The sequence below is a fragment of the Montipora capricornis genome, chromosome 6, assembly GCF_036669925.1.
Source record: "Montipora capricornis isolate CH-2021 chromosome 6, ASM3666992v2, whole genome shotgun sequence".
Lineage (NCBI taxonomy): Eukaryota > Metazoa > Cnidaria > Anthozoa > Scleractinia > Acroporidae > Montipora > Montipora capricornis.
Window position 1 is genome coordinate 50,445,911 of NC_090888.1, and position 70,000 is coordinate 50,515,910.

General features: G+C 38.9%; 3 protein-coding genes and 2 long non-coding RNA genes across 8 annotated transcripts; 2 read left to right on the plus strand and 3 right to left on the minus strand.

Moving 5' to 3' along the window:
• Window positions 1-7,003: 7,003 nt before the first annotated feature.
• Window positions 7,004-10,758, minus strand: LOC138050596 (serine/threonine-protein kinase LATS1-like). Its single transcript, XM_068896912.1, has 2 exons — window positions 10,101-10,758; window positions 7,004-9,351 (listed from the first exon to the last, which is right to left on the minus strand). Exons 1-2 carry the CDS (start codon window positions 10,173-10,175, stop codon window positions 8,872-8,874), a joined length of 555 nt encoding a protein of 184 aa, XP_068753013.1. The 5' UTR covers window positions 10,176-10,758; the 3' UTR covers window positions 7,004-8,871.
• A 7,829-nt stretch (window positions 10,759-18,587) lies between these two features.
• On the minus strand, window positions 18,588-42,389 carry LOC138052378 (serine/threonine-protein kinase LATS1-like). Of its 4 annotated transcripts, XM_068898855.1 has the most exons (5): window positions 31,536-31,619; window positions 28,240-28,470; window positions 26,012-26,983; window positions 21,920-24,241; window positions 18,588-20,937 (listed from the first exon to the last, which is right to left on the minus strand). In XM_068898855.1, the coding sequence occupies exons 3-5, from the start codon at window positions 26,432-26,434 to the stop codon at window positions 20,458-20,460; spliced, it is 3,225 nt and encodes a 1,074-aa protein (XP_068754956.1). In that variant the 5' UTR covers window positions 26,435-26,983; window positions 28,240-28,470; window positions 31,536-31,619; the 3' UTR covers window positions 18,588-20,457. The 4 variants fall into 4 exon arrangements, with proteins under 4 accessions (XP_068754956.1, XP_068754958.1, XP_068754957.1 ...); XM_068898857.1 differs by lacking the exons at window positions 28,240-28,470; window positions 31,536-31,619 and adding an exon at window positions 42,374-42,389; XM_068898856.1 differs by lacking the exons at window positions 28,240-28,470; window positions 31,536-31,619 and adding an exon at window positions 38,869-38,992.
• A 2,124-nt stretch (window positions 42,390-44,513) lies between these two features.
• On the plus strand, window positions 44,514-51,976 carry LOC138052379 (uncharacterized). The gene is made up of 2 exons (XR_011133057.1): window positions 44,514-44,577; window positions 50,633-51,976. It is a non-coding gene; the product is annotated as an uncharacterized lncRNA (long non-coding RNA).
• Window positions 51,977-54,784: 2,808 nt separating this feature from the next.
• Window positions 54,785-67,453, plus strand: LOC138052380 (uncharacterized). The gene is made up of 9 exons (XM_068898860.1): window positions 54,785-54,937; window positions 55,015-55,151; window positions 56,679-56,777; window positions 59,484-59,597; window positions 61,148-61,167; window positions 62,099-62,225; window positions 65,630-65,742; window positions 65,841-65,916; window positions 67,046-67,453. The coding sequence occupies exons 1-9, from the start codon at window positions 54,844-54,846 to the stop codon at window positions 67,109-67,111; spliced, it is 846 nt and encodes a 281-aa protein (XP_068754961.1). The 5' UTR covers window positions 54,785-54,843; the 3' UTR covers window positions 67,112-67,453.
• Window positions 57,861-65,623, minus strand: LOC138052381 (uncharacterized). Its single transcript, XR_011133058.1, has 3 exons — window positions 62,507-65,623; window positions 61,033-61,117; window positions 57,861-59,583 (listed from the first exon to the last, which is right to left on the minus strand). It is a non-coding gene; the product is annotated as an uncharacterized lncRNA (long non-coding RNA).
• Window positions 67,454-70,000: the final 2,547 nt, after the last annotated feature.

The following is a 70,000-nucleotide window of genomic DNA, read 5'->3' on the forward strand; positions in this document are numbered from 1 at the left end:
CCTAATGAGTGTAATTCAGAGCTAAAAAATGACATCAACCGTTTCAAATGGCAACGACCGTTCTGAGAAATGGCAACGACCGTTTACGAAAGGGAAATAAGCCTCGACGCCACGCGATTCGTTGGTTGTTTACCCTCGTAAATCCAATGCGCGCTCTTGGAATAATTGTTAAATACTCGAAAGCCAATTGACAACAAATTTATGCGCGACTGGAGTTTTTTTTGGCGGTCTTCCTCTTGATAGAGTACTCGAAAAATGCGATTATACCGAAAAGTCCCGACAAAAATAATGAAGCTGAGAGCCAGTAGTCCGTCCTGGAGTGGCTTTGAAATCTAATTAGCCGTTTGCACTTTGTTTGTTTGAAGGACGCGGTTGATTGTCCAGTACGTGAAGGAATTGCTTGACAAAAATGTAAAACATCTTGCGTTTTCAGAGGGTTCCATTGTGATTAAGGTGCAGTCACGATCAGAAAAAATGCCACTGAGTTTGTATGAAATCATTTTGTGAGGCCAATTTAGAAGCAAAAAATGATCGAATTGTAGCTCCCATCCTTTGTATCAGTATTGCCCGATCCCAACGATTCATTCTGAGAGAAAAATGATAACATGAATTCTTTCATTTCTAATTGATATTAGAATGACTTTAAAATAAACAATATAGATATTTTTTTATCGTTTTGATAGACTGTAGCTCACCAATTTTGTTTCTCATCTGCCAAAAAATATTGAAATCCTAATAGTATTTGATTGCATTTTGTAGCCTCCCCCAAAAAATGAAGGATTATGATTATTGTTCACGTAAACTTCGTGGCATAGTGGATCTTCTGTTTCATAACAATTTCGTAACAAGCTGGTAGATAATAAAATTAGCCAGATTAATAATGATGATGATAATGAGAACTTTATTGATTTTATTAATTTAAATTGTCATGACTTAACGTAAACCATTGATTACAGACCCTCGCTTCGATGGACAAATACAACCTTGGCACGCAAGGTCATGTAGAGAAGACGTGCGTGTTCACTCGGACAGGCGATAGATTACGTCACCTACCAGATGTCAACTTACGCCGGCTGAGCTCATCTGTCTGTCCCCCATGTTTCGAAATGATGGTTTATAAATTTTTTACAATGTCTTTTAAAATGATCACTTGAGCACCATAGTTTTGTCCTATGTAAATACATTTTACGCAACAGTTTTGTAAAATAATGTAATCTCAGCAGCAGATTATGGTATAATTCAGTTATCCTCAAAAAAAAAGTAGAATAATTAACAATTATTCCGTGAACGCGCGTTGGATATGAGATTGTAAATAGCCAACGAGGCGCGTAGCGCTGAGTTGGCTATAACCAGTCTCGTATCCAACAAGCGCGAATGGAATAATTGTTTTATTAAATTCCTTAAACTCCAAAAATTTGGAAGTACGAAATACGAGCGAGAAAATCCAAGCGAAATCTTGATGAAGATGCGATTTTGTGTAATACCTGGCGGCCAGACAGACGCAGGCCCATCACAAAAACATTTCCTACCTTTTCGCATACTTCTACGTTGGAATTGGTCCAGACTTTCCACGAAAAAGTTTGTTTTTGCTTTATTCAGTGAGAAATTTAGCTTAGCAACGCTTAGCGCAATCATTTGCCATATAAGGTCAAACTAAGGTATGTGAGCTGATAACCGAGATAGAGTAAACCAATCAGAGCACGCGAATTGCATTATCCGTGGTTGAGAATTTAATAACTATGGATATTTCCTCTGAAGGTCTTAGTTTATTATCAAAGAATTTTAAGGTGATTATCCTCGCCCCATATTTAAAAGACACGACACCGAGGTCTCGCAGGGATGTACCAAACATTGGCCTTTAATTAGCAAAGCAATTGTTTTGCTTGTGCCTTTGAAGTGGTGGACATTTCTTTCCCGGCAAAGTAAAACTACGAAATTTGGCTGACGTGCGCTCAGTATGCTTTGCCCGCCATCTTGAATTGTTGAAGCAACGCAAGGTTGGGGAGAGAAAAAAATTCTAACCGAAGAATCCAATATGGCGCCTGCTTAACGAGAGAGTAACTCGCACTTACGAATGAAACCCTCGCACTGCAAGCTATCCTAAACGGTGAAGGCACAACAGCTAATTTTAATTTCTCTCCTAGTTTCAACACCATTCCTCCCAATTCAGTTCTACAGCCGATTTAATGCCTATTCATAACATTTTTACGCTGCACTATTATCCGGGATAGTCCCGAAAGAATGATTTTGCGGAAACAGTGCGATTATTCGCATCTTCTGATATGTAACGAAGGCTGGAATTATAGCCAGGGAAAGAATTATAACCATTTCAGACCATTTTTAATCATGTGCTCGGCGATACTGGCTTTGTAGGTCTTGAAGTGCCTCGACACACATCCAACGACTCGTGCGAATGTTGCTTTTTACTGGACTGGCATTGTATTCCTCGACACCAGCGGCTCTGCTGACTAGAATGTAGCAAGGCTTCTTTGACTCACGGCTAAAGGGACGTTCTTACATAAAATGGGTAAAAGTGTTCCTTTTCAAAGAAGCAAATGTTCTCCGTCTGGTAAAAACATTGAAGAAAGTCTCTTAAAAGATTCTTTTGAAAACGAAAATAGTTTTTGCGGAGGCGACCTGAGAACCGATGGTCGGAATGATCTGGATGATGGGACTTTTGAAAGCGGTCCATAGCCATGCGATAATCTCAAAAGAACGCTTTTTTAGTGACTTTCGATTATAGCTGAGAAGAAAGGCTCTCTTTCCGGAAAAGGAAAAGGTCGGAAAGATTAATTTAACCGAACTATTCGTGCATTGGCATGTAGGAGATTGAGGGCATTATCTACATCCGATTTAATGCCCGTTCATAACATTTTTACGCTGCAATATTATCCGGGATAGTCCCGAAGCAATGATTTCGCGGTTACAGTGGGATTATCCGCATCTCCAGATATCGCAATCGGCGCCTGAACATGTGCGATTCTGTACCAATGCATGAGATCACAAAAGCCGCCAGTTCTATATCGACGAGGGTTACACCAAAATAGCGCAAACATTTGCCATGTTTCGGAAGTTAATTATCAGTTTTATCGATAAACTATTTACCCTCCCTTTCCTTGATATTGTGCTTTAGCTCTGATGCGTTGCCCTTTTGAGCTTTCGAACGGGTAGTCTGATAGTGCATTGCCAAATAAAACAATGTCTTCCAACCTGCAATATAGACCATATACATGAATGGCGGTCAATTTATAATTCCTTTGTCCAAGCGCAAATTAGCCTACCAAGTCTCGATACCGTACAGTGTGAATCGAAAAGAATTCTTGCTTGACTTGATGTGTGTTAATTTTTTAATTTCGGTTTACAGTGTCCCCAATTTAGGACCCCATCGCTAGAACGATTTGACACTTTATTAAAGTTTCTTTTCCTTTCCTTTCCTTTACTATAATGAGGCTTGGTAGGCTAATTTGCACATTGGCAAAAGCAGAATAAAACAGGTGCCATTTACGAAGAAGGTCTATTATACTAGAAAAATGATCCTGCTCTCAAACGGAGTGTTCATCTCATCGTTTTCGTTTTTGTTGTCCTTTTAAGGTTGTCTCTGAAGCATCTATTTTTACCAGCTGCAAAGTCAGCCATAAAAAAACTAGGAAAACGAAGCTCTGCTTGCAGGGTAAAAAAAAAGTTTTGTTCTCCTGTGCGAACACTTTGTAACAGAGAAGATTAACAACAATTTTTTCCCATCTTACTATTTTATCCTGACTTCCGGTTCGCTTCCAGAAAAATGAAGTTCGGGTTGATGACGTAAACAAAAAAACGTTCCGCTTTAATTTGTGGAGATAATTGCTTCTCTTTGGAAAAATGATCCTCCGAAAGATGAGAGCTAACGAAGGGCAAATGTATTTAATCTAATAATGCTAAGACGTTTGAACATCGGTTCTTTTTATTTTGGTTACTTCACTTCACTAAAAAATTGATATTATGTTCTGAAATGTGCCCGAATCGGCAAGGACCAATATTTTGAGGATGAAGGTCTGGTTTTATCAAAATGGTTTCGCATTGCGTGAGTTTTAATATAACTATATTAGTCTGGAAAAGGGAAAAACCCTTCTCCTCCAGAAATGTAGTATAGGAAGGTTATATTTTTACGAATTCGTTTATGGAAGTCCGCTATATTATAAGGTGCGGTTAGGAAGTGGTGTTGTTAAATTGACTAATTTCTACTTCCGGTGGTTTAATCTAATTAACAGAGATAACTTCACTACTAAATTTAATATATACAGTAGAACGTATAGTTTAATTTTGAATCATTTTCGTAGAGTATAAACTACAAATGCTTGACAAAAATGAAGTGAAATTAAAGCTGGCTGGCATTTAAGACCTTTCGGCTTCGTTTTGCTTGTGTTCTGGGTTGGATCTCATTTATTCAGTTCTTAACCCTTAAATTTTCTCAAAATAGCGCTAAAAACAGAAACTTTTTTAAAACCCGATCACTATGCAACTGAAAAAGACTATTTCACTTCACGCTTATTGTTCTACAAATATATTATTGCGGACACTCCTGTTGGTCAGGAGATTTCCTTTTGGTGTACGTAAAGAAGACGATAATGATTTTATTCCGAGTACCTATCAAGGGCGCTTTTGTTTGCTCATCAGCCATTTTAGTTTGTTCTCCACGAGTTTTTGTTTGTTCATCATTGAGTTGTCGCCATTGCATTCGACCTTCACCCTAGTCTCTCGCTTTCTAAGCAAGAAAAGTTTATATTCAGCAAATGGTTGAGATTGTTTAATTAAACCTCACAATAGCCCACACTAATCATTGCCAAGTACTGTTTCGAAGGATCCGAAAGTGTTCTGTTTATTCCCATATTTGGTCATGTGGACAAGCAAGCATAGAGTTCTTGAAATTCTAAGAAATGAAATAACTCATGCACAGAAAGCAACCACGAGAAGCTGAAATGACCCAAAGTACGCGGTTAAAGTACCGTATTTTGTTGCAAGCAATGCCCATTCTTTGTAACAATATTGAACTTTGTGTCAACTGCATTTACCCCTGGGTCACTAATTGGGGGCACGGTGAGCGATTTTCGATCAAGTGTCGAAAGTAATTAGCGAATTGCTTTGGTTTTGTACTACTTCACTCAGTGATTGGTTCAAGATTCTCGCGCAACTTTTCCCACCAGTCAGAATTAAACCAAAACAGATCATGGCTCGCGCGTGCACATTTTCCCGCGCTTTGTGTCGGCTACGTGTAATTACTTCGAGTTTTGATTGGTTTATTGGATTGTCTTTTTGATTGGCCAAAGTAATTACTTTGGTTTTGGTTTTACGACATTCGATTGAACCTCGCTCGATCAAATCACGATTGGTTTTTGAGGAGAGGAACCTTTTGGACCAGAGTAGAGAACCAACGAACTGCGGCCACCCACACGTGACGCCAAGTCTGGGAATTGAACCGGGACCACATTGGCCGATGGGAAATGCGTGCTGTCACCACTGGGCCCACACCTCTCTCGTATATCCATGTCTCTGCTTGTCCTGAGTTCAAAATTATCCCCGTTTATCAGGGGCACCCAACGAGAATATAGTTCAAAACCACTTAAACATACAGTTGTTAAACGTATTTTGGTATTTAAACGGTAGATATAGGCATATTTTTATTCCCTAAAAATTTTCATCTGTTCAGATTTCCTAGCTGAAAGTCTAGTGATCCGAAAATCATAGGGATCAAAACTTACCTCTTCGAAAATTTCAGGCAGAAAAAAGCCTCCCGAAAATTCTAAGTGACCTTTTTAGGGTAAAAATCCGTTAAAAATGGGCAATTATACCATTTTTCAGATGTTCCAAAATCCCAGGACAGGCAAGCAAGCCAGAAATTTTACAACAAATATTCCGAAAATTCTAGATCTCAAATCGTCTTCCGAACAGATATTTTCCGAAAATTGACGACGGTGGTCCCTGGTTTATAACGTAAACACAAAAGCCGTGAATCCAAAATTGTACATGCATGACACCTTCCTTACCCAGAGTGAAACACTCGCTCTGATGATTAAAATTAATAATGATAACGATGATGATGATGGCGGCGACTGTTTGGCTTTTACTTCGAGTAGAAGACACACATGACGTAACACAATAGAACAAAAATCGTGAAACAATACCTAATCAGAATTCTAAATCCCTAAAGACCCCTAAAGCTTTTACGTCATGTGCGTCTTCTACACGAAGTAAAAGCCGACTGTTTTCATTTTTGTATCTGCAAGTGGTTGAACTGTGAAAGCCCCTTTCTGATAACCCTATCCCCCTTTCCGTTTCAGAATAATCTCCCATGATCTAGTTAACGCGCCCCTCTAGTCTTTCCTATAAGAGACTAATACTGATAACCCCGAAATCACTAGTAAACCTTTTTCGGGACGAAAAATTAAGGAAGTTTTGGTAAATGGAACTTGCCTAGAGACATTCACACAGGCCGGGGGCTGGGCGCAAGGGAGAAGAAACCTCGGGGAATCCAGAAATCGCACCCCCTCCATCCCCCCAATTTGGCGGGGTTTTGTGCTGACTTTCAAAATGGCAACGCTGTCAGGGAAAGGAAATTGTAACTGTGGATGGGACAGAGATCCTTTAGCCGTAGAAGCAAAGTGAGTATCGTTTTCAACTTTGTTTCCACCGGCAAAAACAGCTCTAGCTTAACGTTCAATGCAATCAAAGAAAAAAAAAATCTTATATATAATTTACTTTGCGATCTTCAAACTTAAAATAAAGAGCTGGTCTTTAATACCCCGGATCCGAAATAACTTATGTCTATGAAAGAAAAGAACAAAGCGAACATAACACTATCTAAATTAGCAAGGCCTAGTCGGAATAACACGGTTTTCCCCTCGCCAGTCCGGTATATGAAAGTACCGCACCAACAGCCTGAAAGCTTAACGTCTCAATTGTCCTTTTTTACTGTAAACTTACAACTGTTATAACTGGGAAAGACTGAAGCTGATTTGTAGTCAAGCAATAAAATGTTTTTGAACAGTTTATTTTCCATATTTTCGTTGTTGCTATCCTGGTTAATGAGAAATACTTATAAGAGAAATGCAACTGTAATATAACTTTAAATTAAACTCAACAATCTTCACGGTGAGTATTTTTTAAAACTGGTCGCTGTAACTTAGTGAATTTTGAAGAATACCAATTCAATTATGATATATTTTTCCCGAATGGCATACAAGGTAGAAAGGCTGAAATACATCTTACCATATGTCTTGAAATTATTCATAAGCTTTGTTTTAATCTTGGAGTCCAATAGAGACAGATAAAACATTCTATTTTATAAACACAATATTTTTGTCCTCCAAAAAGACTGGTGGAATAGAATAAGAAATCTGCTCAGTCTTTGGAGCTAAATTAAGAAACCTATGGAAAACTTAACATGTATGCAACTCTGGCCTAGCAAACGCTTTGAGATCATCTAAACATGCTGCTAGACAAGTTAGCATGTAGTTTAACAACAATACACACAGCAATAATACATAGATTAGACATGTTGTGTATTAATATCGATTTACAGTGAATGTCAACTTTATGCAAGACATTATATAACTAAGATTAAGAGCACATCAAATTATTTGACCCTATCAGAAACAAAAGCCAAATACTTACCTGAAAATTCTATATCAGTTTAGTTTATGGAACCTCAACTATATTTCCTTTCTTAGGGGTGGAAAAACTAGTTGTCTAAAAATTATGACGACCAACTGAGACATTGTAAAGTGGCTAAGAAATGTTTCACTTTTTGAAGTTCTACCAGCAAATAATCTGAGGAACGGAAAAAGTAAATTCTACTTGAAGTTTTAAACAAGTCATTTTTAGAGTGCATTGACACTAAGATTTGACACAAGGTCTTATTTGTACAACAGCCTCGCAAATTACTCCCGAAGACATAAAGAGAAATAGCTTTCATTCACAAGATACAAGACTTGGTGTAGATGCCAACGATTTATGTTACTTTACCTAACAGTCACATCATACCAGAGTTTGAGTAACAGTAATGGAAATGCAACAACACAATATTCTTATTGGATGAATGAGGACAATTAATCAAATTGCAGATAAGGCATGCTTGTTAAAATGCATCTTTGCCATAATATGCAAAAGACAATGTTGATGACAACATCAGCATACCACAGTAACTGATCAATACATGTACTCATTTTTACTTTAAAGTGCTACTACGACCAAAAATCACTTCTTCGTTTTCTTTGAATTTCAAAACTGTGTTAACCAAACACTATGTGACCCAGGTTTAAGCCTAGATTTAAAGAAGGACACCTACAGGTTTCTTTTAACTGGAATTTTCCTATTTAATGCTCTGCCATCTCAAAATGATGTCAAGACTCACTAAGAATGCAGTGCTTGGGTATGCCCCATGGGAGTTTCAGACTCTTGATCTTGTGTTTTATATATATAATAAGCTGCATTTACACGCAGAAATTTTAAGCTAGTGAGTAAATGACATCCCTTTTCCCTAGATCCATCCCACAGAGGTCAAGTTGGTCAGTTTTGAGGGTGAGTAATGGCAGACCGTGAAATCCAAAACTTACACTTAAACTAAACAGCCTTTGGATAAAAATCAAAGCTCAAAATTTTGCCGGTCAAGGTTTAAGCAAACACACTTTCAAAATCAGAAGAAAGTGATTTTTGTTAACATAGTAGCCCTTTAAGACTATTTGGAGGAATGCAATCATGGGAAACTGTGCTTACATTGTCTAACATAAACAAGAAAGGTGAAATGGCACAGAGTTATCATGGCACAAAGTTATATATAAGGGTTTTGGTTTTGGTTGAAGTTGTTGTTGCTCAATTCCCTAATGTGGGGCCCAGAACTTAAACATAGACAGGCTCTTTTGTTGTAGTGTCACTACCACTATCATCAGAAGAGTATCGCCGTGACGAGGAATAGTTAATTCCACCATCATTAAAAAACCTTCGGAATGTGAACTCGTAAAATGCATGCTCTGGGTGATAGCCATGTCTGTGTGATAATGGCTCTGTTGAAGCCTCCTCATCAAAATTATCTGCAGGGGCAGCTTCTTCATCACTGCTAATTCTCTCTGGTTCATCCATGGCATCAAAATTTGAAGTGTCTGTAGGAGAAGAAATTTGTGGACGATATGGTGCTTCCATTCGGCGAACACCATAATTCCAGTCAACTAATCGAAAGAAAGGGTGGTTCTTGATTTCTTCAACTCCATTTACCCCAAGCCTTCTGTCTTGACTCGTACACAGTCGCAAGATCAAATCTCTCGCTTCATAGCTCAGTTCAGCCTGCTGTGGGATGCGTAGTGTTCTTTCCCAGTTGATCACCTGTGTGCCAAAAGTTTTTTTTTTGCAAGTATTAGTTTGAATCAAAATATTGGGACAATTTGATGACATCTCCATAACTTATCAGTTCTTGTTCTTTATTTTTTTTAAAGAAAAACACGACACTCCTGAGTTTTACAACAGACATGCTTCGGCAGTCGCTTCTGCCATCTTCAGCGTGAAATGAACAATAAATAACAGTGAAATATAAATACTAGAGAAATTACAATAACAATAATGACAATAACTAAGACTATGACAATAGTAATTCAAAATTAAAAAATAAAATAAAATTACATTTTCTGGTGCATGCCAAAAAGGCAGGAACAAGAACACACACTACCTCAACTCTACCACTAGTTGACAAGTAAAATCGTCTGGCGTCTCACTCCCAGGAGTGAATGGGTTAATGAAGGGGGGAATTAACAAACAGAAAGATCATTAAAGACCCAAATTGCGGAGCACAAAAGGCAGTGACAGGTTTTGACCAAACCTCCAAAGTTGCAAGTCATGTCTACCATTTCAGTCACATCATGAACTTTGAAAATGTCAAGATCGTTGGTTTCGAAGCTAATTACCACGAGCGACTTTTGCTCGAAGACTGACACTCTATTTTGGACCCGAACGCTAAAAAGGCATCGCGCGAGCATGAATTACATGCATGGTTCACGCACGCAAGCTTCGCGCTACGTATGATAACGAACTTCGCTTTCATATCACTGATGAAGGCTTAAGAATTAGCTGAAACACACCTGAAACGTCTGTTGAAAAATATCAAGAGTCAGAGGCATAGAACTTATGACATTTCCTGACTGCACTTTTTCCATTGTTAAATAAATCCGTTTGTGTTAGCTTGTAGCTCCATTCGCGCGTGCACTCGAATGAGGTGGTGACGCATGCGTAAATGCTGATCTTTTAACCCCCTTATTTTTCCTGATTGTCCAACTTTACTCGTTTATATCTCTGCTTCCGGACGATGCATTTTTTTCATTTTTTTGCATGTTAGCTTCATCATCATCAGTTCCTTCTCCCCGTATGGAGAATAGGGCCGGAAATCATGCTCCTCCAAGATACCCTGTTTGTTTCCGCCAATCCTGCCTCAGCCCAAGAGTTCCACGTTTCTTTAGGTCTTCCTCTCTTACGTTTCTCTTCTAGTGCCCGTGTCAGGGCAACTCGTGGGAGGCAGCTGTCGTCCATGCGCAGCACGTGCCCTAACCATTTCCACCTCCTTCCAGTCCTAACTAGTTCGCTGCATGTTAGCTCAGATTAGTTTTTAAAATGTTTGTCTTTCAAAAATACAATAATTCTGTAGGTGAAAAAAATAAAATAAAATAAAGACACATTAAAAAAAACCTGATTTTTCCGAAAAACTGACCTAAAGATTTTGTTGAATTTTAAATATTTTAGAGATAATTATTTCTGACATTATCTAGTAACGCTGAATGGGAAGATTTCACCGTCCCGTTTTTTTTCAAAAGAGACAATATATCTTGATTTTAAGGCTCAAAGAAATGCCTTATATTGTTGCCAGGGCCGTTGAAGGTTATTTTGGAGGAAAATGTGATATGAGAAGTCTATGATGGGTTCTTAATACCCTCGCCAAATCTCGTCTTGATATGATTACCCTAATTGTATCTAAGGACTGAATATGTTTGTTTGAAAAAAGGAGAAACTATTTCGAGCCTTCTTAATTTACATTACTTTCAATAATTTTTTGTGCGAGAATTTTTCGGCCTTCTGTATCACCTTGGTGTAGTGATAAGCCACGAAGTGTCATCTTTATGGAAGATAAAGAAGGAAGATTTTCCATGGCGTGCAAACCGGTTGATGATTAACTGTGAAATACAGTTCAATATTTGTCGCGGACCAGCAAATGCCGCGTAAACCACTAGCTTAGAAATAATGTTGGTATTTTGAAAACATTCTCGATGTGCATAGGACATAAGAGCTCAGAGGGCAGTATAAGGAAACATGAAAACTTTGGTAAATTACAGCTCAGATCAGATTTTTAACAGAAGTTGTATCCATTTGCCAAAGTTAACAAAGCATTGAACAACGGGGGCAAGATAAACAATTTCATAAAATTCGACAAATTATAGCTATTAAATTTTAACCTCTGATATTGCGTCCCTTGACGTTCTGGAGCCCGTTGCTCGAAGCCTCGTTAATGTTAACCGTTGGTTGAGGGGTATCAAAGCCTATAGGTTTTCATTGTATTTAATGCTTCTCAGCGCAAACCATGCTTCGAGCAACACGGGCCTAGGGGCGTTTCTCGAAAGTCACAAAACTTTTAGGGCGTATTATGCCTCTAGTCATGAAACGTTGCAATTTGTTTGTTTTCACTGGTCATGGGTGTTGAGGCTTAGGTAAGCACTATTTGAGATGCTGCTTACTCATGGATCAACAGTACTCATTCGAAATAGTATTTTTAGGGTAGTCCATTTGGGTAGTCCATGGACTGGGGGTCAGTTGTTTCCAAGGTGACAAAATTGTGGCGGGAGCGAGAGAAAAGAAAATCGAGTCGCACAAGAATTTGTTGTCAATTGGATTTCTAATACCGGTTTGACATTTATTCCATTCGCGCCCGTTGGATATGAGGCTTGTTGCAGCCAACTCGACGCCACGCGACTCCTTGGTTGTTTACCCTCGTAAATCCAATGCGCGCTCTTGGAATAATTGTTAAATACTCGGAAGCCAATTGACAACAAATCCATGCGCGACTGGAGTTTTTTTTGGCTGTCTTCCTCTTGATAGAGTACTCGAAAAATGCGATTATACCAAAAAATCCCGACAAAAATAATGAAGCTGAGAGCCAGTAGTCCGTCCTGGAGTGGCTTTGAAATCTAATTAGCCGTTTGCACTTTGTTTGTTTGAAGGAAGCGGTTGATTGTCCAGTACGTGAGGGAATTGCTTGACAAAAATGTAAAACATCTCCTTGCGTTTTCAGAGGGTTCCATACTGATTAAGGTGCAGTCACGATCAGAAAAAATGCCACTGAGTTAGTATGAAATCATTTTGTGAGGCCAATTTAGAAGCAAAAAATGATCGAATAGTAGCTTCCACACTTTGTATCATTATTGCCCGATCCCAACGACTCATTCTGAGAAAAATGATAACATGAATTCTTTCATTTCTAATTTGATATTAGAACGACTTTAAAATAAACAATATAGATATTTTTTTATCGTTTTGATAGACTGTAGCTCACCAATTTTGTTTCTCATCTGCCAAAAAATATTGAAATCCTAATAGTATTTGATTGCATTTTGTAGCCTCTCCCAAAAAATGAAGGATTATGATTATTGTTCACGTAAACTTCGTGGCATAGTGGATCTTCTGTTTCATAACAATTTCGTAACAAGCTGGTAGATAATAAAATTAGCCAGATTAATAATGATGATGATAATGAGGACTTTATTGATTTTATCAATTTAAATTGTCATGACTTAACGTAAACCATTGATTACAGACCCTCGCCTCGATGGACAAATACAACCTTTGCACGCAAGTAGAGAAGACGTGCGTGTTTACTCGGACAGGCGATAGATTACGTCACCTACCAGATGTCAACTTACGCCGGCTGAGCTCATATGGCGCCCATGTTTCGAAATGATGGTTTATAAATTTTACCTGGCGGTCGGACAGACGCAGGCCCATCTCAAAAACATTTCCTACCTTTTCGCATACTTTTACGTTGGAATTGGTCCAAACTTTCCACAAAAAAGTTTTTTTTTGCTTTATTCAGAGAGAAATTTCGCTTTTCGGCGAAAATAATTTTAGCTTAGCAACGCTTAGCGCAATCATTTGCCATATAAGGTCAAACTGAGGTATGTGAGCTGATAACCGAGATAGAGTAAACCAATCAGAGCACGCGAATTGCATTATCCGTGGTTGAGAATTTAATAACTATAGATATTTCCCTTGGAGGTCTTAGTTTATTTTCAAAGAATTTTAAGGTGATTATCCTCGCCCCATATTTAAAAATTTAAAAGACACGACACCGCGGTCTCGCAGGGGTGTACCAAACATTGGCCTTTAATTAGCAAAGCAATTTTTTTGCTTGTGCCTTTTGAAGTGGTGGACATTTCTTTCCCGGCAAAGTAAAACGACGAAATTTTGCTGACGTGCGCTCAGTATGCTTTGCCCGCTATCTTGAATTGTTGAAGCAACGAAAGGTTGAGGAGAAAAAAAAATTGTAACCGAGGAATCCAATATGGCGCCTGCTTAACGAGAGAGTAACTCGCGCTTACTAATGAAACCCTCGCACTGCAAGCTATCCTAAACCGTGAAGGCACAACAGCTAATCTTAGTTTTTTCTCCTAGTTTCAACACCATTCCTCCCAATTCAGTTCTACAGCCGATTTAATGCCTATTCATAACATTGTTACGCTGCACTATTATCCCTGATAGTCCCGAAAGAATGATTTTGCGGTAACAATGCGATTATTCGCATCTCCTGATATGTAACGAGGGCTGGAATTATAGCCAGGGAAAGAATTATAAAAATGCGAACCGACCATTTCAGACCATTTTTAATCATGTGCTCGGCGATACTGGCTTTGTAGGTCTTGAAGTGCCTCGACACACATCCAACGACTCGTGCGAATGTTGCTTTTTACTGGACTGGCATTGTATTCCTCGACACCAGAGGCTCTGCTGACTAGAATGTAGCAAGGCTTCTTTGACTCACGGCTAAAGGGACGTTCTTACATAAAATGGGTAAAAGTGTTCCTTTTCAAGGAAGCAAATGTTCTCCGTCTGGTGAAAACATTGAAGAAAGTCTCTTAAAAGATTCTTTTGAAAACGAAAATAGTTTTTGCGGAGGCGACCTGAGAACCGGTGGTCGGAATAATCTGGATGATGGGACTTTTGAAAGCGGTCCATAGCCATGCGATAATCTCAAAAGAACGCTTTTTTAGTGACTTTCGATTATAGCTGAGAAGGAAGGCTCTCTTTTAATAGCAAGAGTAAAATAAGGTGCTATTCTATTCGTTCCGAAAAAGGAAAAGGTCAGAAAGATTAATTTAGCCGAACTATTCGTGCATTGGCATGTAGGAGATTGAGGGCATTATCTACATCCGATTTAATGCCCGTTCATAACATTTTTACGCTGCAAGTCCCGAAACAATGATTTCGCGGTAACAGTGCGATTATTCGCATCTCCAGATATCGCAATCGGCGCCTGAACATGTGCGGTTCTTTACCAATGCATGAGATCACAAAAGCCGCCAGTTCTATATCGACGAGGGTTACACCAAAATAGCGCAAACATTTGCCATGTTTCGGAAGTTAATTATCAGTTTTATCAATAAACTATTTACCCTCCCTTTCCTTGATATTGTGCTTTAGCTCTGATGCGTTGCCCTTTTGAGCTTTCGAACGGGTAGTCTGATTGTGCCTTGCCAAATAAAACAGTGTCTTCCAACCTGCAATATAGACCACATACATAAATGGCGGTCAATTTATAATTCCTTTGTCTAAGCGCAAATTAGCCTACCAAGTCTCGATACCGTACAGTGAATCGAAAAGAATTCTTGCTTGACTTGATGTGTGTTAATTTTTTAATTTCGGTTTACAGTGTCCTCAATTTAGTGCCCCATCGCTAGAACAATTTGACACTTCATTAAAGTTTCTTTTCCTTTCCTTTCCTTTCCTATAATGAGGCTTGGTAGGCTAATTTGCACATTGGCAAAAGCAGAATAAAACAGGTGCCATTTACGAAGAAGGTCTATTATATTAGAAAAATGATCCTGCTCTCAAACGGAGTGTTCATCTCATCGTTTTCGTTTTTGTTGTCCTTTTAAGGTTGTCTCTGAAGCATCTATTTTTACCAGCTGCAAAGTCAGCCATGAAAAAACTAGGAAAACGAAGCTCTGCTTGCACGGTAAAAAAAAAAAGTTTTGCTCTCCTGTGCGAACACTTTGTAACAGAGAAGATTAACAACAATTTTTTCCCATGTTACTATTTTATCCTGACTTCCGGTTCGCTTCCAGAAAAATGAAGTTCGGGTTGATGACTTAAAAAAGAAAAACGTTCCGCTTTAATTTGTGGAGATAATTGCTTGTCTTTGGAAAAATGATCCTCCGAAAGATGAGAGCTAACGAAGGGCAAATGTATTTAATCTAATAATGCTAAGACGTTTGAACATCGGTTCTTTTTATTTTGGTTACTTTACTTCGCTAAAAAACTGATATTATGTTCTGAAATGTGCCCGAATCGGCAAGGACCAATATTTTGAGGATGAAGCTTAAGGTCTGGTTTTATCGAAGTGGTTTCGCATCGCGTGAGTTTCAATATAACCATATTAGCCTGGAAAAGGGAAAAACCCTTCTCCTCCAGAAATGTGGTATAAGAAGGTTATATTTTTACGAATTTGTTTATGGAAGTCCGCGATATTTAGCCATGGTATTTTAAGGTGCGGTTAAGGAAGTGGTATTGTTAAATTGACTAATTTCTACTTCCGGTGGTTTAATCTAATTAACAGAGATAACTTCACTACTAATTTAATATATACAGTAGAACGTATAGTTTAATTTTGAATCATTTTCGTAGAGTATTAACTACAAATGCTTGACAAAAATCAAGTGAAATTAAAGCTGGGTGGCATTTAAAACCTTTCGGCTTCGTTTAGCTTGTATTCTGGGTTGGATCTCATTTATTCAGTTCTTAACCCTTAAATTTTCTCAAAATAGCGCTAAAAACAGAAACTTTTTTAAAACCCGATCACTATGTAACTGATAAAGACTATTTCACTTCACGCCTATTGTTCTACAAATATATTATTGCGGACACTCCTGTTGGTCAGGAGATTTCCTTTTGGTGTACGTAAAGAAGACGATAATGATTTTATTCCGAGTACGTATCAAGGGCGCTTTTGTTTGCTCATCGGCTATTTTCGTTTGTTCTCCACGAGTTTTTGTTTGTTCATCATTGAGTTGTCGCCATTGCATTCGACCTTCACCCTAGTCTCTCGCTTTGTAAGCAAGAAAAGTTTATATTCAGCAAATGGTTGAGATTGTTTAATTAAACCTCACAATAGCCCACACTAATCATTGCCAAGTACTCTTTCGAAGGAGCCGAAAGTGTTCTGTTTATTCCCATATTTGGTCATGTGGGCAAGCATAGAGTTCTTGAAATTCTAAGAAATGAAATAACTCATGCACAGAAAGCAACCACGAGAAGCTGAAATGACCCAAAGTACGCGGTTAAAGTACCATATTTTGTTGCAAGCAATGCCCATTCTTTGTAACAATATTGAACTTTGTGTCAACTGCATTTACCACTGGATCACTAATTGGGGGCACGGTGAGCGATTTTCGATCGAGTGTCGAAAGTAATTAGCGAATTCTTTTGGTTTTGTACTACTTCACTCAGTGATTGGTTCAAGATTCTCGCGCAACTTTTCCCACCAGTCAGAAGTGAAACCAAAACAAATCATGGCTCGCGCGTGCACATTTTCCCGCGCTTTGTGTCGGCTACGTGTAATTACTTCGAGTTTTGATTGGTTTATTGGATTGTCTTTTTGATTGGCCAAAGAAATTACTTTGGTTTTGGTTTTACGACATTCGATTGAACCTCGCTCGATCAAATCACGATTGGTCAGTTTGAGGAGAGGAATCTTTTGGACCAGAGTAGAGAACCAACGAACTGCGGCCACCCACACGTGACGCCAAGTCTGGGAATTGAACCGGGACCACATTGGCCGATGGGAAATGCGTGCTGTCACCACTGGGCCCACACCTCTCTCGTATATCCATGTCTCTGCTTGTCCTGAGTTCAAAATTATCCCCGTTTATCAGGGGCACCCAACGAGAATATAGTTCAAAACCACTTAAACATACAGTTGTTAAACGTATTTTGGTATTTAAACGGTAGATATAGGCATATTTTTATTCCCTAAAAAATTTTCATCTGTTCAGATTTCCTAGCTGAAAGTCTAGTGATCCGAAAATCATAGGGATCAAAACTTACCTCTTCGAAAATTTCAGGCAGAAAAAAGCCTCCCGAAAATTCTAAGTGACCTTTTTAGGGTAAAAATCCGTTAAAAATGGGCAATTATACCATTTTTCAGATGTTCCAAAATCCCAGGACAGGCAAGCAAGCCAGAAATTTTACAACAAATATTCCGAAAATTCTAGATCTCAAATCGTCTTCCGAACAGATATTTTCCGAAAATTGACGACGGTGGTCCCTGGTTTATAACGTAAACACAAAAGCCGTGAATCCAAAATTGTACATGCATGACACCTTCCTTACCCAGAGTGAAACACTCGCTCTGATGATTAAAATTAATAATGATAACGATGATGATGATGGCGGCGACTGTTTGGCTTTTACTTCGAGTAGAAGACACACATGACGTAAAACAATAGAACAAAAATCGTGAAACAATACCTAATCAGAATTCTAAATCCCTAAAGACCCCTAAAGCTTTTACGTCATGTGCGTCTTCTACACGAAGTAAAAGCCGACTGTTTTCATTTTTGTATCTGCAAGTGGTTGAACTGTGAAAGCCCCTTTCTGATAACCCTATCCCCCTTTCCGTTTCAGAATAATCTCCCATGATCTAGTTAACGCGCCCCTCTAGTCTTTCCTATAAGAGACTAATACTGATAACCCCGAAATCACTAGTAAACCTTTTTCGGGACGAAAAATTAAGGAAGTTTTGGTAAATGGAACTTGCCTAGAGACATTCACACAGGCCGGGGGCTGGGCGCAAGGGAGAAGAAACCTCGGGGAATCCAGAAATCGCACCCCCTCCATCCCCCCAATTTGGCGGGGTTTTGTGCTGACTTTCAAAATGGCAACGCTGTCAGGGAAAGGAAATTGTAACTGTGGATGGGACAGAGATCCTTTAGCCGTAGAAGCAAAGTGAGTATCGTTTTCAACTTTGTTTCCACCGGCAAAAACAGCTCTAGCTTAACGTTCAATGCAATCAAAGAAAAAAAAAATCTTATATATAATTTACTTTGCGATCTTCAAACTTAAAATAAAGAGCTGGTCTTTAATACCCCGGATCCGAAATAACTTATGTCTATGAAAGAAAAGAACAAAGCGAACATAACACTATCTAAATTAGCAAGGCCTAGTCGGAATAACACGGTTTTCCCCTCGCCAGTCCGGTATATGAAAGTACCGCACCAACAGCCTGAAAGCTTAACGTCTCAATTGTCCTTTTTTACTGTAAACTTACAACTGTTATAACTGGGAAAGACTGAAGCTGATTTGTAGTCAAGCAATAAAATGTTTTTGAACAGTTTATTTTCCATATTTTCGTTGTTGCTATCCTGGTTAATGAGAAATACTTATAAGAGAAATGCAACTGTAATATAACTTTAAATTAAACTCAACAATCTTCACGGTGAGTATTTTTTAAAACTGGTCGCTGTAACTTAGTGAATTTTGAAGAATACCAATTCAATTATGATATATTTTTCCCGAATGGCATACAAGGTAGAAAGGCTGAAATACATCTTACCATATGTCTTGAAATTATTCATAAGCTTTGTTTTAATCTTGGAGTCCAATAGAGACAGATAAAACATTCTATTTTATAAACACAATATTTTTGTCCTCCAAAAAGACTGGTGGAATAGAATAAGAAATCTGCTCAGTCTTTGGAGCTAAATTAAGAAACCTATGGAAAACTTAACATGTATGCAACTCTGGCCTAGCAAACGCTTTGAGATCATCTAAACATGCTGCTAGACAAGTTAGCATGTAGTTTAACAACAATACACACAGCAATAATACATAGATTAGACATGTTGTGTATTAATATCGATTTACAGTGAATGTCAACTTTATGCAAGACATTATATAACTAAGATTAAGAGCACATCAAATTATTTGACCCTATCAGAAACAAAAGCCAAATACTTACCTGAAAATTCTATATCAGTTTAGTTTATGGAACCTCAACTATATTTCCTTTCTTAGGGGTGGAAAAACTAGTTGTCTAAAAATTATGACGACCAACTGAGACATTCTAAAGTGGCTAAGAAATGTTTCACTTTTTGAAGTTCTACCAGAAAATAATCTGAGGAACGGAAAAAGTAAATTCTACTTGAAGTTTTAAACAAGTCATTTTTAGAGTGCATTGACACTAAGATTTGACACAAGGTCTTATTTGTACAACAGCCTCGCAAATTACTCCCGAAGACATAAAGAGAAATAGCTTTCATTCACAAGATACAAGACTTGGTGTAGATGCCAACGATTTATGTTACTTTACCTAACAGTCACATTACACCAGAGTTTGAGTAACAGTAATGGAAATGCAACAACACAATATTCTTATTGGATGAATGAGGACAATTAATCAAATTGCAGATAAGGCATGCTTGTTAAAATGCATCTTTGCCATAATATGCAAAAGACAATGTTGATGACAACATCAGCATACCACAGTAACTGATCAATACATGTACTCATTTTTACTTTAAAGTGCTACTACGACCAAAAATCAATTCTTCTTTTTCTTTGAATTTCAAAACTGTGTTAACCAAACACTATGTGACCCAGGTTTAAGCCTAGATTTAAAAAAGGACACCTAAAGGTTTCTTTTAACTGGAATTTTCCTATTTAATGCTCTGCCATCTCAAAATGATGTCAAGACTCACTAAGAATGCAGTGCTTGGGTATGCCCCATGGGAGTTTCAGACTCTTGATCTTGTGTTTTATATATATAATAAGCTGCAATTACACGCTGAAATTTTAAGCTAGTGAGTAAATGACATCCCTTTTCCCTAGATCCATCCCACAGAGGTCAAGTTGGTCAGTTTTGAGGGTGAGTAATGGCAGACCGTGAAATCCAAAACTTACACTTAAAGTAAACAGCCTTTGGATAAAAATCAAAGCTCAAAATTTTGCCGGTCAAGGTTTAAGCAAACACACTTTCAAAATCAGAAGAAAGTGATTTTTGTTAACATAGTAGCCCTTTAAGACTATTTGCAGGAATGCAATCATGGGAAACTGTGCTTACATTGTCTAACATAAACAAGAAAGATAAAATGGCACAGAGTTATCATAGCACAAAGTTATATTTCAAAGGGTTTTGGGTTTGATTGAAGTTGTTGTTGCTCAATTCCCTAATGTGGGGCCCAGAACTTAAACATAGACAGGCTCTTTTGTTGTAGTGTCACTACCACTATCATCAGAAGAGTATCGCCGTGACGAGGAATAGTTAATTCCACCATCATTAAAAAACCTTCGAAATGTGAACTCGTAAAATGCATGCTCTGGGTGATAGCCATGTCTGTGTGATAATGGCTCTGTTGAAGCCTCCTCATCAAAATTATCTGCAGAGGCAGCTTCTTCATCACTACTAATTCTCTCTGGTTCATCCATGGCATCAAAATTTGAAGTGTCTGTAGGAGAAGAAATTTGTGGACGATATGGTGCTTCCATTCGGCGAACACCATAATTCCAGTCAACTAATCGAAAGAAAGGGTGTTTCTTGATTTCTTCAACTCCATTTACCCCAAGCCTTCTGTCTTGACTCGTACACAGTCGCAAGATCAAATCCCTCGCTTCATAGCTTAGTTCAGCCTGCTGTGGGATGCGTAGTGTTCTTTCCCAGTTGATCACCTGTGTGCCAAAAGTTTTTTTTGCAAGTATTAGTTTGAATCAAAATATGGGGACAATTTGATGACATCTCCATAACTTATCAGTTCTTATTTTTATTCACCTTTTTTAAAGAAAAACACGACACTCCTGAGTTTCACAACAGAGATGTTTCGGCAGTCGCCTCTGTCATCTTCAGCGTGAAATGAACAATAAATTACAGTGAAATATAAATACTAGAGAAATTACAATAACAATAATGACAATAATTAAGACTATGACAATAGTAATTCAAAATTAAAAAATAAAATAAAATTACATTTTCTGGTGCATGCCAAAAAGGCAGGAACAAGAACACACACTACCTCAACTCTACCCCCAGTTGACAAGTAAAATCGTCTGGCGTTAGACAGAGTAAGAGTAAGTCTCACTCCCAGGAGTCAATGGGTTAATGGCGGTGGACTTAAGGAAATTTGAAAGTGGTTCAGCGTTGTCTGTACTCTTATCGACAGTGACATTTGTCATCACAGTGGTTAAAATGTTGTGGAAGCAGAGCGAGTCCACAACAAATTTTGACCACTGCAACGAAGAATATCGTTGATGAAAACAGTACAGGGAACGCTGAACCACATTCACTTTGTTTTTTACCACATTATTCAAAATGTTTATTTCAGAGTGTGACCAGGATCTGACACAAAGAAAGAGCAAGCATTGTCTATAACTTTCTCGCAATCTGATTGGTTTATTTCCCAAAATGACATGAGCATGGCTAACTACACTCTTATCAACATTGTCAACTCTGCCAACCAGATTGCGAGATTACAAGCGTTTGAATGGTTAACCCATTCACTCCTCAGGAGCCCCAGGATGCCCCCTGTTGACGCGTAAAATTGTCTAGCATCAGACAGAGTAAAATCTGTTGAGTCTCGCTCCCAGGAGTCAATGGGTTGAGCACTTAGCTTAGTTTATAGCAAAAGCGATTGCTGCAGAAAAAGATTGCTCCCACCTTTAATTGTGTATCAGCAGGGGTGTTGGCCATAAATGGAGGTTGACCCACAAGCATCTCATACATTATCACACCCACTGACCACCAGTCACAAAGCTGTGTGTAACCACTCCTTTGTAGAACTTCCGGAGCAATGTAGTTTGGAGTGCCTACTAATGAATGTGCAAGACTTCTCATGTGCTTGCGGAAATGCTTCCTTTCAAGTGGCTTCATTTCATGAAGTGACTTCCGTATAAGATGTTCATTGTAATCAGGAGGGTAGTCCATGACATCCCATGGAAGCATACCATACTCCATGCTTGGCTGTCTTTCATGATCACCCTTCTGATAATACTTGGTGTCATGAGTCCACCGAAAGCCAGTGCAAAGGCCAAAGTCTGTCAGTTTGATGTGTCCATCCTTATCAATCAAAACATTGTCAGGTTTGATATCTCGATGCACAAATCCCATTCTGTGCACAGACTCGATAGCAAGAACAAGTTCAGCAATGTAAAATCTTGCTAAGGGCTCTGGAAATATGCCATATTTAATCAAAAGACTCATTAAGTCTCCTCCAGGGATGTAATCCATTACAAAGTACAGAGATTTTTCATCCTGGAATGAGTAGTACAGTTTCACAACCCACTCATTGTCTGCTTCAGCAAGAATATCTCGCTCTGCTTTTACATGGGCAACTTGGTTGCGCTTCAGAACTTCTGATTTGCGAAGGATTTTCATGGCATACAGCATATTTGAGTCTATTTTTCGCACAAGCCACACCTCGCCAAATGCTCCTGTTCCAATCTTATTTATTTTTTCAAACATTGTTATGTCCATCTTTGTTCTCTTCAAACGATTATAGTTGGTTTCTTTTTGCCACAATGTCTGTCGCATTTGGTGTCGTGCATCCTGAGATAGTCCCACCATCTGCATCTCCTCTTCTAACTGTACACGCCTTTTCTGGCGTTCCTCAGTCATCTTCATAACATTCTCAAAATGTTGCTCAAAATAGAATTTTGTAGCAGCAGGTGTTAAGTTTTTTAGTTTGGAAGCTTTCTGCGGGAAGCGAAGACCTGAAGGAAGAGTTTCCATGTCTGATTCTGACATTTGTTCGTCATCCTCTGTGGAGGGAACTGCACTGTCCTGAGTCTCTGTGTATGGAATAGGGGGCCTTTTGTGCATATTTGGAGAGTCAAGTCGGTAAACTACTGTTCCCGTTAAGTTTGTGATTTTTGTTGGCCCTTCAATACTAAATGAAGAATCTGACAAAGGTGAAGGTGGACCACTGTCATTATATGAACTGGACCAAGGCATTTCATCACTAATAGATCCTGAGTTAGAAGATGTTTCCGTATTCCAAGAATTCCTCCATTGTTCTGGAGGAGGGACCGGGGATCTTGAAGAAGAATGTGGCACATAATTCTGCCAGTTGTTCTCTGACATGTTTGAATCTGAGCACTGTAAAGGTCTTTTTGCCACAGGGGCATAAGCTGGTGGCGGAGTTCGATCAAATGATTGAACAAAATGCGGCACAGGAGTGTGTGATGCAGTTGGCAAAGGAGAGTTGGAGTGTCCTGCAATGTCAGAATGTGCCCCTTGAACAACTGAAGGGATTACACGCTGAGGGGCAGCTTGATAGTACTGTCCTTGAGAAGATGATTGGACATTTCCAGAAGAACTTGATGGAAAGTTTGTTTGAACAAGTATATTAAAGGACATAGGATTTGTGCCATTTCCTGCTCCAACAGTTCGACTCCCTCCTTGACAATCATTAACAGCTGAGTTGTTTCCAGACAAATTAAGCTGTGCTGTCACATGAAACTGTGGTGGCTGTTGATTGATCCCTGTGTTAGTTACAGAGGAAACTGTAGGATGCCATCCAGACTGCATTTTTGGTCCATTTCGTTCTCCGAATCGCTGTTGGCTAGGTGTTGGCATGCGGGGCATTCCTTGCCATGGTTGTGGGGTAATTGCTGCAACATTGTGGACACGCCACTCAGCCTTCATAGACTCAGATGAGGCTGCGATGGCTGTAGCCTGTTTAGCTGCTGGAGAGACTATTCTCGTGACAGGAGGAGGTCCAAGTTGTACTGAGGTATCAAGCCCCATCATGGGAGACTCTGCTCTCTTGCCACTGTTGAGTGATTCCTGAGAGCCTTTCCAAGGCATGCGGTAGACTGCAGCATTGTATGGGGGAGGCAGCTGAGTACGGCTGCCACTTGACGCATTGGAACCAAAATTTACCCTGCTATAGCCATTGCTGGCAGCCATCATTTGAATTGCATCAATTTTTTCCTCCACAGTCCTGCCAGGAGTAAGACGCCATGCTTCTGATGCTGTCTCCTGGGAATTAAACAAAGTCTAGTTGTGGTATTTTCGTTTATAACTTCAAGCGAAAAATGTTTTTACTACATGAAAGATATTATGTATCAAATCCATTTGATGCATAATATCTTTCAGGTAGTATATCTCACATTACTCGCTTAGGTGTTTGGTTGGCTAGTTGCATCTTTGATATGCCTTAGGGTGCGTTGAATTGACCCTATTCCAGAATAAGAATATGTGAAGTCATAATTGAAAACGGTATGTTTGGCGATTTCAACCAACAAGGATAGTAAAGATATGTTTAACATAGTATTTAGCAGGTGTTTGACAATTTTAATGTGAATTTCCGTAAAAACAAAGGTTTCTTAACTTCTATTCACTACTTGCACAAATCCGATAATATACCTCTTTTACTCCCCAAAAATCTGCACAGGCATTGTTTTCGACTTCTCTTGGGACATTTTCATGTCCCAGGAGAAATTGAAAACAATGGTTATGCTAAAGTCTTGTGGGGTGGGGGGTAATAGAGGTGTATTATGGGATTGTGCAAGTAGTGAATTCCATATATTCCTATTCTGGAATATGGTCCATGAAATGCACCTTATGTGACTGTGCAATGCAGTCATGAGTCATGTGGTTATCTGAAATTTGACTATATGACTGTGTGATGCAGTTCTAGTCAATAATCCACATTTCACCCTTGCTCACCAGTCTCAAGTAGCACAGTGGCCAGAGCATCCGACTAGATCACAGAGAGTCGTGGGTTCAAATCTCATCTGGGGCTCGGATTTTTCCAAGTTTCCATTTGATGCATAATATCTTTCATGTAGCATTTCTCAAAATGCTTTATAAGTCAAATAACCACCACACTGCTTGAAGCAAATGTTTCAAGACACAGGGAGCGTGTCAATCAACAGGCCAACATTCACAAGGAGTAATGACGATTGCTTGAGATTCAAAGAATGTAAATCCTGTAACAAGATCTTTACTCTGAGATTTTCAAGCAACTGTTTGACTTCGAAACAGTTATCAGTCACGGGTTATGACAACTGAAAGCAAGGATGTTCGATGTCAAGTAGTTCTCAAGCTTTACTGCTTCGAAGCTGCTGAAGTCGAAATTAAATAGAATCAAACATTTCATTTTCAACGCATAAAGTGCATGTTGTTGTCGCCTTTCTTTGGCACGTGAAAACGAAAAATGACAAAAACACACGTCTTGTGTTCACAGGTATTAAAAGAATTGTTTAAGTCACACGCTGAAATCGTACAGATTGTTGTAAGGTTACCTACAGCGGAAGCAATCCTTCGTGCTCAATACATCCATTAACAAGGCTATTTGAGTGTAAAAGTTTCGGCGCCTTTTCGACTTAAGTAATGAAAAACAAAGGACAAAAATGCACCGATAAACCGGCAGAAAAAACCTTAAGGCAAAAGAAAAATCGTGCGTAAAATCATCTCCTTTGGTATGACCGAAGTGTGACTCAGGATTTTATTTACCACTCTAAAAATGTAATATATCAGAGCTTCTTGAAATCTCGTTTACATCTGTTGCGTATTTTGCGATGTCGGAACAATAATCCTGCGATATAAATTGCAGACCCTCATGTATACAGAGCGAGGAAAATTTTCACACAAGCAAAGTCGCTACATCGATCGGTAAAACTTGCAGTGACGCTGAGCTACATGAACTGGTCCACCATCAATTACGTTTGTACATAAGCCTTACCGCAATAAACGCCCTTCTTATGCACGAATAGAAACATTCAACGTGTGGAAATTGTTACATACCTCGTCCGTAATTCCAATAGCCCTCAGCTGATCCAAGACCCGTTTGTTGATGGATTCCGGTTGAGTGGAAATCGAACTCTCGTTGCAAGACGAATAGCCTGACTCCGGGGTCTCAAATGGCTTCAGACTGCTTTTGATCTCAGCTAGAGCTTTTTCATGCCCGCTAAACCGGCGACTCGGGTTGTGAACCACAGGCTTGTTCGAAAGTCCTCTCGCTTGACTTGTTGGTTCGAAGACAGCCGTGGTTGCCTTCGTGGCCGTGTTTGAAGCTGTCGGCTGTTGCGTCCTTTTTTTCTCGGGCTTCTTCTTCAAATGCTTCAAACTTTGCTCGATATCACGAAGCATTTGTTGGTGATTACCGACGAAAAGCTTCGGCTTCAATTGCTCTGGTACGCGATGCTGTTCTCTTTCTCCTTCCGCCATTTCGGTAGTTTCGAAGTTAGTGTATGTTTCGATGTTGTCTTTGTGATCTGAGATCCGCGAAAAGCGTTTAGATTAAATTTCCTGACAAAGAAGCCCTCCTCAAATGGCCTTATCGCGACAGATCCCAAAATAAGCCTCAAGAACTCTAGCCCTTCGGCGATGAAATTACTTGCTCCGATAACTCGCCAGTTCAGAGATTCTCAAATTCCATAGCTGGAATAAGTGAGAATGCAGTTACACGTTTTCTAGTTTAGCTTCACGAGTATCGTTGATTCGGAGTCTCAGACACTCTCCTGTCTACGAAGAGATCCAACGGTGGAAAATATCGATCGAAGAAGCTTCCAGGCCCGTAGAAAGTAGTCTGCTTTAGCTGAGCGCTCTTTCTCACGCAATTGGATATTTTGCATTCCACACAAAGTCCAAGTATCACCTCACTCTAAACTTATCACAACCCAAAATATACTTCCGATCCTTGGCTTGTACAACGCAAAAAATCCTGCCAAATTTTCCCTTCAAAGACAGAGCTAGTCTTGTAGGATTTTTAAAAACCTGCGAAGACAGAAAAGTACTTGAAATGGCTGTAATGCAGACGGAGAGATAAGCTTGACAACATTTATTGATTGCTATGCGAAAGAAATTAGAATTTCACACAGTCCACCCCATTAGACAAGAAAATTAAGTTAATTGGCACATTGCGATCGTTCCTCGCTTATGCGCTTTATGATTGGTTCTCGGTTGCCACGGTAACTTATGAGGTCTTTTGGAAGGTCAATAAATATCAGTGTCTCCTCACCCACATGCTTTTTTATTAAATTTGAAATACTGTTCAAGTAATGATCAAGGAAATGTATTTTAAACCCTTCATTCTTGTCTCCTTGTTCCACATTTCACGCCATCGGTTTTCGCTAAAAATGTTTCGACTCTCGAGAAAAATACCAAATAAAACCGCGAAAAATGCCGTGGTCAAAAAAGCGTTCATTTTAATGGAGGGTCCCTCGACATTCCAATATTACAATCAGCATACGAAGTTTTAAAATTCAAGATATTTCGTGGGTTATTCTTGGAGTATTTTCCCTGTCGAGGTATGGAATATGCCTTTATTTACAATTTTCGAAAGAGAATTTTCTGCTCGCCTTTAGAGTGAAATTTCCGCGAACAATAGCTGGCGAGTTGGAGCTCACATAGACGTCTTCCTTCAAGTCGTCTTTCCGCATTTCTCGAGAGCAATCGACGAATTCCGGAAATGGAAGAGGTTTTTGGGTGACAACTTCCGGTTTAGCGCCACAAAACCCGAAAGATCAGAGGAGAATTAACGAGCACATAATCTGTCCCTTTGAAAACATGATTGGTTTCGAATTCAGTAGCCGTATTTCGAGTTGGAAATTAGTGGCTTATTTTGATTTTAACGTTAACTCTAAAGCCGGAAAATGCAACTTAAATATCCTATGTTTACCACACGTTGAGTAAAACGCGAAAAATATACAAGATCTGAAGTCACGCGAGCAGAACACCATTCCGAACCACGTGTTAGCATGCTTATACTACCAGTCATTACAGTTTGCAGGGAGGACGTCTTATGAAATTCTCAGTATGTTGTATTAAAAAGGCTGTGATTAAAGAGATCGAGAATTTCACGCTTGCGCTTAAGCGGTCCTGACATGTAGTACCGCACTCTGTTGCCATTCATATTGGCCTCCGCGATTGTGAGGATTGTGTTAGAATGACTGAGCGCAAATATGTGTTTTCGTTGACTTGGGAAACGGTGAGACGTTGCATGCTGAGTAAAGATTAATTCTTTTTTTTACCTTTGACTAGATGACAAGATTTTCTTTAGACTCCGAGCATTTGATCCCTGAAAGCTGCCTTAACCTTTATGGCGCCGCTATTTCACTCGAAGAAACAACAACCAGTGGCTGGCTGTGCTTATCAATCAAAGGCCCATCAAAGTCTGATTTGTCAGGAAGTTCTTGTTCCTGTCATCGCGATGCTTTGGGAGCAAATGTTAACTTCGTCACATGATAAGCGTTGGCGATCGACTATCAGATTAGAAAACGGGAAATGGTTCAGTGCACTTGTTTTTATGTTGTCAAAACACCAACACTACTGCATACAATTGCTTTGAAACAAGCCTAATTGACGCCAAAGGTTATAACAGAAGATCTCTTACTAGTTAAACAATACCCCTCGCGCTAAGCGTTGCTTTACGAGGTAACCAAGAAAGTGAGGTGTTCTCGGGGCGTTACGTTTTAATCACTGACGTCATTGGGCGCGAAGGAGAACCAACAGTGCCCTTTCGAGAGTTCTGGCTCTTGGGTTGCCTTGCCGTTTGTTCTGTTTCTTTTAACAGCGCAAGGAGTTGACCCAACGCACACTTGAAGAATTTACCCGTTTTGTGTCAAGTTTGAATAAAACACCGTGTTTAGTAAATATTTACATAGTAGATACCACCAGATCTTGTCTGTTTAGTCTAGTAATTTTCGTAACAATTATCACAGCGTGAAAGGAGGTCATTGAACCGTAGCCAAAGATTGATTCGCTCACCATTACAAATGAAGACACGAATTTATGTCATTAGCGTGTTTTCAGTCTGTTACCGGGTATTATGCATTTGCAATTCGTGTCAATGAAGTTAATTTTTTGCGAAAGAAGTTTGGGGTCTCGGCTTATAGCCGAGCTCGGCTTGTAGCCGAATAAGTACGGTATGTGGCTCTTACTATGGCATTTAGAGAAGAACTTTAGCAAACTATTCAGCTGCTTGAGAATGTTAACTTTAGAGAAGCCCAACATGATGGTCCAATATGTCACAAAAGAACATACCCAGCAAAAATGTAGAATGAGGACCCAATAAGATCCTAAATGCTTTGAAGGCATGGAACAAAGTCTAAAATATTTGTCTTGTTTCGTTACCAATACTTTTTCTGTTTTATTGTCTTTTGTTGATCAAAATCAACTACTTGTTCCCGCTTTCCAAACGTATTTTTTGGAAAAAAATATTACCAAAGAATAATTAATATTACTAATTGTAAGAAAATCTCATGTGCTGACGAATAGCGGTCAATGACTTTGAACACAAGGTTTTGATATTGCTTCTTGCGAACTACTTTCGTCAGTCCACTTATGTCACCTGTTGTTAAATTCCGAGAAATCTTTTTATTGCTGGCTTAAACCTTGAATTGTTCCCTTGAAAAATTTGCTATGTTCCCTTCTTCCCGAAATTACTCCGCACTTGTTCTCAGCTTTTGTACTTGTGGCGCTGTTCCCCAAAACTGTGGAAAACGCGGAAATTTTGCTGATAAACAGCGGATTACCACTGTGGAAAGATGAAATGGCTGATGTTTCCATCGAGCGTTACTTCGACAGAGAAAATAATATTGAAGCTGAAGGCCTTTGGTAATGAAAAATCTTCATGATCTCCTTTCCGTTTCTGCATCAAGCTTTAAATTAAAGACCAATGATAAACGAGTGTTAAATACTTTGTCAGAAATGTTGAAAGCAAATCGCGAGAAATCGGTGCAAGGAAAATTGGCGCTTTTTACAGGTCCGTCTTCCTCTCCTACTTCCTACCGGAAAGCTTTACCGACTGTTTACAAGTCTAGAGTTTGAACAAGACCTTAACTGTGAGCATCCATAAAGGATCGAAAAGGAGCAACAGAAAAGTGCTTTCTTGTAGTCATGCTTGCTTGTTTGTTTTTCGATCCGTGTCAAACGAGATTTACGATCTGTTATGTTTAGATCAAAACGTAGGCGTTCTTGTGGGAGGGAAAGCACTGAATTCTTAGCTCCTAGCCAGGCGTGTCATTGATGAGCTAAATTTGCCAGCACCGTCATGCTGTCGAAAATAATAGAAACAAGAACCACTCGAAGCAAAAAAGATAGTAGAGGCTTTTGTTCACCAAATGTACATAGGCAAAGTCCGCATAAAGGGCAGTTATTTTCCGCTTCACAAAGCACAAGGTGACTGATTTAATGCGTTCATTTGTTGTTACTCGCTTTGGGCTACGATATTAAACAACCGTTATGTATTTCCCTTAACTAAGCACCGATGAGAATGGGCTTCAGTGCATGATTCCGGCCGAAACCCCCCACTGAGTGCTTATGTAAGAATATTCAACAAAATTTCAACCGTGGATAGAAACAAGACGCGCTTTAATATTGCAGCTTTGTTGCAGAATTTTTTATTTCAAAAGGAAAGTGATTTCAGTTTGAGGCTTTCCTACCGCATTTTCTTCTTCTACCGGATTCCTTAACATTCAATTAATTTGCTTAAAAAAAGGAAGAGAGTTAATATGAGATTGGCGGACTTCCCTGCTCCCAAGTGCTCAATACATAATCATTCAATATCGTTGCCTCCGTGCAATAACCCAATTATCTCATGGACAGGAAAAACACTCAGGTGTGTAGACTGGTAAAATCAACACGGTAATCACGAGAAAGAAAATATACTCGCACAATGACGTCAAGCAATGACTTTTGACCTCACTTGTATTTCTCTATTGGATAGCTGAATCCACTAATGACTTTACAATCAAACAGATAGCGTAATTTGATGATTTTGTAAAATTGTTTTCGTCTGTTGTCAATTATGATTTTTTTTACAGTAAGTAATTGTGATTACTTATCAAAAATGTTCGACTACCAAGGCATCGATAAGGGCGAAATGTAATCAAAACATCTCGCTCCTGAAAGCATCACTCTCTCTTCTTGAGTATATGAAGGACAGAAAACCCTGTCAACCAAGGATTAACTCTTAACACTGCAGTCGTCTTGCAGTAATTCTATAGTGTAACAAAGTTTGAATTCACTTGTCCTATATATTCGTTTTGGATTTTAATGTAAGAAAGGAATGTTATAAAGAATGACAGCCGATCTAGGAAAAAAGAAAAACTTTTCCGGCTATCAAGGAGTTATCAGAGTTAGATCGGATGAATGATTCAATTCGGTCCAAGGTGACCGCAACTGAACTCGTGCCTTGCGTGCACACACTAACAATTAATATTTGAAGGAGCAGTTTTTCATACTTGCGCTTGACCAGTGGTGTTAAGTATGTGAGAAAGTTCATGTCTTCTTCCAAAAAGAATGGGTTTTCAAAGCGAATGCCTACCTCAGCGCTGTAGCCTTATCGCAAATTGTAGTTCGTGCACGTTACTGTGTCCTTTCGAAAGAAAACTTTGAAATAGCTTAATACATCGGCCAAGTGCACCAGTAGCTAAAGGTCCACTGAGCAAAGTGTGACAAGCAGATGACACCACTGATTGCTTTAACAACCGGTTCTTGTGACACTAATGATCTTCAAGTATTTCTGTCATGCGAAATATTGCACAAGCTTTCAGCTTATCGTCTGTTAGGGCGGGGATCAATAAGGGCGTGCTCTTTCTACCGAAACCCACCACTATTTCTGGAAGCTGCGATTTTGCTAAAAATAGTCGGTTCTCCACGAGGAACAAACTGTCACATGTTCCAGTTCCCTGGTCGATGTGCTGAATCATGGGCCCAGGCTGCTTAACGAGTCTACAGTTTTGTCGCGATTAAAATCATTCGTAATTTAATTAATTTTCCCTTTTGTACGGAGCATTTGTAGGATCTTTGTAGAACTCGAATAATGAGCTTTTCGAAATAGTTGCTTCATTCTCTTTTTCAAGCCTTGACTATGATCTATCTCAGAGACCCTCTTAACACTTCCAGGGCGTCATGTGAAAGGATGGCGAGAAAGAGGAATGTTGTTACCAGCAGAAACAGCGGCTTCACAACTAGCCTCCTTCTTTCACCTTCGCCCCAACAAAGAACGAGGAATTTGTCCAAGCTGTTCAGTGGTGGGTTTGACGGCTATGGTAAAAACAAGTCAAGTCACTTTATTTAACGTCGGTAGTTCTTTCATCTACGAGGCTGGTATCAATGGAAGCCGACGTTATATGGTCAAACTTGCCTGCGTAGCAAAGAAGGGAGAGGGAAAAACAGCCCCCTAACTCGTCCCTCCTCTCGTCTTTTCCTCCCCTCCTCGTTCCCGACAACTTCTCAGGAATTCTAATGAATTTTATATAACTGGTCTTCCAACGCTAAGGAAACCGAGACCTTTGGTCATTTATTGAGACAATTCTAGTGAGAATGAAACAACTTGAAGTATACATTTTAGTACTTGGTTTTATGACAGCCGCTCGAGTTTCAAGATTGATAAGCACAACTGTTAAGCGAGTCAAAGTCCAAGTGTCTGTTGCTCTTCGCTAAGAAACGTGAACACCAATTGCCAAATCAAAGTGGATCGGGACACAAAAAGTGGTCAGCTTATATATGCACTTAACGATGCTGCGAAGTATGATCATACTTGTTGGCATTTGATTTCAACTTTGGCTTGAAAAACGTTTGAATTAACAGTAAAAATAGCTTCATTGACATATGAGAATTTAAAGCCAACTTTAATCTGAGATAAGTGTTAATCGCCTTTAACAGCGAGGGCCAACGGAGATGCTTCTAAGTTGAGCCGTTCTTTAAGGATTTCTCGCTGACCACTTTTTCCAACTTGAGTTAATCTTGTTCAATATTTCGAGCGGTTGCTTGCTGCACGCTTCCAATCAATGCAATGATGCAAGTAATATACAGTTCCTCTCCTACTTGCTCGAAAGCTAATAGCCAACACTTTGTTGGCGGTACTTTGACATGGGTAATTATTATCAAAGCACATACTTATATAGCTTATTCAAGAAAAACCAGCTGGATTTCCTTTTAAACATCTTTGAAAAGTACCTTTTTTTCCTGTTTCGCTGTGTGAGTAGGTGACTTTTTCGGTTGAGTGACAACACTGACTGAAATGAGATTTCGGATGATTGTTTACTTCACTGTATATAGCCGAGCACCTGAACACGTCTATGATTTGCGAAACACTGAGGACTTTGTTTTTGTGCTGTGCTGAAGCATCATGAAAGGATCGTGCAAGTAAATCATATGAGATCACCTGCCAGGCAGTGCAGGCCTTTGCTCGCACCGGCACCATTTTTATTAAAAAAATATGTCCAACATTGTAATGGAAGACTACTGCTACTCCTGTTTGACGAGCTGCATGTGTTTAGTGCTGGATTTTCATTTCGGGGGATGGGAGCCTTGTTTCTTATTATCATTTCTGTCCAAGATTTCAGCTCTGGGAATTCTAAATATCAATTTAGTGCAAGACGGCTAAATATTCAAGTCATTGTAAGAAAACTGATTTGAATTAAGTTTCGAGCGCTGGTCTTGCCTTGCTCCAACACTGAACACGTTTCCTTCGCTGAACGAGAAACAACAAAAAAGCGGTCTAGATGGATTCAGTCCTCCACAGGTTGTCGTCGTCCAACAATGGAGCTCCGTTAATTAAGGGAGATACATACTGTTAGTCTTTGGGCTGTTAATACTTTTTCTGACTTTCACAAAACACTTTTAGGGACGGAGACTGTACTTTAGAAACGTCTTCGATTCGAATAAAACTACATCATGTGCGTTTGCCCGCCGCATTTTGCAACAACTTAGAACAAGAACTCGTTCGTTTATATATTTGTTTTCATAGCTCTTCATCCGGCAGAGGATTTACCAAGATCTAAGCCACAAACATCCGACACGATTTTTCCAATTTGTGAGAAAAAACGATAAAATTATTTGGTTGTCAGCCGCTCTTGGCGGTTTCTACTCACTCGACCCGTGTTCCAAGCGTTCGGTGAACGAACAAAAAGCTACGCAACTTTAACTCTTTCGAAACAGGTCGCGCTAGTCAGCGACTTTTTATGGCTTTTCTAATTTCCGTACAGGGTTACATATCTAAAAGTACATTTTCTTTGTGAGGAAAAGGTACTAAAAGTTCGCAATTTGCGACCTTGTATAACTCTTCAGAGGGAACTTCGGAACTATACTATACTGTTGTATAGTAATGGACGAAAACAACTTTGTTTCAAGAGGTATTGATGTAAATTCGTGCGGCACTTGGAAAACTTTGAGCTCAAAACCAAATTTATCATGTAAATTCCTGGCCGAGATTTGTCTTAATATTGTTTGCTTTTTCCAAGTACTCTTTGCAAATTCATCAGCATCTGTGAGGTCCTTTGACGGGGTAACTCACTCACACTTGTACATTTGTAGCGGTAAACATCATCTCAAGCCAGACGAAAATTAATCCCCAAATTATCATTCCTGGGATTTTTAAAGCACGGTACAGACAAAAACGCTGTTGACTCGGCATTTGATTTTGACATGTATGTCAAAAACCCATGTCGAGCACATGTGCGATTGTTCGGATTAACCGAAATAAAACTTTGAAGATCTAATCGTCTGGAGGCAGATTATGCATCGTATCTTAAACAGGGGGAGAGGACAACTTGCATGTATCCAAACTAAAAAATCGATAAATTTGTTTCTAATACGAAAGGCAAGGGGAATCGCTCGCATAAACATGACGGGGATGCTTTTCGATTACGTTCACTCTACTAAAAGACACCAATCCATGCGTGGCTCTAAATAGCTTTTCAGTTATGCGAAAAGCACTACTCGAATATCATATATAAGATGGCGATTAAGAGGTTTTTCTGAAATATTTTTTCCATTCTATGAATATATCAGTTTTCAAGCAATGTTGTCTGGTTATCTTGAATTAAATACTAATGATTAGCTTTGTTAGCCTTACTACCATGAAAAAAGGTGACAAATCCACATTGTATAGAGTAAACAAAAAAAATGCAAAATCTGATACAGTATTTAAAATGATTCAAAGCAATATTCCCCTCAAAAAGAATTATTTTAACATGCAAAGGCTTTGCCGGAGAATGCACTCAGACCGGCGTTACTACTTGTCTCGTTGACGATAGTTTTTACTTGTCTGCCGGGTTAAGCAGATCAGTATAGTACATCTGGGGAATGTGGAGATGGGCAACACTTTGAAGGAATTTGAATAGTTCTCCGATGGGGGCAGAAAATTTGGCAGTATCAAAATCATAAATACCACCAAGATCGGCAGACAACGATCCTCATCAGAGACTGACATCATCGTTGTGACAGTGTTTATGCGAAATTAGAGGCTAGCAGAGGAGATAGTAAGATGATCGAATAGAAACTAGGAATGTTAGAGCATTTGATCACAGGGATTCGCGATTATAAGTCTAAACGATTCTTTTGGATAAGACCTTTGCATTATTCGGAATATTCATGGAAGTCAGACCACCCGGTGTCATCACTTCTCGCTGAAGTTTGGAGTGGTGGTTGATTGGAGTGCTGGCATAATTAAATTTTCTTAAATATCCCGTGGCTTTAGATGCTCCCGATTCTTTTTTTCTGTTGAAGAAATTCATTCGGCTAAAATTAGATCAAACTGTAATTAAATCTCTCTTCATTCCTGTCTAACTTGTCCTTCTTGATTGAGTTGCTGAGGCATCGGCAACTTGAAACGTTCCCTGCTCCGAGTGAGACAGGTTCCATCCTCTTTCTTTGTAATTTGCCTCGCAGATATATTGTTACCTGAGTTGCTTGGAGTTTGTTTTTGGCATAGCCTGTCAAATATTTCTCGCTTTTTTTTGTTGCCTAAATCATTACGAAAAGTTGGAGTCGGTGTTACGCCAGGGTGTTACGCTACGCGACTGGCATGCCAACGTTGCGTTGTGAAAAAATATATTTCCAGCTGGCTTTGTGACCCTAAAGTAACCAATTATTATGTTCCCTTGACCTCATGTGACCAAGGGAAGAGCGCGACCTTGCAGTTCAGTGTAAACATCTGTCCAGTATTTTCCTCTACTGATTTCAGCATTTAGTACATTGATTTCACAAAACCCTTCGCTGAACTTTTTTTTAAGGCTGGTGGAATTTATCAGCAGTTTTCAATTGTCTCTCGCCTTAAATCATTAATTGAAAGTAGGAAAAATTTGACGTCGATAAATTTAAAATGTTTCCAGCATTGAAGAAAACTGAAACTGAAACCGTCCAGTGTCAAGAAGGCTCTGATTGTACTCTCGAGGACGAGGACACATTCAGGGAGAAAAGCAATAAATTCGTAATGGTCGTCCTAGTGAAGGGTTATCACCGGTGCAACACTATGACAAAACAGTAGTACATCATACTAAGTCGTCGCTACAGTGTGTATTTGTATCTGATTCTTCCCGTACGTTGCAGCAGGGTTACTCACACTGCTCACAGCATCCTTTGTCATGTACTTCATGGCCGTAGCTAGCGGAGGGGAAAGGGGCACAGTTGCCCCCCCCCCCCCCAAAAAAAAAAAACAAAACATATATATTCGAAAGATTTAACAAATAGATTCCATGTTGCCGTGCGTCTGTTCAGTAATAGATCACAGATGACGTCAAAATGTGGTAAAAACAAAAAAGTGGCACACGAGGCGATAGCCGAGTGTGTCACTGATGTTCTTACCACATTTTGACGTGTTCTGTGATCTATTACTGAACAGACCCACGGCAACATGGAATCTATTTGTTTTATATAATAAAGAATTAAACTTTATTAGCATAAAAGCTGATGGTGACGTCAATCGTGCGTCTGTCCTCTAATAGATCATAGGCAAGAACCAATGAAAATCCGAGAATAACTTGGGTTATTATATAAAACTTAATGTAATCTCTTTCCGGAGTGTTGGGCAAATAGTTTGGACTTTAATACTGATGTTACCTTTGAATCTTTTCACAGCCGATTCGCTTGTCTTGATTGATAAGGATATTTGTGAGGAAAATCCATTTGGAGACATCATAGCTATTAAATCTGTTACTTAGCGATTCATCAATAGTTCAATACGAATATAATAATAATACAACTTCATTGGGTAAACACAAATTACTGGTAAAACCAGTAGTTTACAACACCTTAAAGTACCTGTCTTTATAAACTTGGACTGATTAATGTTTACTTATGACGAAATATCTATGAAAGTATCTCTTCCGTGTCTCAGCATTTCAAGAATAACTTACGGTATTTTAAGCTCCAAATGATAGCAAAACCGGAAGATGATTCTCCGCAATAATTATAACAATAGTTTTATCTGTTAATGGCTACCACTTGACCTTGGCCAAAAAAAATCCAAGTGGATAATTTGTGCAAATCATCAGGTGGACCGCAGAGTTCCAGAGATAACTTATCCAGAAAATATTTGACATTGTAAAAAAGAGGAGACATTAAAATTCTCGATCCACTGAGGGTTAGCTAAAAATGCAACTTTTTTTAAGTGCACATTTTGGTCGTGTTTTCAAGAAGTTGGAGGTGGACTCCACTTTCTTCAAGACTCTATTGAAACTAGAGCTAATTTAAAGAGTTTTAATGAGGAATGATTTTCGTGTAAAATTTCCCATTTCCTTGGTATTATATTCGGTCAAATTTTGTGCAAATTTCTTCAATTCAGTGGGCTTAACATAGCTCAGCCAATCGTATTCCTACCTAACTTTATCTTGTACATCGCATATGTGTATTAATGATTTGACTTTTCGGATCCACTGATAGCGAGGGAAAAGTTTTGCTCTATCAGCTGGCCTCAGTTAGTGGCGATCGATGCGTCTCACCAAAGTGTTGAGTAGAGCTCTGAGGCAAAGCTTTCATAAGTGAGGACCTGGCCCTATAAACGCTGTTCATTAAGGTTCTCCAGGGTTACAGAAAGTCTCTTTTTACGAGCCAAAGGCTTGATTAATGCACTGAAAGTAATCAGCTTTCCAAGTGTTTAACAAGAAAACATCAAATCGCTCCAAGTGAAAAATATCCTGTCAAGCAGAGCATGTTGCATTGCTGGAAGATAGTGCCCCAAATTACTGATTTTTTGTTTTCAAAAATAAAAAGAACAAACAAACTCGAGGACCAGTGTACGGTCTGCCAATCTTGGGTCAAGCATGTGAAAATTCCTAAGTTCATATTAGAACTGTATCGTTCATTCACCCATTCACAAAAAAAAAACAAAATGTTTTAGTCACAAACGGAGTTAAAACACAAATATTTCACAACGCGCGATTTCAGTTTCACTGAGTTTATAAAACTGAAGAAAACTTGAAAATGTCGGTTATATGCTCCCTAAAACATCTACAACCAGTTTCTATGCATTACAATAATTTTACCATCAACTGTAAAGGGTTCAAAAGGTTCTCAATGAATTGATAAAAAGAACATGACAAACCTCCTTTGAAGAGGCTAGCCCATCCATTTGGACCTTACCTTTGCGCCCGTGTTTTAAAACAACTGTCAAAAGTGCATTTTTGCTGTTGAACTGAAAGCTATATACATTCTGTATATTACAACTAACGGCAGCACGGTTTTTTCGAGTCTTGTGAGGTGACTGGGGGATTGTTGCGGAATGCCGGCAGAGGAATGAAAGCGAATAGGGAGATTTCGTGTCATATACTTAATTAAAGCAGATTTTCATGGTGGGTGAGTTAGTGAGATGCCGGCCGAATAAATTTGTTACGTCCTCGAGGAAAGAAACACGAAATGATCAACACACATACCTTAACAAAATCGCAAAAATGCAGACAACTTGTCAGCACCAATTTTAAGAAAATGATAGCTCTTGGTCGCACTAGATACGGTTTGACATGCAGACACAGGGACGAAGATTGCTCAGCGGCAAGTAACTGAAATCAACGAAAAAGGTTGCATCGTTTTATTTTACAGATCTTAAGAATTTAATCCCTGTGTTTTTCTTATCTAGTCACGTAAAACGATTGACCATTTGAAAGCTGTTTTTGACCCTTTGAACCGAGAAAGGACTTGTTTTCCTTTGATGTCACGGAATATTGGAAGAAAAGAAACAGAAACATGCCTTTGAACGGCAAAGGCGTCATGAATCCATCCTCGAAGTTGTTCTCACGAAGGTCCACATGACTGAGTTTGAAGGACGAGATTTGTTTTCTTCATAACACTTAAAATATGTGACATTCCTGTCCTTAAAATAAATATTTGTGTCAAAAGGTGTTATTAGGGGTACTTGACAATAACAAAAACCACAATCCGCTGTCATTCTACGGAATGTTTCTGTCTTTTTTGCGTATCAGAGTCCGTCTTCTAGCAAATTGTGTGCTTAAATGCACGCCGTACTAATTAGATTTTTAGATAAAAGCGTTGGAAATGTCCCTTTTTGCAATGAGAACCTTGCCAAACGAACATAAGACGATTAGCTTCTTTGATCACGTTTTATTAGCTGTGGAAGTTGCGAGCAAACTCGCATGACAGCGTTGCACGTGTATTCGATACTATCTTCACAGTCGTGCCTTTTACTGTTATTGCACATAAGTTCTGCGCATCTCGAGATGGGGTGCTCACTATACCAATACAGTGATATTTTTTTTGCGGTTTAAAACTTTGCGGAGAAAGCAGAACTTACTAGCAATACTGTGCTCTTGGTATCCAAAAAGAAAATTGGGGGTAACCATGCATTTTTCAAAGATGTTCTCTTTGGATTCGATAACACTTTTAAGATCTGCCTTTCCCACATATTCGTAAACACACATTAAAAAAACATAGAATTAGTAGGCACAGTTCTAAATCTAGGACACGCACACGCACGCATACAGTTCGTAAACGAAGTGCGTGTTTGTCTAAGTACATCTGCACAGTTGATATAGAAACAGGTTAAAATGTCAGGTGGAAGGTCCAAGCCTTAGCACTAGCCTCGTTATTCGTGCTGTTTCTCAATTTTGAAAGCAATTGGAATTCTTATCGGGAAAAAAGACCAACGTGCGATTTCACTGTGCCAGGAGCCCATTACTCAGTGGTGTTCAGCTACACATATGCAAATCATATGGACTCTGATCACAAAAGGATAAAATAACTGTCCATGCTAATAGAACTCTTTAGAAGATAGTCCGACTTGTTTGGCCTTTGCCTCTTTATTTAGTAACAAGTGCACAAATTCACAACAACTTAAAACTACTCTTCGTTGTAAAGGCTCCTGCTTTTGTATTTTTTGTTTTACGTGAGGCCGATCAAATCACAAGTTCGACCAACCATTTAGCAGTAGGATTATATCATAACCCACGGTTGCTTGCGGAAAACGTTTCTCCCATGAATACAATAGGGAGCTCAAGCACGAGCCATTGAGGAGCGTTTTTGAAAAGCGGACGGTAACCGGCAGAGAACATTTTGTGTGCCACGACAGAGGTGTCTCCCAGATTTTTATACCAATCATCTCTAATGGAGAAAAGATACCTGGGAATGTAAATGTGGTTGTGTGAAGACAGGTTTTAAAAGGGAAAACAGCTCACTTCCGGCTGCCGTCCGCGTCTCACTGAAAACGCGCGTGCTTAAGCTTAAGTTCCCTAATAATAATATCGCAGACGAAGACAATTCTGGAGTGATCTCATGTACAGACGTGCCACAACCAGGTGATCGTAAGATATAGTACCACAAGGTACTTCTTTTGCAAAGCTAAGCAATCCTGACAACCTCCCGCCTTTGCAAGAAGAAAGCAAACATGTGGTTCAAGATCGAAAAGCGCGAAAGCAAGTTGTATGAACGCCTACATGAACACCGTTCATGCTAATGGTTGAGGCTGTTGGTTCTCTACTGTATTCTATTTTGAGAAGTTTTCTCTTCACTGAAAGCTCCTTGACTTGTCTTTCGGGTCGTAGGCTTTTCAAGACTGCATTGCCAACAGCTGCACTTTATGTGGTTGCTATTGCACGAGCGATTGCGGGCTTTTGCATATGCGTAAGGGGTTACCAGCTACACTATGGTGTGCACAGCACTTTTTGGGTTTTCTCCAATTTCCTCTTATGCCAACTTTTGAATTGTAAATTGAATTGTTAAATTCCACTGTCTCGGTGAGCATTTGAACATGAACGCCAATGCAATTCACACATAATTAAACAACGTCATTTTTTTTTATTCTTTTGCGTGGTTGACGGCCGTAATGGCAATACCGCTAATTTAGTATAAGTATCATCAGACGTATCATAATTCAATATAATAAGTATTATTAAAATCTGGATCAGAGTTTTGATTGGCTAAGCCACCAAGGGTTATGAGCCATTATACCATGATTTACAAACACGGCAAGCATATGCGTGATTTTTTGGGCCTTTCAATTTTTATTGTAGTCTAGTTTTCTATATTTTGGGGGCGTTTTTAATAAAACAATTATTCCACTCGCGCTTGTTGGATATGAGATGATTATAGCCAACTCGGCGCTACGCGCCTCGTTGGCTATCTATCATCTCATATCCAACGCGCGCTCATGGAATAATTGTTAATTATAAGTGCAATTGAGGTTCTGATTCCCACACTACTGTTTCATGAAGTTTTACCATGTTTAGCTCAACCTGAATCGGTTTCTCAGGTTAATAGACCTCTTTAACTTGTACTTTTTGCTTTCCCATATCAGACTGAGTGATGTAAAAGGAAAATTCCCTTGGGAACATCACGTGGTCTGAAATTGGAAAACAAAACGTACAAGCTGAAGAGGTCAATTGGCACCAGATCTCCTTGGAGCACCGCCCAACGTACAATCCAACCAGTCAAATTGAAGGTTCAACATTCTCTCCCCCCTCCCCTGGGCATACCCCGGGCATTTGACTCCTTTTCCTGCCCGGGGGGGAGGGAATTTGATCATCTTAGTCTTCCCAGGGGCGGGGCATTTGATCACCATTTTTATAGGGGGGTGGGGAATTTGATCAGCATTTATAGGGGGATGGGGAATTTTATCGCTAGCCTCGATTTCATGTTACGTTTCCACGTGAGTTGATAAATCATGGCGGAGACAAACTTACATTCAAAAGTAAAGATTCTGCATTCGAGGCTGATTGGTTGAAAAGCAAAGGCCTACTCAAACTTTGTTCCGTATTTGAAGGTATTAAGAACCAATTTATATTATCTTTGAATATACAAACCGACGTCGCCGGATACGATTTGTAGAGGTCAATTGCTTTGACCGACCCGGTTTATTTATGAATATATTATAAATTTGCGACGATTGATATGTAGGTTTTGTTATTGGTTCTCTTTGGATATTTATACCTGTTACCTGTCCTCCTTGTGGCCTCCTGTCATGTAGGGCCCTGGTTCTCCTTGGTGTTGCCTATCAAATCATGTTTACATACACAGCCTCAGAAGCATAATAGAAACTACTGAAAAGTTAAAACAGTAATCTGGTAATTTTCCCGGGGGTGGGGGCATTTGATCACCTGAAATGGACCTATGATGAGGCATTTGAACAGCTTTTTGGCCCGGGGAGGGGGGCATTTAAACAAAAATTTTTCAAAAATTCAAATGCCCAGGGGGTTTCCCGGGGGTGGGATGTTGAAGCTTCAATTTCACAGGTACATTAGCCTGTTATGCTAATATAGATGATATGAACAGACTCTGATTCTCGCTCATTTCCCCCTATTCTTCTTATTCTTATTCTTCATCTTTTCTGGAAAGAAAATATTAAGCTTGTGCTTCTCCCTTTATTTTGGATTTGTATTCAAGTTTTTGTTTGTTGTTGTTGTTTCATTCACTTTCCTGAACTCCTTACTTATCTTAAGTACCAGAGCCACATCACAAAAAATTTTTCATGACGATATTGACGATGATGATCGCTGATTTTGATTCTATTCCGGTTTTTGCGTACTTTGAAAGATGAGTTGCACGCCACTTTGCTGGAAATTTGAGTCTTCTTGTCATGGCTTATGAAGTAGTTGGGTTAGTTGAGTGCCGGGGATAGGAGAACAAAAAATTAGTCAGAAATGATCAGTTTGTAAAACTCATCAGTCTAGACCATGGTCCTCCCTCTTGTACTGCACTTGAAATAGGTCAACGAATACGAAATTGATTCGCGTCTGCATGGCCCGCGTCTTCATTTCAGAACCCCATAGTGTTTTCGCGGCTTCGCCGCTCGAGATCTTTTGCGTTCCGCAACAACAGAACGTCAGCAACGCAGGGCTGCTCAGTCATGTATCATGGGAAGGCCTTATCATCAAGAACAATGTTTAAATCGTACGAAGTGACACTGAAAAGTCGCTCTCCGAACTAAATCTCGTACGGGTTGTCAAAAAACGCGGTCGTGACCACGAGGAGTGCCGGTTTGTTTTGTTTATCTGTTGACGCTGATTAGTAATTGGCAGCCACACATAATATACACGTGGACCTGCTGTAATTTTACACCGACACTCAAAGACCACAAAACCAGGGACTACTTCCCCTACTCTTCTCGAACAGTATGTGGATCCTTTAGACCTAACGTCGCACAGAATTATTTACGAGCAAGTGAGACAAGGCTGTGTCATTCAGGTCTCTTTTTACGCGGGATGCCAGAAACAGACTCGGCGTTGGCATTTTGGTAGGGTATCTGTTTTTTTTCATCGTCCTAACACTTTAACATTTTTTTCCATATCCTGCGGGACGCCTGAATAGGAACATAGCTGGATGCAAAACATAAATAGCTTTTTATTTCATAATGAAATCAAGAGGAAAATAACATTGCAGGACACTTGTCGGTAATAAGTTTAGGAAATCATATGAAACAGCACGAGTGACCATAAATCACGAAATACACGAGCAGGTTCATACGATTTTTTGTTTATTATATTCTCAACAAAATTACTCAAACGCGCTACTTTGTTCGTGCTCGTATTCGCCCAGTTTCGTGTTTGGTTTTCTTTCAGTCGCCCATGTTTGCCAGACATTCAACCAGGTCTGTGTAGCTTTCAACGTGTTTTTGTTTTTCGCATTTTCTTTAAGTTGCTCAACGATGTTTTGGTTTGACAAAACAAACCGACTGTCAGCCATTTTTTTTTCACGTTGGTGTTCAAATTTAGCGTTTCCCCGGTGTTTCCATAGCAACTTCCGTATTGCACTCTATAACGTATTTATGCATTCGCCATTGGCCAATCAGAAACAAGATATTTTGTTGAGTATATAATAAAGGTGGATATTTCTGTAGATCATGTGATGATTGTGAAAGGCATAATTCGACTGCTTCTTAAGGTGTCAATCCCATGGCTTTCCAATTTGTAGCTAATCTACCAAGCGGAGGGGTGTGGCATTACCACTTAGACTTGAAAGATGCCTGCATGTATCAGTCATCGAATTGTATCGTTCTTCAGGAGAAGCCATTATGATCGCACCAAGAAATAAAAAGTCACTAGAACCTGAGCTAAAACAATGGGAGTTGTGTTTTGTTTCTATGGCGCATGTGTTGTCCCAAGGGCGTTACCAGTGGAAAGCGTCTTAAAAAAAAGGTAAAGTAAAGTCCCTTTATTTAACGTCGGTAGTTCCTTCAGCTACGAGGCTGGTATCAATGGAAGCCGACGGTGCGCCCCGTACCCCCCTCCCTCTGTCAGTGCTCCGTTTTACGGATATTTAAAGATATAGCTACACGGATCAGAGGAGAGTCGAAACAGACTTTTAAATTAAGTCACCGAGGATCGAACCGGGGACCTCTCGCTCCGAAAGCCGCGCACTCGCCAACTGAGCCACGACTGCTCCTCCTCTTGAAGTGAACATGAGAATTCTTCAAAGGATGCTTTTGTATTTAAGAGTGTCGTTTAAGTTTATCAATATTGATTATGAGTCGCCAGGTAGTTAGTCTTTACGACATGCGTACCATGTAAAGCACTTTTAAACGGCTGCTTGGTCTTATTGGTTTTCTGAAAAAACAACCGCCGGTTTATTTACCATTCACTGAAGAGGTAAATTTTAACAGCCTAAGTACAAGAGAATTTTATCATATCAATTTTGGATCTTTCGAGAATGTTCAGTTTTTAAGTTTATGATTCTTATTGATTGCTAACTAAAATCGAAACTGGGAAAATTCTTCGAAACAGTCCTCATAGGACTTCATGTTCGTTAGTTAGCTTTAGTTGCTGACGCATCACAATGATGTGACAAGAGCTAGCAAAATTTAAATATCACAGCGATCATTGGAAGTTTGGTTTGTCAATACGGAGGAGAAGGAATGTTCAACGTGGCGAAAGTAGATCCGACATTTCTCTGGGCTTGGTCATCAGCAGGACGACATTTCCTGAATTCTTTTTGCACACAATGATTCTGAAGTTTTTGATCAGCGCATGATCGATCAGTATGGCTTGTAGTCGGAACCGGTAATCTAACCGGCGCACGTCGTATTAGTATCTGGCTAGAAATCATTTCCACTGGCCGCGCTTCAGCCATTCGATGATAATAGGGCCGTTTATACGAGAGAAAATAAGCCGCGGCTAACTCTGGCCGAGGCTTACGTAAGCCGCGAAAGGAACTATTTATACGAGTATAAACTTCCCGGCCAGGATAAGCCGCGGCTTGAGAAAGCCGTGAACGTAGATTTTGTACCATTTATACGGGGTGTTCGCGGCTTACGTAAGCCGCGGCCAGAGTTAGCCGCGGCTTATTTTCTCTCGTATAAACGGCCCTAATGTCAACAAACGTATTCCAATGATAATCCGGTTGATGTCATTCGCTCCGACGAAGGGCTAACGCTCGAAACGGCAGCTTTCCAAATCTTTCACGGTGGTTATTCGACCTTTATCAACTCGTTTGATAAAATAAATTTCTGTTTTAAAAACCAGCCGAGTGTTTCTAGGCGAATGAATATCCTCCATTTGGTGTCGCTTACGGAGGAGACGGGGGACATTCCCTGCCACATTAGCTATTACAAAAAATTCTTCGGATGTTCAGGGTTCAAGACCTATCTTGATCACCGAATGAATTTTCTTTGAAGCCACGCGGCCCCAAATCCAATAATAATAATAATAATAATAATAATAATAATAATAATAATAATAATAATAATAATAATAATAATAATAATAATAATAATAATAATAATAATGATTTTGCAATTGAGTCGTTTAGTTCTGTGTTATTTCTTAAGATAAAAATACATATCCTAAGTTACAATTAATAAGAAAGAAAAAATATAAACTCTAGAAACTATTTACATATCATATTTAAAAATTATTCTGTTACTAAAAACGTTCTTAAATCTGTCAGTGTGGATCCTAGGGACAGAGACTGAGACCCAAGGGCCCCACGCCCCTTAAGCAAATTCCCCAACTGGTTGTTTCTCTACAGTTCGATTTCTAAATACTGTTAGGTTTATATACGGCGATTTCGCGGCCTTGAAAAGCTTCAAGTGCGGAATACGTTTGTTGACATTATAATTTTTGTTTGTGAAAATTATCCGCCGGCCGACAACGATTTCCTATACTGGGGACTCTTATGGACTGGCTGCTCAGCTGTGTTAAAATTATTCAGTTATAAAATTATTCAGTTAAAACTGAATAATTTTATTCGCGGAGTCCGAGTCAAAAGAGATTTCAGTTCGTTATTACGCCTTCAACCCCACACGTTTTGTATTTTTGCATAGTTGAGCTATTTAATCCTGAATTTTTTGCCAGCTAGATTTGTACTCACTATTAAGGAGATTGAGAGATAATAAATACGGTATAAAAGGTAGGGAACTAAAGGTCAAATTACTAGGACGTACCTTTGTTGATGGCCTGAGTAATTCTGTTGGGTCTTTTGGGTATGTTGGCTTGGTGTTAGTAGAGAAACAACGTCTACTCGCCGCCCAGTCGTTTTGAAGAATTTATCATCACAGTTAAGCGGATTTTCACTTGTTTGACATTCCATCCGACAGCCTGTTCCGTTAACAGCTTTGTGCTACTTGTACGTGCGCAGTTTGTGGTAAACGGCTTGAAAAATTCTTTTAATCCTTTCACGTCTTGAATTGTCACAGTTGAACAAGTTTTGTTCACTTTCATTTCACTTATTGTTGCTCATTTACTCGAAAACGCCTTAAGCTATTTAGTCTCTATTTCCTAGTGGTCGTACGTGCACTGTGCTTGACTTTAATAGAGAGCCGGCTCATACAAACAGTCTGATCATAGTTTTCAATGACATACTCGTCGGTTTTTTTGTTGAGAATTGTTTTATATTGAAAATGTTATAAATAACTGTAAAAGGGAGATAGTAAACGATTACTCCGTTTAATGAATCAGGGATGTCCTCTCAGTTTCTTCCAAAGTGACTCAGGATGACTCGGAAAGCCACAATTGCAGTTCTCCTGACTGAAGTCGAACCGATGACCTTCCGATCATAGTTCGGATGCTATGACACTGAGCGGTTGGTGACCAATATTCTTGAGATAATTGTCCTTCTATACAGCTAGGACTGAAATTTTCCAAATGTTTTATTTTTGCATTCGTAACTATCTCATTTTGACCGGCGAATGTCAAAGGGGCACTCAGCTATGCCAAGTGCTTTTAGATCAAAACTGGGTAAAAATCTAAATTAGTTCTCTAGCTTACACGAACAACATTCCTGATAGATCACTGCATGAGATGATACAAAATGTAATATGGCACAAAGAGCTAGTTCGTATTTAACTTTGGCGACTTTCAGAGGACAACCGGTCTCCAAACTTGAAAAAACTGGCCAATTTTTTCAAGTTTCAATACATTTCCATCCTTGGATGCCAACAACAAAGAATAGCTTCAAGTGCTCCTCAATAGCCATTGGCAACAAGACATTTACGGCATTATTTTTTTTGGTCTTCATTGATGCAAAGACGTCTTTTTAGTGTTTTGACTTTTGACTAAAATAGCGTGACACTGCCCCTTTAATTAATCGTACGGCCGTTGACACGGCGTTGTCTTTCTCAGTATTAATTAATGACTAACATACCTAATGGCCTGCATCGATTTAACTGTAATTTGTAGTCTTTTTTTCCTGTCTGGAAAAATGACGATAATATCGTCTTAAAGTTACCCCGAATAGAATGTTATTGATTTTCCGCTCAAACGGGGCGCGACCTTCCGTTTTAGCACACTCTCCTCTTCAGTCCAAGGCAGGTAATATAACAACTATTCAGTAAAACCATGCAACACAATGGAGAAGGAAGTGTAAAATATCCCAGTTAGAGCAAGTTGAGATTTCGCGTACAAATCTTACTGCAAAAACGACTTCCTTTGCCCCTAATTGCCTGCAAGGTTAACCACAATGATTGACAAATCATCCTTTCAGACAAGAAGTGTTTCTCGTTATGGTAAGCTCTTCCTAACAATAATGAGTCGGCAACATTCCTCTCATTCCTTTTGTGCAACAGCTTCCTTGGAAACAGTGGAAATACGTAAATAGGATAAGACATAAGCCCCCCGCAATATTTTGTGAAAGCAATTATGTTAATCATCTGCGGTTTTCATACGTCCGAATCGTTGACCATGACTGTAGACTGAAATATCCAGTGACTGAGTTCATTTACGAAGGATCGAGGTTCCGCTTTCAACTCATTATTTTACATTCATCAGAGAAATATTTCTCTTAAAACAACGGATTACCTCAGTTGAATATGTGGAGCTTCTTAATTAAACTTAATATAACGATAATACAGTTTATTCACGTGAGTGGTCGTTTCGCTAAAATAACTGACGAATGCAATAACTGTTAGCCAATTTACACTTACACCAACATGAAAAAAAGTAAAAATGGTTTACAATTTCAAAGCGTTGGCTTATCTTTTTCCCATCATCTATGGTGGGTCTGTATCTCTTCCTATGGCCAATCTAGTATCCCATCCCGACGTCTATCTTTTCCCATCCCATGACCTATCTCTTTCTTACCCCATTGTCTATTCTGTATATGGCCTAGTATCTTAATCCAATCCTAAAGTATCTCTGGATACCATCCTATTGCCTATGGCCTATCTGTTTCCTATGGCTCATCTACAACCCATCTTATGGTCTATGTGTATTCCATCAGTTTTTATATCTTGCTGTACTTTGCTGTTACGTTTGACATTTCTCTTTGCACTGGGGGCCGCTGTTCTTTCTGTGACTGTATATATTTCTACCATGCCTATAGACATTTATGTTTTTTTTATTTGGTGTATATACAGCACCTTTTGATGTCTTTGAAAATGGAGTATGGGTAGTCAGGAGATGACATAATTAATGATCAATTTAAGCTAGTGTTTGTCACGGACTCGTGATATTATTTTGTTGTTTCTGCTAACTAATTAACAAAATTTTGAAGACTCGCTCTCCAACCATTCTCTATAGCAACGTGCATCAAGCTGCACGCGCAACGTTTCATTTTTCAGCTTAAATCCCGCGTATTAACATCAATCGCTCTTATAACTGATGAAGGCTTGAGAGTTAGCCGAAACCTCTTAAACAACAACAAAATGACTTTTGATGTATTCATCTATGTATTTCTATGTTTAGGTAGTATCGCAAATTTAGTTATTGTATATTTGTGTTTTTACCGTTAAACATTTTTCGCCCTGATGTTTTTGATCAATACTCGGGTGCCATATATAACTAAACTGTCCTTGATTATTGTGTCATCTTCGCAAAGAAAAGTTCATTATATTATCAGTAAGTTAAAGTCCGCTACGAGCCTATAGAAGGCCCATCAGGCCGGCGCTTATCTCCGGTTTCTGTTGCATGAAGCGACTAGGAGTATTTTTACTCCCCCCTGGATGGGATGCCAGTCCATCGCAGGGTTACCCCTAGCATTAAATTCGCCGGTACCCATTTATATACCTGGGTGGAGAGAGGCACTGTGAGAGTAAAGTGTCTTGCCCAAGAACACAACACAATGTCTCCGGCCAGAACGTACCCGGACCACTCGATCCAGAGTCGAGCGCACTAAACATGAGGCCACAGTAAAAGGAACTTTATAAAGGAAAGGAACTTTATTTATTTAAGTGTCTAGTCGTTCTAGCGCTGGAGCACTAATTGGGGACACTGTAAACTGAAATTAACAATTCACACATATCAAGTCAAATGTTGGTTTTTGAGGAGAGGGGAAACCGGAGTACCCGGAGAAATCCTCTCGGTGCAGCGGAGTAGAGAACCAACAAACTCAACCCACATATTACGCCGGATCTGCAAAAAGTTAAGTTATCTTTTCATACTTATCATACATAACCCGAGCGCAACTGAGTGTAGTTCAGTTGGTGCTATGATGGTTCTCTGAGAAACGAACTGTAAATAAAGTACTCATGAAGTAAATGGTCCGTCCGTTAAAAAAAAACCACTTCATCGTCACATAAAAAAATTCCTTTCCTCTGTTCTTAATGATTGTGACCTTTAACGGTAAAAGTCGTCTGGCTAGCCGCAGAGAAAATTAAGGTTACAGTATTGATTCAGGCCGCTCCGGGGGAGACATTTACGGTCATTTACCTTTAAAAAAAAAAAACATCGGCTAAGGAGAGCGTCAAAATAACTGTAAAATTTTATGGTTTGTTTTTTAATCGTGACCTTTAATAACAAAAGTCCTTTGGTTTCTCCACAGGAAAAAATGACGATAATATTGATTGAAGCACCAGGGGAGATATTTACCTTCAAGGGAAAACTGCATTTGCCTCGTACTGAGCAGAGCGTTCATCACGGATGACTGTGACTACACGATTGAGGAACAAATGTTATGTCCAAGGTCGTGAATCTTTTATTAATGTACTCGCCGCAAATATCGTGGCAATCCTCGATCGAATAGTGTTAACACGTGAGTCAGACATTTTAAGATTTAAAAAATGGGTACAGAGAGCAGAAAAAAAAAGAAATCTTCAAGGAAATGGCACTTGTTTAAACTCGATGTAGGCAACAACAGGCCATGTAATTTTGTTCCGTACCAGGAGAGTCGACCTCGATGTTTTCTAGAGAGAAGCCGAGCTGTATTGGCGCATTTCAAGAACTTGGGGTATTTTATGCAGATGTTTTCAAGTTAGAAAGAACGATTTGTAAATGATGGATTCTTGCAAATCTAGAGAAGGTTTCTGTTAATCGCCGCTAGTAATTGACTGAAGAGATAATTTTCTATGGTTTCTGGATTTGAGTCTACAGATATTTTGCATTGGAAATCTGGATAAAAACACATTAGGAATCTCAAATATCTGCGATGGCCAAGCCTCCTTCGGCATGTAAAGAAAAAAAGTACTAGAACATTCGAAAACAACTTTAATGACCAAATTCTTGGATTTCCGATAATGCTGCGAATCTGATAAACACTTTGAGCCAACCCTCTTTCGTGTCTTAAGCCCTATATCGAGAAAACGCTTACATTGCGAAAGCACACTCAGTGTGATTGGTCAATTAAGTAGTCTATTGCCTGCTTGACTCTTGCTCAATACGATTGCATGTACGAAAAAAATGTAATGATATCCTACTGGCCTCCGATATTCCCGGTCAATTTAAGTTATTCACCTTATTTTTCTTTTTAAGACGTGGTCATAAAGTATTGCTATAGAACTTTGGATTCAATTCAACAGTGCATATAATCAGTCATTAGATCATGTTGTGATTTCGTTAGAGCTATGACGCTATAATACAAGATACCCTCAACAGTATCTTGATTTTAAGTGTCCCAAGCTCATTAAGACTCTGTATGATTTCACTTTGTTTAAGTTCTGACTTCTCGTTTGATGGGCTTCAGTTTACATCAGATCTATTCCTGTACAAACAGGAAAATGCATTTTTCTCATTCCTATTATCTAAGACTTAATTCTTAAAGTACGCAACTTGTGTCAAGTCATTCCCTTTGCAGAGTAAATCCTTACCACAATTTTATCCAAATGAGAATCAATCACCAAGTCTTGCTTGATGACGTCATTTTATCAATAAACCAATACTTCTTAGTAAATTGTGTTGGTTTAATTTCATCTTGTGTATTGGTTTGTTACCCGATATAAATTGACTCTCACTGTTTCTCTAGCTGTTGTGTAAGCCACATTTTCGATGGCCAGAAGTGCATGTACATAATGCTAGCGAATTTTTATAAGCGTCGAAAGTGTCCACTTGCTTTCATCATCACTTGCGTCAAGGAGCACAAACATTTCCCCCTATTAAACTATGATCCTCTAATAAAGATAAACAGCGACATTTACCCTAGGTAACCAAATTAACACGCTAACTCTGACACTTTTTCATTTTCAAAATTTCTTTCAAATTTTACTTACAACATTAACAGAACGAGCATTAATTGCCATCGCTACATTACAATCACTACCTACAAGACCGCACGCAGTAAAAACGGCAACCTGACATACGTTGAAATAAAGGATCCATACACCATCCTTAATATTACACGAGGGAAAGATCGAAATTCCAGACTATATGACAATTAAGAAATTAAGACATCCAAAAGGCGTTGGGTTGAGGGAATCATCTCTATCCCCGCGGCGAGTATAACTATAATACTCGCTGAAAATACCGATTGCGTGCGAAGAGGGAATTAAAAAGGAGGGAAGGATAAGCAATGGAGTAAGACTCGATCTCATTCAGTTTTATGTTGTCTTAGGTGACGAGTGCATTTAGCTTCACAGCTCTCTCCTCTTTGAATATTCTGGTTACCTCTACAAAATACGATAAAGAATCTGGCCAGCAAGAAGACGGAGTTTATGACATTTTCATTTCATTTTGCCCTCAGACCGATTTTAATAAGAGCACAACTTCGCCCTGAAAAATTAGCTGCTGCAGAAAGTAAACCAGTTCTTTGCAGAAGCTCCGTCTGTGTTTTTCTGCAAAAAACCAAATGAAAATGACGGCTTTTCTCGGGTTTTTCGCGATAGAAGGTGCACTTGTCGTCATCTTTGCTGTCCATTTTCGTTAACAGTCTTTCGGTGCTTCTTTCAGCAGCGCGGCACTGAGTCCGGTAAACACTGCGCCAGTTTAACCGCGTTCATCCTGAAGTAGGAGGATCCATTTTTGCTGGCAGGGTATTAGCAATTTCGCCCATTTTCAATCTTAATTGCTTTTCAGGGTACTCCAGTCTGCTGGGTTTCTCAGTTTGATTTCATATTGAGGCTGTAGCAGCTGATATATTTTTTGTGCACAAGTGTTAATTTCAGCAGGAAAAGAAAACAAACAGCGGTTACAAACATTTTCATTTTATACTTGGCGTTTCGTATGCTGCAACATACATCATCAGAAGTGACGGTTAAAACTGTTACACAAAAATTTAAAACTTGAGCGAGGCAACATGAGATTCCTAGATTCGTAACCTACCATATGTCGATAAATATCTCGTGAAAATCCGTCTGTAAATGATCCCTTTTTTTCAATGCTATCTAGCATTCTTAATTGTCTGATCAAAAGTTCCATTAAATTGTGAAAAGGTCAAGAGGAATAAAAGGGAACAAAGCTTTGATTTTGCACACAGCCTGATTTGTTGCAGGTTTCTTGCCCCAAAAACCCAAAGAAATACCCAAAGAAGTACTGTATTGTAGATATAATCCTTAAAAGTAATGGTTTTAAGCAACTGCATCTCCTTCCTGAGATCATGGATTTTCTTGTGAATTTTCATAGTTTGCAGTTTTTTTGATAATTGCCAGAATGTAATTCCCTTTTTCATTCATGGTCATCTTTCTCATTTAATCTGGTCTAAGTACCGGTAGGTTACTATTTTCAGATCTTCTTTCAATCTGTGTTCTATCACTAATAAGTTTCAATTTGATTGTGTTTTTTTTTTCAAATCTGCACCTGTAGTCTTGTTAGGTGGTTTCTGAGTGGAGGATGTAAATTATTAAAGTGTGAGTTGCAGGTTGCAGCTAGGTCATTGTTTTACCAGAAATGAAACAACCCAAACTTTTACAAAGATGCTATGCTTAGGCTTAAACATTATTTTTAGGCTTAAAGTGGTACTACGACCAAAAAAACAATTCTTGTTTTTCTTTGGATTTCAAAACTATGTTAACTAAACACTAACTGACCCAAGTTTTAAATTCTGATTTTAAAAAGACACCTGTTTATTTTAACTGGAATTTTCTTATTTATTGGTCCGCCATTACTAACTTTAAAATCTTGAGAGAGCTGGGTCGAGGAGAAAATGACGTCAAAGATTCATTAGTTTAAGAATGCAATGCGTGTGTACGCGGCTGAATTAATATGCAGCACGGGAGTTTCGGGCTTTCAGACTTGTAAACCCGTGTTTTGCATGTATAATAAATTGCGTTTACTCGCTGAAATTTTAAGCTAGTGAGTAAATGACGTCATTTTCTCTAGATCCAACCCTCTGATGTCCAATCGGTCAGTTTTGAACGTGAGTAATGGCGGACCATGAAATCCAAAACTTACACTCAAAATAAACAGCCTTCGGATAAAACTCAAAAGCTCAAAATTTTGCCAGTTAGGTGTTAAGCGAACACACTTTTAAAATGTGAAGAAATAAAAGGAAATGATTTTTTGATCATAGTACCACTTTAATGATAGCATTGGTAAGGGTTTGGGTTGTTTCAGTTATGGTGAACTAATGACCTGCAAACCTAACCTGCAACCAGCAACCTCAGTGCAGTTGCCGAGGCTGTATCTGCAAATTTCACCTGAATCCAATCTGCTTCACGAGGAGTGCAACTCAATTTCCGCGTATCATTTAAGTCGTTTATTCGTTTCATTATCCGAGACAATTTTGGAAGATATTTTGCCTTATATAATTAACTGAAAACTCCCTCACCCACTACCTCCAGTCTTTAAGAGAGCCTGCTGTTGGTCAGCGGCGATTTATTCGTTGTTATGGTGACACCGCGATACATGCGACTAAACAGCCATTCCATTCGTTTGACTTTGTGCCTCCGAGAAAAGCGCAAAGTTATGACTGCCAACGAAGGTATTTCCTAGTTACTTATATAAAGAGGTAAAACAAAGCGATTGTGAGATTATTGAATGCATTTGATTTCTTCTTAGGGCGAAGACCAGTTGCTTTTGGTACAACTCTTAATCGCGAACTTCTGCCGCTGAAAGTTCCATCAAATCGCTTTGGAAACGAGCTTGGTTTGCGCGGCGCTCCTAACCGTGGTCCAGGATGTTACGATAATGCCGAGGTAATGAAGTTTGTTACATGAAAAAACAATAAGGACGAAAAGATTAAGCCTGCCCTCAAAATAAAATCGACGCGATAAGTGGTTTATAATACTGTATTAGCGTGACACTCACAATTACAAATAATATGGCACTGCAAAGTTGCAAGATCGAAGGATACCAACTGGCTCACCCCCTCAGAATTGACTTTAGCAACCCCATTCAGAAAGTATCCTCCATTAGGGGGATGTTGATTTTTAAATGGAATACAGTGAACTCTCTCCAAGTCGGACACCATCGGGACCGTCCTCAGCTGTCCGTCTTAGAGAGGTGTCCGGCTTATAGAGCATGATCGACGTAACATGAACCCAGGAAGTTTGAGATAATAATGCGGAACCTGTGCACAGTGAATAACCCGCCTGTTTAAAATTTGTTTTAAGTTATTTACGTGAACGAAACCTACCCGTTTTAGATTACAATACATTCAGTTGTCACCTCCAAGTTATTTTTTGATTGGGACAATGACTGATTGCTCCTTCAGAAACTCTCGGAGGCAAATGAATATATTGATATATCGGATTTGAATATGCCTTGAAAACCGAACTTATTATATTTGTATTACCCTTCCAGCTTCTCATTTAATTTGTTTAATTTTCCTATGAATTTTGTTTTATTTTGTTTTCTTTTTTTCCCAAATGCTGTACTGGTCAATATTCAATTATTATTATTATTATTATTATTATTATTATTATTTTATTATTTTATTTTTATTTTCCCTTTCTTTGCTTTTTTGGTTTCATTACCTGATTCGTACTTCATATTTAGTTCAGTAAGTTATTTTTGTGCATTGTCAAATAATACTTAATTTTATGCGTCAAACCACTGCTCACCTCGAATAGCTGTAGCTAACTGCGAGTAGTGGTACATCATATGTTTCATATTCCAAACTTTGTAATATACTTGTCATAAACTTGTAGTAAATAAGCTTGAATAAACTTGAACTTGATTTAATTTTCACTTGTACTGTATGTATTCTGGCGACAAGATAAGAGCTTTCAATTAAATGTCTGATGTTAAAAAGAGTCATGTACAAGAATTTTTCTTCCCTAAACCGTAATTTGTGGCCACATTCAGCACCTCACAAGTGTCTGTTGTCCGTTTTATGGAGGTGTCTGTCTTATGGAGAGTTTGGTTATAGTAAAATGACTAAGAAATGGCCGGGACCAGCACCAGCTGTCTGTCTTATAGAGGTGTCCGTTAAGAGAGAGTTGACTGTAGCCTCTTTTTTGTGGCTTAAGTTCTTCTTGCATTTTGATCAGAAAAGCACTCACCTGCTTGCAGGCATAGGCTGCAGTCAGTCAAGATTATCAACTTAATGTTAAACACCATATTACACTTCAAGGAATCATTGTATGGCCATCATACTTTGAGCTGAATTGTTGAAAACCAGATTTGAATAGTGAATTTTAATGTTTACAAAACTATGCAGGTGTAGTCTCTTACAGTGCTTGTCCGCAGCTTATCATTTCAATATTAAATTAATTCAACAGGTTAGTGGCTTCATTTATGAACTTGAAAGAAGACCTGTTTGTAAAAGAGGCTACTCAGTTGGTGCTAGAACAGCTCCTAGATTTCCTAAACCGTCTCATGTAAGTTTACATGTATTATTGGGAAGAGTTACGTTGTATAACATGACAGTGATGTTTTACACACTCAGTGACAATAAGACATGAATTTTATGTTTGAATGGCAAGAACAATATCTCACTCATTTGCTGTGCTCACTTGTGAGATACAGTTTTTCCTGCCACAAGAACATGAAATTCAGATCTTTGAGCTAACATGTCTTTTTATTATATGGACAATAAATATCCATGGTAGAGATTGGAAAGCTGGCCTTAATACAAATACTGGGTACTGAATACAAACAAAAATGGCAGGAAAAAAAAGATGAGACGTCATCGCTCAATATGACCACTCATGTTACATGCAAAAACTACACCACTTGGCTCCCAGATGTAGTGGTCGATTTACAAAAAACACTCCTGTCCATTATAATTTTAGTTTATGCCCCAAATGAATATTTGCAGAGACTCCCATAATGTAAAATGTGACTTGAAAAGTGGGAGTGGGTCGTGTCAATGGTAGGGGATTTGAGACAAACAGGTATGGGAGTTAAAATGGCAGCAATGAATTTAAATGAGTTAAAATTGAACTGAATAAAAAAACCGGTACCAGAAATAGGAAGAGCACCTTTACTTTAGTAACTCTGCACAGTCTCAGCATATGTGGTTTAATATCAACTGAGAAAATGGTAAGTTAACTTTAAATTTGACAAATTTACAGACCTTTGTATGACTGGGGGTATACGCCATACCCCCAGTCATACAAATGTCTGTAAAGTTTTCGTTTTTCAACTTACATTTTCTCAGCTGATATTACACCCTGATATGCTGAAACTTTGCAGAGTTACCTAAGTAAAGGTGTTCTTTCTAGTGCTGGTATGCATTTTAAATTCTAACTTAATAGAATTTTCGTCCGCCATTTTGGAGAAGGGTGGATTGACCTGTTTGTAACTGAGTGGCTTCTTAGTGCAGCTTTTAGTAGCAAGAGTAGTAAATTCGCTTACTTGCAGGGCTATCATTAGGGGCCGTAAACCCTTAACACCTGTTACGGCTGAGCTCAGTCAATGTTACGGGTGAATTGGTTGCTGAAGAATGAATATATTTCATGGGGCAAAACAAATTGAAATTTATTTATAAACATTTACCTTCTAAAGGAAATATAATTACTGCCTTGCATTGTCTGTTTTCTTGATTCTAAAATGTGTTTTTGGTAAAAATCCAAACATTAATTTTTCTGTAAAAACCTTTGGAGAACACCCCTGATTGATCTTTGTCGGATTCCAATGCCGTTTTCAGCAGCAAAATTATGAATGCACAGTACTTGATATAAATGGGATTCGGCTGACCATTTTTCACGGTTCTGTGATGCATTACCATTTCGACATGGTTAGTAACTATCTATTCATTGTGTCAAGTTTATCTTTTTGGTCTGTTTTATTTTCACCACTTTTTGATTGATGGCTCCTCAGAGGGCTGGAAAATGCATTTCTGAGGGTCTAATTTGCAGAATTTTCTAGTGGAGCATGCCCCCAGACCCCCCTAGGGGCTCAGGCCCTTTGAGCCTTCCTTTACATGGCCTTTGGCCATATATTCACATGTTACGGGTGAAATCTTGAGTGTTACCACTGCTTCAAAACTTAATGACAACCCTGACTTGACTGCAATTTCACAGTCAAACAAAGCAGCTCACGGCTGGACATCCATTTCGCACATTGTTGAAATATGCCAGAATCTCTGTCAATGCAGAACAGTGAAAATGCTTCAGGCATTCTTTGTCTTTTTTAGTGAGTTTTACAAAATATGTGGGGCAGCGAGACATGCATTAAGAAGGAGAACATTTACCTGAAAGCCAACTGTTGTAACTTAGTGTTTTGTCTCTCGCTCTCCCAGCTTTATGGTGTTCGTCATTCAAAATCTCTTGTTCTCCTTCCTTGGCTTCTGTCGAGGCTTTCTTCGCTTAAATTTTACAAATAATTTTGGTTGCCCCTTCTCTCGTGCTCTTTTCTGCTCTTAAATCTTTATCCTGTTGCTCTTCACTGATATGATTTCCTGCCAGAAAAACGTGGGTTGCCAAATGCAATGCTGCTACGGAATTTCCTGCCAAGGAAAATTGCCAGAAAACTCCTGTCCCCTGAGATGCTGTCCTGCCTCCCCACCTCCACCCTTACAGTCTACACGTGGGCGGATGGGTGTACGCTGATGTCATAATTAAAATTTCTCACATGGATAGATTTCCCAAAAAATCTTACCCATGCTGCTTCGCTGGTGCACTCTGCTATAAGAACTTTTTCGTTGCATAAAGAAGGACACTATTGAAGATACAAATGATGCTTTGCTTTCAAAGTATGTAGTAATGTTTATGTTAAGAAGCACATGGCAAGAAAACCTCCCAGTAAGACCTATGGCAGAAACTATATGTAGACGAGGATGCCTGTTTTATGAATCTGAATGAGTCAATGAGTCATGAGTCATGAGTCAATGAGACTCACAGTCAATATAGCAATAATTTGTTGATTAAGCCAAAGCCCTCGTTTCAGTGATTGGGCCTAAGCATTCTCTGAAATTTTAGCTTTCATTTTATGGTTTAATTAACTGCACTAACTCGTTGACCCATTGACTCATTGACTCATAAATACTTAACACTCAATGTAGACCCTTAATGTAATCATGCCTTCTCCTCAGGGGATGCATGGGTATGAACTAACTACTGATTAATTATGTTTTTCATCAGATGGATATCCCTGGTCCACCCACTTATCAGGGGATCATAAGCAAGCCGATTCTCTTTGAGGAAGCATTTAAATCCTTTAATGTTGGTGCTTCAAGGTTTCCTGCAATTAATAAGGTAATGGCAGTAATTACTTTCCCTTTAAAATTCCACAAATTTACAAATCAGAGTTTGATGTAAGTGAATTTTTTTTAAACACTTTTTTTTACAAACACACTAAAGGAAGAAAATAGCAAAACAGAAGGGTATGAAAGAAGTAATTTACAATCGGAAGGAAGCATATCTGGGTAGAAAAGAATTACAAGAATTAACTTAGTTTTTCTATCTTGCACTTATTAGCTATTTTGGGAGTAAAATCGTTAAGTGAGAGTAAGTTGCATTAGTAACCTATTAATGTAAATATATTGATACATGAACAGCAAGGTGTAATTGAATGTCTTTTGTTTTAATTATTTTTAATTTTATTTGTCAGGGTTTAGGGTTAAATAAATAAATAAATAAATAAATAAATAAATAATTAAATAAATAACCAAATTATACAAAGACCAAAAACTACTAGGTTGCAAATCGGATTTAAATTAATTACTTGGATTTAACATCATCCCAAATAGATGTTCCACACAAGATGACTTAAAGATTGATTTATTACTTGCATTAAACCACTGTACTACATTATGCACAAACCTTTGTGTAAAGAGTCATTTTAAAATGTGCGCATTATTGAAAGTGAAATTCAGCAATGTGCAGGTGAATAGTGGGCTAGATTCTAAAATGTGGTTGCTTACCAGTACTTTCATCTGAATAGGGCATATTGTTATAATACACCAGCCTTGTTCTTAAAATGATGCACATACAAGACCACCTGAGGGGACTCCCATATAAAAAGGGGAGGGATGCTCATCAGAAATTTCAAATTAAACCCCTGAGGAGACCAGTTTTGGAGTGGCCAAGGCTTTTTTTGACCCCTAAAAGAGACCACATTAAAACACAGAGAAACAAAAAACACGGTGACTTTTAATAATGGCAAAGACATTTATCATGTAGTACTTTCACCTACGTGAAGAAATGTAAAAGTGTAAATACACACTTTTATATTTCTTCGCGCGCAACCCTAAAGGAGACCTTCACGGCTATATATGATTGTTTTTTGCCCAGAACACCCTAAGTGAAATCAAAATCCGAACTTTACACCCCTAAGCGAGACGAAGAGCATCCCTCCCCTTTTTATATGGGAGACAAGGACAAGAACGCAGTCTGAGAAGAAGTGGCGGGGTATTCTGAAATTGTCCCAAATGATAACGCAAGTTTCTTCTTCCCACTGTATCCAAGGCAAGCCCTGCAATTTTTTGGGCGGAACACTCTGTGGCCGCATTGCTAGCTAGGAATGGTGATCAAATAAATTAATATAGGTGGCAAAAGATTTATTGTTTTGGGCTCTGTTCTCCATCAAACTTTGAGTTGAGTGAACCTATGTAGCAAGTTTGTACAGTATGGGAAGGGAGTCTTCTAAAACGTTAACATGCACATGCAGAATATTGTTAGTTTTTCTCACCCAAAACTTGGTTTTTCGGTGTGGTCATTGTCATCATTTTTGCTTTAACGTCCTGTTTCAAGCTTTAAAACTCTCTGTGAAGAAACTAACGTAATGAAAATATTTTATCTTGCAGGATTATGAGGCACATCCTGGGTAGGGAATCTAATTTCTTGCACATTTCATTATTTTTTGTATGCCGAGTTCAGCTTTTTCGAATCATAGTTACAGTACCTTTAAAGTGCCTCTAACCCCAAAGCATTTTTTTTCGCTAAAATGAATCTTTGCAACTGTTTGAAACACCTTGCGGCCATTTTTTCATTTTTCTAGCAAATCCTGCCATTTTATAGGCTTCAAAAGTTGCCAAAATCCAAGCATCTTTTGTTCATAATTGAGTCAGAAGGGGAGTGGGTCTATTCCTGATTTGACGTCACAAACTGATTTACATTGCATTCTCTCTTTGTAAAAATGCATGCAAAGTAGATTGTGATGTCAAATCAGGAATAGACCCACTCCCCTTCTGACTCGGTCGTGAACAAAAGATGCTTGGATTTTCGCAACTTTCGAAGCCTATAAAATGGCAGGATTTGTTAGAAAAAGGAAAAAAATGGCCGCAATGTGTTTCGAGCAAGTGCAAAGATTCATTTTTGCGAAAAAAATATTTTGGGGTCAGGGGCACTTTAACCCTTGTACTCCAAAATTTGCAAAGCTCTTTGAAGATTTTGTTAGATTTTGTGGAAACAGAAGACATTGTAACACTCTCTTTGTTAGTGACTCTTACTGGTGGACCTTAATGGTCCACTAAAAACATAACAATTGCAACTGTGTTACTTTTCTCCCACTGAATTGTCCGAGAACTTTCTCTGCTATTACTGTACGAACGCCTCTTTATGCGTACTGGAGCTGACCTGTCAAACTTGAGTCAATCATAAATCATTTAATTCCTTCGACAGACCCATGTGCTATCATTAAGCCTCCTTCATTGAATCTCAGTTTTTAGTTTATACTAGGTTTGACTGTAGTTGTCAACTTAATTGTTTGAATCATATCAAGACAATGCAATACGTAGTCTATTGTTTGAATTTAGACCTGGATCCTATGAGTTTGATGCCAAGAGAGACAGGAAAGTTAAATTCCATGGTTCCTTTGGTGGACCACAGACGCTTATAACATCTGTCACGATCAAATGCAATGAGTTTGGAGAAACGGATATTGTGAGTAACAACAACTGGTTGGATATGAAAGTGATTCAGAAATAAGCCCAGTGAGCGTTTTGTTCTTCCATCAATCAAATTTCCGAACATAAGCCGGGAAGATCGACTCTGCCTCCAAAAAGTGAATTGGAGTTTTTGTTCAGTTCACAGCTCGAATACCATAAGATATCTTTAGAGGTTAGAGAGATTCTTACAGATTAGGTGCTGTCATACAGGACACTTTTACCGCGGTAAATGACCCTTTTATCACGGGGAAACTGCATTTAGTGGCTGTGACTTACATTTCCCAAGGCAAATTTCCCATGGTAAATTTCCTTGGATACGTCAAAACGAGGGTGTTTAAATTCTCGAGCTACAAGAGCTAATCACGATGCTGATGAAGTTGTAACCTGCGATCAGGCTCCATTTTAGTTTCGCGTGGTACGTGGAGTTGGCGAAACGAAAAATAGAGCCTGACCAAATTCCTCTTCGAAATTCCTTCCGCCCACTTTTTTTGATTGATTGACATGTCCTTCATCGGCCAATCAAATTTACTTCCATTACACCAATACACGCGTGGACGGCAGATTCACGCTATTTTGTTTTGACCAGAGTTAATTACCGTGGGAGGAATATTATAAACGAATTCGAAAGTTACCGTTGGCTTTAATTTGAGAAAAACACATTTAAAGCATGGGGAATGTTTTCGACGACTATATTGCGGCAAAGGCCGGTGAACATGCAATCTTTTAAGCTTGACATCTTAATTTGTAATTGAGATAACCTAGCATTTTGTCGTTGGACGGTTTGGAAATACATTATTCCTTTAACGTGTTTGCCCATGAAGGTTTCTTTGGTGATTTTTTCGGGTAATATCTTCAGTTGCAGTGTATTTCTAGAATTGCGCGCAGTAAAATCATGATAAGTTTGGCTGTTAATTTTTTGATGGAGTACGAACAGTAAGATGGACTCGCAAAGTTTCTTTTATTGTTGTACAATTGATCTCTCTGGAAACATGCCATTTTAGTTTCTGGAGTGCGAGTTTTAAGTTAAATCAACTGGAAATATTATGAAGTGTGCAAAAAAACCGTGTCATGTACAGTAAATAAATAAAGCCGTTTGATACACAGATATTCAAAACATGCATTCGTGTAACTTGCGATTTTATCAGCATCTCCTCCTGTTGATATATATGTCCCCTGTCTCATCCAGGAACCAATATGCATCGGCTTTCATTGCCATTTGAAAGAACCAGCTATTTAGCTTTCAAAACATCAGGGAAGTTTGTTCCAAAGTACTTTCAACCCCATGGCCACAGAGCTCGACAACGGAATCGTTAATTTCACGCGTTCCAGTGATTCAAACCCGATTCTGGACAAGTTATGAGATGTTTCAGGTGGCATATCTCCATTTATACAAATAAAATCAAGTTGCACCGTCCACGGCATTGTAAGAATTAGAAAAAAAGGGAGCAAATTTTTTCGTACACTTATGGCGGATTAGTCTCGAGCACTTCGCGAGAGCTCCGCGCAATCACTATGGCATTTTCACTTCCGGCGTTTCAACAGCCAATCAGATCACGAGTTTGGTCGGCCAAAATTTGGCCGACCGTCCGGAATTCTTGAGAGACTTTTGGTCAGGCCCAATTTTAGCGAGCGACGACATAAGAGAACATATGGGCGAAGCTAAAAATGGGCCTGATCGCAGGTTAATGAAGTTGTGATTAATTTTCCCACCAATGAATTGCGTGACATTTCTTTTTGCTTGGTAATCTTCGTAACGTGTACTACAATCCACGTGTGAGGCACCGCGGGATAATTAATTGTGGGAAGTGGCATTTGCCATGGTGTGTGTAACCGCACCTATTCTATCGCTTTCCACCAGGCGTCGAGTTCGAGTCTTCGTTATGTCACGCATTAATTGATTTCTGCTTTTCGGTTCAACTCTCGGCTTGGCGTCGGAAGTTTGATTGATGGAAGCCAAAACGCAGTTTGGCATGAGATTCCGCAGAATTATGAAAATCGTAGTGGGTTTTAGTCATCCCATATCCCAAAAATTCCGGGTGCAGCTATCCCTTATCCCAAAAATTTCTGAGACTGTTATGGCAGTTTTAAAGTGTAAAACGACCCGTTTTTAAGAGATAACCTAATACAGTTTCACGTCAGGACACAAGAGGATGACCGAATTAAAGAACCATGAGAGTTAGTCTTGGACATCTTGCTTGAATTTGGACTGATAAATGACCCGTTACTTTTCATTACCAGTTGCGATTCATGTGAATCCTCGGCAAAAGTGACCAAAAGTATGATAATTGAGAAATCAAAACTATTTTCGTATTTTCCCCAAAACTATCTCCAGTCGGTTATCCCTTATCCCAAAAATTATTTCGTCAGTTATCTCATATCCCTAAAATTATTTTGCCAGTTAAATCCGTAAAAGGGACTCAGAGATATATTTCTCAATATTCACTAGGGTATACTCCATCAGGGCAACACTAAGTTTTTGAACAAACGTATGCTTGGTTTAGTTGCTTTTAGCGATAAAATGTCTGGTTATCATGAGTTGTTATTTAAAGAAAGCAAAGACCAGCAACAACGGAAGACTTCACAAGATGCTCATCGTAGTTTTCAAAAGCCTTTTTGTTTCTACGTATCCGAAATATCTAAAAGAACTGTTCGTTCTTCGTAACTGGAGTTACTCATTAAGAGGAAAGAACATACTGACCCTGCACCAAGAACAACAAAGTTATGGACTCTAGTGTATCCGATACCAACCCCCAAAAATGTGGAACTCGCTCTCGGTCTGTACGAGAGCAATCACATCACTAAAAGATTTTAAGATAGCCCATGTAGAGGATGAATTTTTAGTGTCTTAGCGTTCTAACTACGTATTGTAGCAATTATTTTTATTGATTTATGAATTTTTTTATTTCTCGAAGACATTTGCTCATTAGAGCTACTCTGATAATTCGAGTTGAAACGTAGTTAATGCATAGAGATAGTGATAAAACTCGGCAAGTCTTTTTGTTTCATGTTTTTGTCTGTATTATACCTTGCAAAGGCCAAAAACGTTGCGAGACGTTACACCACAAGTACATGTGAGACAGTTAAAACGCAGTTATGGTTGATAAAAACGAGTTTCCGCCGCAAACATCATCTAAATTTGGTACGAATCGCCTGGGTGCGAAACGACTGCGGGTGCAATATCGACTGGTAAGCCTGGAAACGTCAGTACACAAATATCTATTACGGTGTTTAATAGACCTTTATCAACGCGTTTTATAAGACCAAATTTTTCGTGTTGATTCATCGGTTCCATTTCGAAATTGTCTTACTATTTAACAAAATCTTCAAATCTGTTAACATTGAATTTTGTTTTCTCCTGTAGCAGTTATGGTGACATAAGTATTTTTACTTTATTTTCAGTGCAAGTCTTGTAAAACTGCACCCGTTGGAGATTACTATGAATACAAGAAAGTTCATTTTTGTCGGAAATGTTACGAACACCATTTAACAACTGGAGAAAAGTATTCTAAAAGGTATTCGATCTTCGATGTTTTTGGGGAAAATCGCCATGATGCGTGCGACACATCATCTTCCGTTCTTATTTGATGATTTTTCTCGTTTTTATCTACAGTTACCTTCGGTCGTTTTACAAAGTTAGAGACTGTTCAAATATTCACCATCACGAAGGAACCAACGCTAAATTAATGGTAAGGTATTTTATTGAACAGACGAGTACTGGGCAAATTGATCGGCAATGACCATAACTCTTCAGTTTTCTGTGCAAAACCTTTTTACTTCTCTAGTATTTGCTACTGGCCTTTGGATCGACCGCATTTCTTTTAACAGGATGCTGTATCAAACAACACCATAGTCAAGCGGACTCATGCAGATTTCTCTAGACTGTGTCACTGGTGTTTCTAGTGTTAATTGTAACAATTACAAAATTCTCGAATCTGATTGGTTATCAACTGCCCTAATAGGACAGTTGGTAATTGGAAATCTCTTTCACGGTTTTTGGTGTTGTTTTCTGCATAAAGTGCAAGACATTTTAAAAGGGCTTTACTTTTAACATCCAAAAATAAAGGGTGGGGGGGGGGGTGGGGATGGGGTGCGTCAGTGGCGAAGTGAAGCACGCCTTTCTTTCAAGTAGCGTTGCTTTTCACTCTATAAAACGTTGACAAGCAATACTTCCCTAATTCGCTCTGGCGAAGAGCTGACGCTCGAAACGTCAGCTTTCAGATTTTTTTACGGTCAGTGGTCAATTTACCATATCAACCCAGTTGATAAACCCATTTGTGCGTTTCAAAAATCGTATTTAATTTGGTTTGGTGGTAAAGGCTATATAGGCGATTATTAAGTTAATGCGTTCAGTACTACCAGGAGTAATCATTGATTTTGAAGTGCGTTCATTGGGAAAACTTTGGATGCTGGAATCACTACACGAGCTGAGAAGCCTTAGAAGACGATGCGTTTTACTGTTTATGTAAAGAACTTCTATCGAAAGTTTGAGGCTTTTGAAACATGGCTAATAATGGAAAGTTTGGAGTAAGGAGGTGATGACGTCACAAAAACTAAATTTGTGAAAACATGGAATTTGTTGAAATTGTCTGAGTCTGAGAGATAAATACTAAAAAAATCCCTTGCCAAAAATCAGCGTGTTGGTGCGAATTGACTCCATACAAACAATTACGAGATTCTCGTTCCTCATTTCCGCATATGACGTATCAAAAGCGAGATGCGCATGCAAATTTGACGTAATTCAAGATGGCGTTGAAAAAGCAGAAGTCTTGCTAAAACTCGCCCTATGCACTAATGTCTTTCTTTTCTATGTTTCAGCTTAAGACAGAGCGAGACCTCAAGAAGCAAAGATTTCGAGAAGCATACATGAGCTTGTATTTCTAGAATTGGATCCCATGCAAGAACATTCATTTCATTTGTAAAGATTAATCATGTCAAGACAAGGATATAGATGAGGCAAACATACTGAAGCGGCCGGTTTAATTGACTTGTCCTTTGTCCAAATAGATAATATGAAATATTGACAATGCATAAATCGCCGAACGAAGTTCTAAACAAATTTGAACATGTCTTGTGTAAATGTGCGGTATTTGTTATAGGAAATGAATCAACTGAATAATATTAGACAAGAACAAAGAACACAGCTTCATTCACTCACTTTATGCTTAACAGCAAAATACAATACGATAAAATAATTATTAAAAAAATGATATATTTTTTGGGTAACCGAGTTCGATTTTAATTTGAATAACATACAATAGCGTTCAACAGCCAAGATTTCCATAATAGATCAAGGCAATGCAGCTAGGGATGGGTTCCCGGACGGTTCTTTTAAGCCTCATTTACACTAGCAAGTTCTCCCTGACAAGCTAACTTGTCAAGGAAAACTGGCCGACTGTACACACTTGCAAGTTTTCCTTAACAAATGTTTCCTTGACAAGTTTTCCTTGGTAGTGTAAATGGAAAATATGACAAGTTTTCCATGACAAGTGCACTTGACAAGTAATTTACAGTAGCAAATATCGTCCTTGACAAGTTTTTCCTTGACAAGTGTCCTTGTTCAAAAACTAGCATGCTAGTTTTTGAACAAGGACACCTGTAAACGACAAACTTGTCATATTTTTCCATTTACACTGTCAATGAAAACTTTCTAGTGTAAATGGGGCTTTAGCATTTCTCAAAGCTTATAAAATCAGTTGGTTCTAGGTAATTCAAATACTAGAAGCGTTGTCACGACATCAGTATCGCAAAACGAGACGAACTTCTTACTTTTTTCGTTTACATTCAAACCAATTAGTTCACTGGCTTTTCTGACAAAGTGGATGCATCGTTCTACTCAGAGGAAGCGATTTTTCCCGTCACCACCGAAGATAACGAACTCTGGCCAGTTCCAAAAGAAGTGCAGTCGTAGAGGAGTATACATTTTTGCAACCGTTTGCATCAACTACTACTACCCTCGGTGATGACAGAAGGAATCACTGAAACAAGCATGCTCTGTCCATGTACTCTTTTAATTTTCGAAAGCCCGGGCGTACTTCGGCAACGATATATTTCTGTGTATCTCCACAAGAGAGACGTTTTACGACATTAAACGTTATAATTCTTATTGTTATTTGTTTTTTCGTAACTTGAGTTGGCTTCCGAGCCGACGTGTAGCCGAAGTTTTGGCCAAAAGTATCAACAAATGTTGGCAAGTCTTCCTTTAAATTTTCTGCATCAAATGTCCGGGAATTTAAAGAATATGCCCTTCATCAGTTCTGAGAACTGAAGAGTACAAGCACTATCTTTTGAGTAATCAAATCTGATTCATGATTTTCCAGATACTTCTTACGAGTCTCTTAAATTTATTTGGTTCCTGTTTAGTACTGTCTCCTATTAATATATTTGCCATCGTTTTGCCTTCGTTATTTTTCTCATCCTAACAAGCAATTAGATCGAAATGATTTGATCCTTATGCCGTCTCTATTTGGCCATGGCGGTGTCCAACATGAAAGCCCTGCTTCTTTGGACACCGTAAACTTCGGAAATCATGTTTTCTGTCTAATACAGTCGAACCTCCGGTTGTGACCACCTTTCGTAAACGACCACCTCCCCTCAGCGGCGACTAGTTTTCTGAAATACAAAACGTTTCCCAGTCATATCACTATGTTTGGAACCTGTTGCGTAAGCTAAAAGTCTGAAATTTTGTTTTGTTTTTATCCTCCCGTAAAACGACCACTTGACAGATCGTAGAGCGGTACAACCTCGTTCCCAGGCTCTCCATTGTGTCATCGACAAGGAGACCCTGAGAACGAGGTTGAGAGCGGAAATTTGTCCTCGCATCCCTGGGTTGTAGCATACATAACCTGCGATCAGGCTCTATTTTAGTTTCGCGTGGTACGTGGAGTTGGCGAAACGAAAAATAGAGCCTGACCAAATTCCTCTTCGAAATTCCTTCCGCCCACTTTTTTTGATTGATTGACATGTCCTTCATCGGCCAATCAAATTTACTTCCATTACACCAATACACGCGTGGACGGCAGATTCACGCTATTTTGTTTTGACCAGAGTTAATTACCGTGGGAGGAATATTATAAACGAATTCGAAAGTTACCGTTGGCTTTAATTTGAGAAAAACACATTTAAAGCATGGGGAATGTTTTCGACGACTATATTGCGGCAAAGGCCGGTGAACATGCAATCTTTTAAGCTTGACATCTTAATTTGTAATTGAGATAACCTAGCATTTTGTCGTTGGACGGTTTGGAAATACATTATTCCTTTAACGTGTTTGCCCATGAAGGTTTCTTTGGTGATTTTTTCGGGTAATATCTTCAGTTGCAGTGTATTTCTAGAATTGCGCGCAGTAAAATCATGATAAGTTTGGCTGTTAATTTTTTGATGGAGTACGAACAGTAAGATGGACTCGCAAAGTTTCTTTTATTGTTGTACAATTGATCTCTCTGGAAACATGCCATTTTAGTTTCTGGAGTGCGAGTTTTAAGTTAAATCAACTGGAAATATTATGAAGTGTGCAAAAAAACCGTGTCATGTACAGTAAATAAATAAAGCCGTTTGATACACAGATATTCAAAACATGCATTCGTGTAACTTGCGATTTTATCAGCATCTCCTCCTGTTGATATATATGTCCCCTGTCTCATCCAGGAACCAATATGCATCGGCTTTCATTGCCATTTGAAAGAACCAGCTATTTAGCTTTCAAAACATCAGGGAAGTTTGTTCCAAAGTACTTTCAACCCCATGGCCACAGAGCTCGACAACGGAATCGTT

Coding starts and splice junctions, on each gene's coding strand:
- LOC138050596 (XM_068896912.1), bottom strand. CDS start 10,175: ATGGAAAAAGTGCAGTCAGGAAATGTCATAAGTTCTATGCCTCTGACT. Junction 9,352..10,100: donor TTTTTCAACAGACGTTTCAG/GTGTGTTTCAGC, acceptor TTTGGCACACAG/GTGATCAACTGGGAAAGAAC.
- LOC138052380 (XM_068898860.1), top strand. CDS start 54,844: ATGGTGACACCGCGATACATGCGACTAAACAGCCATTCCATTCGTTTG. Junction 54,938..55,014: donor AGTTATGACTGCCAACGAAG/GTATTTCCTAGT, acceptor ATTTCTTCTTAG/GGCGAAGACCAGTTGCTTTT. Junction 56,778..59,483: donor GATTTCCTAAACCGTCTCAT/GTAAGTTTACAT, acceptor GTTTTTCATCAG/ATGGATATCCCTGGTCCACC.
- LOC138052378 (XM_068898857.1), bottom strand. CDS start 26,434: ATGGCGGAAGGAGAAAGAGAACAGCATCGCGTACCAGAGCAATTGAAG. Junction 24,242..26,011: donor CTATTGGAATTACGGACGAG/GTATGTAACAAT, acceptor TTTAATTCCCAG/GAGACAGCATCAGAAGCATG. Junction 20,938..21,919: donor CTGCTGATACACAATTAAAG/GTGGGAGCAATC, acceptor TTTGGCACACAG/GTGATCAACTGGGAAAGAAC.